This window comes from Phaseolus vulgaris, chromosome 9, assembly GCF_051622355.1.
Source record: "Phaseolus vulgaris cultivar YP4 chromosome 9, ASM5162235v1, whole genome shotgun sequence".
Classification (NCBI taxonomy): domain Eukaryota; kingdom Viridiplantae; phylum Streptophyta; class Magnoliopsida; order Fabales; family Fabaceae; genus Phaseolus; species Phaseolus vulgaris.
This window is the reverse complement of record NC_143506.1, coordinates 19,439,912-19,494,468: the sequence shown is the minus strand read 5'-3', so window position 1 is coordinate 19,494,468 and position 54,557 is coordinate 19,439,912. Positions and strand designations below refer to the sequence as shown.

The following is a 54,557-nucleotide window of genomic DNA, read 5'->3' as shown; positions in this document are numbered from 1 at the left end:
CGCCTACCTGATTATCTAAAGAACAACCAAACTAACCACAAGAAAACATTAAATTACCATCCTCATACAATCCACTGGGTTCAAAATCCAATTAGAGTACTCGAAGGAAGCACAATGGGACTTTGCGTAAATCCACGACCAAACCTTTACATGTACTAAGACGAATACTTGGAGCGCATCTACCACCCCCTATCGAATGACACGCAGTTCCTATAATTCTAAATACTACTCACAACTCCAACCCAAGTTGCACTCCAAACATCATTAACCGAATTTGAAGTCATCATTAACCGAATTTGAAGTCTGAGTTAACCTGTAAAAAGTTTTACAAAGGAGATGAATTCACACTTAAGATCTAAAACCCTAAACTATTCATTTTTTTCAGTTTGGATCACCTCTTTCCATTTATACTATGGGGCCATTTTCCAGTCAACCTTAGACCAATTCATCCAATTATATAACTATAAACTCATTTCTTATAGGTTTTATTAAATATGATCATAGAGTAATGCATTTCTTTATCAATATATATTTAAATTAATTTTGACTTTAATTCTGTGAGAAATTATTAAACGTACACGAACATTTTAAATGTTTATAAAAAAAAATGTTTTTTTTCTTTTTCTTTTCTTTTTCTCATTTCAACTTTTCCCCGTCTTAAAAAAAAGACATAAATGTATAGTTTCATTTATTGCGTGCATTAAGTTTTCAACCTACCATTTTGCATCATTTCACCAATAGGCATGGAATATGGATAAGATTAAATATACTCATGAATGTGTTTACATACAAATTTCAAACTCAAATGAAAGTTTTCAATAAAAGTTTAAAACAATGAACCACAAATAGATATTCCACATTAGAATAGATGTAAGATAAACTAAAAACACAAGTGAAATATTTAAAACAATGAATAAGATATGTATAATTTATTTCAAAAAATGAGTTGAGATTTTAAAAAAAATCATTAAAAGGAAAATTAATTAAGGATTTTTTTTAAATATATGCAGTGATTCTAAATCACGTATACATGTATTAAATATATTTTTAATTTAATTAATTATTTGCTGAAAAAAAAAAACATATACATGTATTAAGTTGCAAATTTTGTTTTCTTTCAAATTTTTATTTGTGATTAGTTTTTTTTCAATTTTAGTTTTAAATTTTTTAAAAGTTCGTAATTTTAATCTAATATTTATTTTTCACATATTAGTTAAATTATGTATAGTAATATATTCAACGAATACGTTAGATTTAAGATTCAATTGTATTAAAAAAAATGTATGTAAAATTGTAGATTAAACAAAAAATAAAGTTTTCTAATACTTGATACTGGAAAAGAATAAATGGAAGTACGTAATTGTGAATTAAAAATTAAAGAAGAATAACATTATAATTAACATTTATATTATCTCATATTTTTTAGAACATACCTATATATATGGTTTTCCTTTTTATTTTAAGAAACATTGTTACCCATATAAATATATTGAAATCCTTATTTCTTACATGTACTTTTTGTTTCTTAATTCTTACAAAGAAAGAAAATAAGAAGAGAAAAAAAAACATTGAATTGGAACTGAAGATATCCTTTTTAGAAGAAGAAAGTTAAGAATTTTATTGGTAAAAGTTATTATTTTTTCTGACACACAAGGGCATTTGAGGACACCACTTCACCAACTAATTGGGTTAATTTTTTCTCTCTTTTTTTAATTTCTTTTCATGCAAAGAAAAATATTTTTTATGTTTCTCTTTTATTAAGACTCAAAATATTTTGCATACACTTCTGCTATGCCAGTTACCCAACGACCAAGAAGATGAGTGGACAAATTATAATTTTTATTTATTTTTTAATACTTTATTTTTTGTGATTTTAGTTATAGATTTTAAGAACCTGTAATTTTGATTCAATACTTAATTTTAAGTATATTTACACATTTAATATTTATACTTCAATTATTTATTAATGAAACTTTAAACAAATATATGTTAGACTTAAGGTTCAATTAAACTTAAAAATAATCAATAAAGTATAAAGTATTTACAAAATTAAGGATGAAAAGTTAAAGAAAAAGTGATGGACGCAGTTCCACATAATTTGTGTTATAATTTGAACATAGTTATGTCATGTATTGATTTGTTTAATCGATAGTTTTAGCATACTCCTAGATAGTAACAGTAATGTGTTAGAAATGGTGACAAATTTTGATTGGATGATACGATTAGGGTTGTTTTGTTTGAAGTTTGAATTGATGAAGTAGTGATGACGATGGTGAAAATGTCATAAAAGGTACAGTGGAAGCAGCAATTAGACTCTCATTAAATACCAGGCTACAGTATCTGCACAAAAGAGATAACCAAACCAAGTAAATGACTGATGAATGAATGCAACTCACTCACAAAAATTCACCCAATCCTTCTCCTCCATCAATGTTGTGTTCCCCTGAACCACATAACTGCACCTTCTTCAATTCAATGGACCAAATCACACTTTCATTACTACCTTTTTCTCTCCTGAAAAAACTCCTCACTCCCAACACTCAGTTAACACTTAATTAATGCACCATACACACACACCTGCACTGCACGAGGCTTCACAATTTTATTTCATCACTGAAATATTTGTGTCAGCTAAACTAAAACTGAAAGGGAAAAAAATACTACTACTATGCTAATAAGTGAGATCCCTAGGTTGGCACGTTTATGGATGTGTGTTATGCATTGATGGATGTTTCTATCCCTTCGAGGTGGCTGGCATTAGCTCACCCTCTCTGAATTCTGATGCTGAAATATCTTAATCTTGTAGCATACGAAAACAAGACCCTCTGACACACTACTTCTCTTCCCCTTCTCATCTTCTTATCTAGTTTTTGCAATGGATCTACCAAGACATCACCAACCCCACCATGCATTCTCTCTTAACATCTCATTTTTTCCATTCTATGGCAACATAAAAGGAAAGTATATACGTGCAGGTAGAAGATATACCCAGAGGCTTATACCATATGCTGCCAATGTATCAGTAGAAAAAGTAAACCATTACATTACACTAGCTTTTCATTCTAAGAAGAAGAAAGAAAAACAAGTAGATGTGACAAAGAAAAGTGATTTAAGCAAAAAGAAGACAAAGTATGGACTATAATTGCCAAATATCTACAATATACAAGGTGGGGAAGCATGAAGAGGAATTGGTATACATAAATAATTAAAATCATACACATTTTTGAATTTTTGATTCCAAAGCAAATATGGATGCAAGTTCCCCCTTTAGATCATGGATTGAAAAGGTAGTTCCCACACTTGCATTTCCAGCTCATTGGTTTGTAATTTGAAAGGTCGTCACCTCTTGATGAGTAAGAAACAACTATGGTTGTTGCTCTTGCTGATGAATAATGACTTCTATGAGTTTGAATTTGAGGTACAACTGGGACTTGAACTGCTTCACAGTGCTCACAAGTACTGCATCTTCTTTCACACTTGGGAGGCCTAGACCCTATCTGAGATTTTGCCACCATCATGGGTTCCCGCTTTTTCATGTCCTTCTGCATATGTACACTCAAGTACTCTCAAGTCAATAAATACCAACACATTGGAACATACAGAAGTAGAGAATTCAGTTATGGTTTTGTACCTGGGCAGCATGTATAAGATTGGAAGAAATTACTCTTGCTGCATGCATATATACACATTGAAATAAGCAAAGTTAGATAAAAAGAGGAAGAAGAAAGAATGAGATGAGAGAATAGAAACGGGATAACCTTTGGCCGTGAATAGAATAGCAAAGAGAATGAGGCATAGGAAGGTTTGTCTATAGTTGTGGCAGGAGACATAGACTTGAGTTAACCCCATCTTCTCATCAGGGGAAAGAGACTGCAGAAGAAAGGCTTCAGTAATTTGTTTTGAGTGTAACTAAATACTAGTAACAGCTTGATAGAAGAAAAATGATGGTGGAAAAGAACAGTGTGACAAAGAGAGAGAGTGAGAGAAAGGAGGGATATGTGGCAGTAGAGAAGGCAGTGCAGCTGAAATTCTGAAAAAGGTGTCCCAAACGTGGGTCAGATATTGAATGCCACCCCCACAATACAAAGGCAAAATCACTCACTCTCACCTCTTTTATTACCCTTATTATTTCCCCATCAATTCATAAAAACACACTGCAAAAGGTGTATTATAGATATTGGACTTTGCGAGAAGGAAAGGACCTCACCACTCGGACAGACACACACACGCTGCATCGTTCACTGAGCCTCAAAAATCCAACCTCTGTCATATGGGGACAAATTCTCGAACTGAGGGCACCATTCAGACTTGGAGTAATGGCCATGCCAACCTCACACACACCAAACTTTCCAATACCAAAATACGAGACAAAACCAAAATACACATAACCTGGGAATAGGTTTTGTTAATACTTCATTGGTTTTCTTAGTATTCTGCTGTAATGCCAACTTCTGGGCGTTAAAAACTCTTTCTATTGCCTTGTTATTTCATGCAATGTTTATTCTTATTCTTAGTATTGCTACTTTCACAACACTTTTTCATAACTAATTCTATTTCATTTTTAAGTTAAATTGTTAAATTACTTTTTATCTGACTATTTTGCAAATTTTAATCAAGTTTCTGAAATTGGGTCCTTGAATTTTGTAATCGAATCTTCCTGTCTTATTTCTTTGTGAAAAATTAAACGCAAAAATCTAATTTGTCCAATATACAGAGTGTGGGCCGGTTGGGCTTATTCATCACTGCTAATTCAACAGTTGCTTACTTTTCTAATAAAATTTAAGTAATTTGATTTTGAAATAATTTTGGCAGAAACAAGAGTTAGGCTATTGTAAACAATATTTTAAGAGTACTGTATTTGTTTTAAAGATATAATTGAAATTTGAAATAATGCAATTTTTAAACTTTATGTTGGGTATTCTCATTCCAAATGATTTCATATACATTGCAGTCAAAGAACCTTCAGGGTACAAATTATAATCCCCATTCTATTCTTCATCAATGTATCTTGCTTATTCTTTTTTTCTCTAAACCTTCTTTGTCTGTATTCTTTCAACTTCAGTGCAAAAAAATGATGAAGCCCTCTCCATCTTACCAAAAATTGCATCGCCTTGTCTGTTAGAATGTGGCAATATGGGAAACTATATCTGAAAACTGTCAACCATATGTTGAATCACGTCTGCTCCATCGGAATTCATACAGTAAGTATTCACCTGGATATGGAACAAATTCCAACCATACAGAGAGCATTGTTAATACTTAAAACAAGGAGTAATGTACCAGGCTATCATCACTATGATTTTCAAACCATAAAATATGAGACATTGAAGACCCCATCATGGTCCTGCCTGGTGTTAAGATTGGAAAAGTATTTCTGTTCCTACATTATGTGTTTCAAATAGCAGAAACTTGCCTGAATGGTGCTATGTGCCAGATATTTCTGCCTACTGCCACTGAAGCTGACATCAATTCTGTCCCAGCTCATTGCTGTCAAGCTTCTGATCATTTCCTCTACAAGGGTCGTTAATTTGTACACCATTTTAGTTATGATTCATAATATAAAGCATCATATCTTTATGTTCAATCCGATTTGGCAGAAACAAGTAAGTAATTTCAAAAGCAACATTCAGGATTGGTTCTCAAGGTTCTTAACCATTCCAGCAGATTCTTGGTTGATTTAAGTACTCAGTACAAAAATTAAGTAATGGAAAACCATGATGTATTCACGTGTCTATGGTCGCTAAGTTTTAATTTATGTAATGTTTGGATTAGTGATGACAGCCATGATCTTCAACTACTTAATAATTTTTAAAAAAAATTACATCTCAGAGTGCCACAGTTATAGTAAGTAGTGATCTTTTGACTCGTGCTAACACAAATCTTTTTTTCTTTGAAATTTCCTCCTTTTACCTAACCGCATCATGGTATGTATCATATAAAGATCTGATTCGCTTGTTAAAAAATGTTTTTCACATCTAACTGCCCCCCTTCACAAGGGAAGACAATTAGTGTCAGGATGTCACTCCACCAAATCCCATACTATAAGACGAATCATTAACTTCAAACAAAGTCAACATGTCTCCTTAAAGCAAAAGACAGCAACTTTGATTTATATTTTTCATTTTCGCTTTCATGGGTCATCACAAAAGTCCAAAAATGGTCATCTTTTGAGTTTTAATATCCAAGCTCCAGCCACCTCGGACCACAACAGACAAGAACTTGTCATGTTTATCATAGTAGGTATATATGCCAAAAATATTTAGACATCAGCAGATTATATACAATAGAAAATAAACCTCATCAGTTGAAAAACTTGAAAGTGAAATACCTTCGGAATCAAGTTTACTGGATGCACTACTCAGTTTGGATTCAGCTTCAGCAGGAACTTCCTCAGCGACACAACTAGATTTTGCTGTCTCTACATAAACAATATGCGGGTACTTTTCATGTCTTGAAAGATGCCGGCGCTGAACAAAAAAACACGTTAGACAAAGACACAGTTTACACAAATTATATTATTAGATCAATAATATTATATTGAAGAATCTTGATGATTACCTTCGGGAGTTCCTTTCTACGCCTGATAGATGATGTACTCCATCCAACAAGCTCTATTTAAAGAGTCAAGTTGTTCATGTAAATAATTTGTGGAGTTAAACATTAATTCACGTCAATTTAATAGCATTTTTTGTTAGTTTAAATTCGGAATCAGACAAAATTAAATTGATTGATTGGCATCAAAATCAAGAACTAAATTGACAGATTAAGACTTCAAATTCATCTTGGCTTATGACTAAAAGACAAGGATACGGTCATAACGAACATTTGCATAGGCAACGCGGCGTTTGAAGGAGCGTAAAGCAGACCTATAGAGAAGAGGCGTGGGATGTTATTTGTTATTGACTCAGAAAAGTAAACAAAAAAAATCAAACAAACCAAACCATAAATTCTTACAAGAATTTAATGTCTTCGGAGTCACGCACCATCTGGAGAAGAAGAGGGGGTTTCCCATTGTCACCATCTTTTAAAAATAGATGTTTTCCCGTTTTACCAAAAACCCCAGCAACACGAGACACTGCTTTCTCCAGAGAGTAAAATCCACAGAACATAGGAACCTGAATCATGCATAATTCCAAAAACTAAGTCATTATCAACTCATGTAGTGAGCCACTTACGTTTCAGAAACAAAGTATAGCAAAGGCTAAAGCTACCAAAGAATAACCTGTTTATGACCTCTAGAACCAAGGTGTGGCGTTGCAGATGTAATGAAATTTATGGGCTCTAGTCCTGCAATTTTTCCTTCATATTTTCTATCATGACATTCTTGATCTGAAACATGTCTTTCACAATGTCCATTCCCCAGAGAAAGTTCAACAGATATGTCTCTCCCATAAAGCCTGGCTATTGCATATCTTGCCACCAAGCCTCCTAAAGAGTGACCTACAAATGAAATTTTCTGAACACTTGGGTGACGTTTTATAACTGATATAACCTGAGAAAAGAGAAGAAAACAAATATGTTTTATTTTTCTGGGTTTGTTGCCAGAGACTTGAACTCAATTGAATATTGAAGGGCAAAACTAATTAACTACGTGTGGTGTAAATGATTACAAAGATCAAACAAATGAATGTCAAAGCCATAACACACCTCCTCTGCTAGTCTATCTCCCATTACATCAACCCCATCAAATGTCAACATTGAAGAATTGCGTTCACTGCCTGCATTGCACAATGGTTATGCATTCCATTAAATGGTGGAAAACCCAATTTTGCTGTGAAAGAGTGCAATAGAGAATAGAAATTTAGAATGAAGATAATTGAAACTGCTTCACTTTCTTTAGCCCATTTAAAAAACATCAGGGGATGAAGGTTGCTTCCACTTTGCAGGCAATAAGAAACAATTTTCACAAACATTTCATGATAAACTTCAGCCGACACCCATTATCTCCTATGTGGGGTTAGTTCACACTACAGTATGATTTAAATAAAACCAACCACACAACATTTTTCTCTGATTAGTTAAATTTGTAATTTTCACACCATGATTTTTTTTATCAAGTCTTTCATTTTTTTAACACTGCACTGACTCAATGCTACCACACATCAGAAAGATGATTTTGTTTAAACAGACAGAGGAGGCAATCAGAATTGTGTTTGTGCGAACTTACAATGTACAACAGCATCTTCTGGATACCTTTTCAGAAACTGCTTTGCGGCAAATTTCCAATTCTGAGCACTGCATCAAAGATTGCTACATCACTTGACTGAAAGGCTAATCAAATAGATCACACAACATAAACGCTATGGTACATACTTGAAGCAAATGATAAACAGTGTAGAGAAGATTCAAAGTTAAAAGTAACAGTAGTTAGGCAAACCTGCCAACGAGACCATTAACCATTATGATCAAGTGGGTGGGGGTGGGACGCTGACCAGACTCATCAACAACCTCAATATCAAAACCTCCCCCGGAGACATCATGTTCGATTCTGAAACAACCAAACCCGGGGAAAAAAGAACTCTTTTTACTCTTCTTCTTCTTCTTGCTCCCTCCATCGACACCCTCTTGCTTTATTTCCTCAAGCTGGGGTGCTGGTGCTGAATCCATGGAGAACACTACGTTGGGTTTGAAAAGCTTGTATCTTGGGTTGATTTGGTGGCGTGGAAAGGGAAGGTGGTGGAGTGAGATGATAGGAAGCGTTTTAGTTACAATATGCGTATTGTTCTTATGTACTCCAAAGAAATCGATGCTTGAAGCTGTCTTCTGTGACTCTGACCCTCTCAGCTTCAGCTTCAACTTCTTGACTCTGACCCTCTTATTCTTCAATCAACAATATTTCACTTTTGTTTTTCCATTATTTGATTTTGACTCGTGTAAACTTAACACATGGGTCGTTTAAGGTTTTGTTGATTCCTAGTTACCATGATTTGGAATTTAAGTTATTACCCCTAAAGTCTAAGCAGCTAGAAATTTCTTCATCTTGCTTCCCTTTTTCCTTCTTGCTTCTAGAAAGCTATAATTAATATACTCATATTTATTCAAAATGATAATAAGAAGAATAATCATTTTCATGCCTACTTACCAGCAAAAATATTTTCTGCGCCACTTCCCACTGTTTAGCGTTAAAAGTTGTGTATCAAATAACAATGCTATCCTCAAATTAGGGGAAAAAACACATCTCAGGTATTTGTTGCCGTACATATTGGTGTACATCTATATAAAGAAAAATTGAGGTATTGTTTGATTTTTTTTATTGCAGTATCGTATTATTTTATGTTAAACTATTAAAATCGATTTGCTTCTATTTATAAAAAAACTGTAAATAATTGGTAGTTAATTAAATATTAATTTAAAAATTATTTATCAATAATAGAAACTAATTTAGAAACTAAAAATTTATATAATTTTTAAAATTTTCTCTAATTTAATTAATATAGAAACTAATTATTTTTTGTCTTTAAAATTGATTTCTATTATTTCATGATTTTGTTGTACCACTATTTATTTCCCTATCTAGCACCCTTTTGTTTTTATTTCCCTGTCTAACACCATTTCAAAAGTAAAATAATAATAATAATAAATTAAAAAAAATTGAATGCATAAAAAAGATAAATATTTTTAATTTTTAAAATAGTTAGAAATATAATTAATGAATAAAGAAATAAGTTTTTATAAAATAAAAATAAAAAAGTAATAAATTAAAAATGTTTAGTTTAAATTTTTTTTAAGAATGAAGAAAATAAAAAATTAAACCCTACAACAACATAAAAGTTAAATTTATAAACAAAAATTAGTATTTATTTTTATTATTATTGATGGTGTAATCATGTTAATTTCAAGTAAAAAATACATGATATAATCACATTTTTATTAATTAGTAGTGGACACAGATAATACTGAAGTGTCTACCCTTGAATGGTACATTAAATAGTTTGTGCAAAATGAAACATAATTAATAACGAGAAGTGGACGATCCAGTAATGTTTGGACACGTTCTTTTTGTGTGTTTTGGTGTTTGACAATATGAATCACATTTTTTTGTTCGATCATGTTATTCTCTTATGTACATATCATTCCTTATTCAACTTGACTTAAGTCTCCTCTTTGAGGTTCTTTTCATTGACATAGTATTTGACGAGTGTATGCAGACCAATACTCTTCAATATTATTTGTGTGTTCACTACTAATTAATACTAATTAACTTTTTTTTATATAATTATGTCCTGTATTTTTTACTTGAAATTAACATGATTACATCATCAATAATAATAAAAATAAATATTAATTTATGTTTATAAATTCAACATTTATGTTGTTGTAGGGTTTAATTTTTATTTTCTTCGCTATTAAAAAAAATTAAACTAAACATTTTTAATTTATTACTTTTTTTATTTTGTAAAAACTCATTTCTTTATTCATTAATAACTATTTTTAAATTATAAATATTTATTTTTTTAATGCATTCAAAATTATTTTTTTTTTTTTTACTTTTGAAATGATGTTAGATAGGGAAATAGAAACAAAATGGTGTTAGATAGGGAAATAAAAACAAAAAGGTGCTAGATAGAAAAATAAAAACAAAAGGGTGTTAGATAGGGAAATAAAAACAAAAGGGTGCATAGGAAAATAAAAATGTAAATAGTGTTATATGAAAAATTGAGTAGTTAATTAAATATTAATTTAGAAACTATTTATCAATAATAGAAACTAATTTAGAAAACAATAATTTTTTAGTCTTTAAAATATTTTTAATTTAATTAATATAGAAATTAATTATTTCTATTACTTCATATTTTGTTGTAGTGTGAGAATAATGTTGTGAAATAAATGGTAATTATATTCGCTGGTAAAATGGTATTTCGTCAAACCTCCAGTGCAATGACGATACGCAGCATTTTTTTTCTCTTGCATATGCTTGTAATTGAGCATTTAAAATTAATAAAATGGTTAGAATAAATTAATTTTAAAGAAGTAATTATAAAATTTGTAAAAGAGTGTAACTCAATTGAGTTTTGTTGGCTTAAGTTTTTTTATTCTTATAACTGTGTTGGCTTAAAAAAAATTATTCTTATTATGTAATTTTAGTTTATTAATTAATTTGTAAAGTCTTATTTACAAGTAAAATTAAATATTTTTCTTTTATTTCAACATTTTTAATGTATTGATTAGTTTCTAAGTACTAAAACAAAGCCTGAGTCAAACATAACAACTCTATAACATTTTCCAAATATTAGTAATATTGGTACCAATATTTACAATAAAAAAAAGTAGTTTATTTACACGTATTTTTCTTTCACCATCCTATTAAATCTTGATAATAAATAATAATAATAATAATAGTAGTAATAATAAGCTAAAAGTATATTGAATGAAAAATGTAATAAGTGTAGGAAGAAATGTTTAAATAGAAAATAATTAGTTATGTTTAAAGACATAATTGATTATGCTTTTATATATAATCAATTATTTCTCATTTAGGCACTTATAAATAAAATTTATCAATGTCAATTATAAATATAATTAAAGTAAAATCTCTCTTTCTCTTCCTAAATTAGCTCACTAGGGAGGAGTTGGGAATATAAGTTTCTCTCCTCTCTTTGGTTATTGCAATACAAACAAACTTAATTAATTATATGTATATTTCTTTCTCTCTTTATAAATGTTAAATCTACTTAAACAAATACAACTTAAAGTTCTTTACTCTTTGCTTAACGAAGTCTTAAATGACTTTTATATATATATATATATATATATATATATATATATATATATATATATATATATGAAGAATAAGGAAACAGTAAGTGTAACCGAAAAAGAAAAAATATTCTAAGACTGAAGAGTGTCTCACACTTTGGAATTATTAAAAAAAAAATTTAAAAGACAAAAATTAAGAGGTTACTTTTATCCCTTCTTAATTTAGAGTGAAATTGTGTTTTTCTTCACATTGGTTAAAACACATAATTTTCATTATTATTTATGTATTTGATTAGAATTATTTTACTAAGTATAATTTTACCTAGTTATTATTGAGATGAGTAATTTTTTTAAAGTATGTAATGGACAAATCGTGTCAAAATGACACAATTTTAATATAAAGAAGTTGTGTTATTCTAACACGACTTTATTTAAAATTATAGTAAAGTAGTGTGATTTATGCATGACTTCAGTGTTAATGAATAAGTCGAGTTGACCAATCACGAATTTACCTAATCTAATCATTTTGTAATTTTTAGTGAAGTCGTGTTAGAGTTTAACAAGTTAAGTTGGTGGTCGTGAAAGTTGAAGTCATGCCTGATTGACACGACTTCAGTTATTTGTATATTGTATAGTTCATGATTTTCGTGAAAATGAAGAGTGTGATAAATTAATATCGCATGAACATGTTACGCTGACATCATCTATATGTTTTTATCAACAAAGAATAAATAAAATAAAATGAGGCACTTCAGGGATGTCTCAATCCTTATACAAATAATCCCAACACAAGTTTCTTATCCCTCAACCAATTGGGGATCCCACAGACATTACAACACATCAACCATATTAACGTACCATAACAAGATATAAGAGCACATCAATATACAATTACACCAACCCTCCAAAGGAACACATTCTCAAGACACGACACAAAAGTCCAACAACTAAGCTCAATATTTGCCAGTAAACAAAAGTAAAGTGATGACTTTTTATGGCAAGTATACCACGTTGCCAGAAGTAATAATGTGTCTCTAAGTGTGCCACAAGGAACAATTGAGTAATTAATAAGTGTCTAATTTCAGTAATATTTCATATTAAAATATAGGCACTTATGAGGATTTATTGTTAATTTACATATAAAATAATCCCTAATTTATGAATTTATACATTTTTACATTTTTATGAGCTTTATTTGAATAAGACCATTTTATTCCCAAATCTGGTGTTAATTGCAGATTTCTAAGAAAGATTGGAGATTTGGATTAAAGATGAATGATTTAAGCTAAAAAGATAAAGATGGAAGGTCCCAGAATGGAAAAAGATGCAAAGAAAGATTGGGTTTTTTTTTATGTTTTATCATTTAGCCCATTAGCGCGACACAGGAAGCAACCTAACCCTAGAAAACTATGATAAATAGAGGGTTAGAGGCTCAATTCTAGGGTGCCAGATTGAGAGGAAAACACCATAAAGTAAATTGTAACCCAATTGGGAGAATGGAAGGTGCTAGAAGTATGCGTGACTAATTCTACCCTTTGGGATTGGGAGTAATCTGCTCAAACTCTTATGTATTGAGGTCATATCTTATATATTAATATTCAGTTCTTGATTGATTATTGGTATTGTTGTTTTACTTTTAATTTTTTGTGACAAATTAAGAATCTTAAATATGACCGGGAGGTATTTTTAGGGTTTGGACTTAAACAACAATACTTAACATATTTGAGTGCTAGGAATAGACTTGAAATGTTAATTGCTATTAAACGTCTGAGCTTCGTTCTAAGTTGTTCTTATAATTATGCGAGGGATCGATAGTTAGGGGACATTCTTAAGGATTTTATATGCGAGGAATTGATATAAATGATTTTTATACGGGCATCAATTTCAATCAAAGAACTTAATATTGACATGCTAATCAAAATACATGAGAGTGAGAGAGATGAAACTTAATCCCTATTTTTCCAATTGAAACAACTAATTCTTTGTCTGTTTTCTTATTGATCATCGCCAACACAACCACTTTCAATACACTTTTAATTGTTTTGTTCTATATTTAGCGATTATTGTACTTGGATAATTCATTGTTCCTTGTGGGATCGATATCCGTCCTTAGGGACAATTATTACTTATGACAAAGCGGTGCACTTGCTATAAAAAGTCATCAATAATCAAGTAAAATATTCACTAAATATAAAATTATTAAGAATGCTTCCTAAATATCGATTCCTCGCTTATTTATAAAAACAACTTAGAATCAAGCTCAGATGTTGATAGCATTTAATATTTCAAGTCTATTTCTAGCACTCAAATATGTTAAGTATTATTGTTTAAGTCAGAACCATAAAAATACTTTACAGTCAGATTTAAGATTCTAGATCAAGAATTAGAAACAAAACAACAATATCAATAATCAATCCATAACAAGATATTATATCATATTTAAATATCACCTCAATACATAAGAGATTGAACAAATTACTTCCAACTTCACAGGGTACAATTAGCCACACATCTTATAACACCTTTTATTCTCCTAATTGGGTTACAAGTCACTCAATGGTGTTTTCCTCTCAATCTTGCACACTAGGGTTGAGTCTCAAGCCCCATATTTAACCTAATTTGCTAGAGTTAGGTAACTTCATGTGTCGCACTAATGGGCTTGTTGATTAAAACATAAAATGGCTCAATGTATCTGACGCATTCTCGCTCAAGCGAGAAAGGCGTCAACTTTTGCGAGATTCCCTATTGCTGAATTGGGCTTTTTGGGATTTTTATGCGTTCTAGGACCTTCCAGCTTTCTCTTTTTTTATCTTTTATCATTTCTCTTTAACTCAATCATCTCCATTCTTCCCTAGAAATATGAAATTAACACACACAAAAATTGGGAATAAAATGTTATTCTTCAAATAAAGATCATAAAATATATAAAAAGGTATAAATTCATAAATTAGGGATTATTTTATATGTAAAATAACAGCTAATACTCATAAGTGTCTATATTTTAATATGAAATATTACTGAAATTAGACACTTATCACTCTCCCCAACTTAGAATCTTGTTTGTCCTCAAACAAAGTAAATGAATATTTTTAAATTTAAATATCAAAACAGCTTAAGTGACTAAACAACAAATTAAATTAGAAACTCATGATGCTTCCAAATTCAAATATAGAAAAATCTAGATACAATCAACTTTTATGATCAAATCAAAACAAATAAATGACAATTCATTAAGGAATTTCTTCTCATATGCTCACAAGTAAGTGTTCCTCTCTATTTTCACTTAATCATAACTAATCATAGTTACTTTTCATTTCATCTTCCTATCACAAACATATTAGAAACATGAATCTTGAGGTATTATCCAGGGTTGTAATGAGGTTAGACTTCAAAAAAGTATTGGGTTTTCAAATAACAAAATGCACATCTTAAAGAATAAGAACATACCTACAATCCAATTATAGAGAACATATATGTTATCTAATCAGCATTCTCTTTTGAGTTCACACTTTTCCTCATTTTTCTTTTCTACCTTTTCATGATTTTCAACATGAATTTTGCTTTTTCTCTTTCTTTTTTTTTCATTAATAGGAACAGATTCTTCCTATTTTCAACTTTTTGAGCTTTCAACAATCAAAACCAATCATTCCTTTTTCTATATGTATCACATCTATGTTCTTCTTCCTTAAACATGCAAAAGGGTAGGAAAATATATCATCAAAGGTTAGGGTGCAATAAACAAAAATTCTTGGCCCAAAGGGGATATAAAAAAATGGAATTCTAATAAGATAAAGGTTGATTATTTGGCATCAGGTTCCTAATTGACACAAATGCCTCAATCATCTTCACGCTCTTTTATTATGTAACAAAGAATAAAAATTAAACAACCACAACTGTCAATTCGAAAAACTCTCAAAACTGTTTAAAGTTCACACACTTACTTTGTTTAATTGGTTTTATTCCTTTTTGTTTTGTCATTCTTTATTCTAATCAATCATCTTGTTAAATTTTCATGTATCACAATTTCAACTATATTTGAATAGGGATTCAATCAAATTTCCTTTTCTAACTTGTGTCTAATTCATCTCACTATTTAATATTTAAACACAAATTCCTTTTTTTTCACAAATTAATATTCCAATTCTTTTTTTTATTTGAGGAAAATAAACTAGAAAACAAATTAAGTTAAAAATTAACAATAATTCAAGAAAACAATAAACATAAAAATATTCCAAAATCTGATACAAATAGACAACTAATCAAACAAATGCTAACAAAATAAATAAGAAAAATAAAATAAAAGAAAAAACTGAAAAGAAAGAACCATATTAGTCGTCCCTTAAAAAGTCATCCAAGTTTGTGTTAAATTCATCATCTACACCAGCCGTAGATGATCCCGCTTCGTTCGATGGATTTGCCCCCCAAAATAATAGTACTTGTCCCCAGGCCAAGCAACATAAGCAACACATTAATTTGGATGCATGTAGGGATTATGTTGCCCTTGAGGGAAGTTTTGATATATGTATTGTTGAAGCCTCATTATCCCTCTATGATTGACACTTTCCTGCATTTGTATATGTTTCCATGTAGCTCTTTGTTCCAATTGCATTTGTTGCAACTGTTCCATTAACTTGTCTTCCCTAAATGATATAGATGATTATGGTTGGTGAATAGGTGACTGATAGATAGAGACCTCACTAGCTTTTGGTGCATGTTCTTCTGCAACAGTACAATTGTTAATAATAAATTTCAAATCAATTGGAGGTCTAATCTTCATAGGTGAATTAACCTCCACACCATATTTTGCACAAAGGGCAGTAATAAAAGTAGGGAACCCCAAAGTACCCTTTGCCTTTTGATTATTTTGGCCAATTTCAAATATAGCAAATTTATAAATTTCATGACAAATGATTTTGGCTGCATCAACAGAATAATCATATTTTAAAAGGCAATAAAGAAGATGACACCTAGAATATTCAAGTCAGACACATGGCCATTAGGTACCATATTGGCTAGCATGAAGACCATCCAAACTTGAGATAACGTCTTCATATCCTCCATGGTTTACCAGCTGCAGTTAGTTAATAAGTGTGATAGACATATTTCCCTAGCCACTATGTCATCATTAAAGTCAGAAATTTGTGACTTCAACCTGTGGTATGTGCAATCCTCATCTCCTTTTAAGTGCAAAGGGTCACCCAAAAAAGCACTGATGGAGTCCTTGTCAAATGGTACCCATCGCCCTTGTACTTTTGATTGCAACTGTTGAACTCCATTTTCTCCTGCCCAAGCATTTGCATAAAATTCATGGACTACATCAAGATCATACATCTGAAGAAGCTCGGCTAGCCTAATCCAATTCCTTCTTTGCAAGCCCTCTAAAAGTGGGTCATAATTTTCGGGCAACAAATGTACTATTCTCTCTGGAATAAAAGCCCAATTCTTTATTTCTTCATACCTCTTATGCTTTTCTTTACTTTCAAATATGCTTCGTGCTGGAGGCTCTGGAGACTCCATCCTCACTCTTTTCCTTTGGCCATTTGAGCTACACTACTCTTGGTCTGACCCATAACTGCAAATTTTAAATGAGACACAACCTATTTCTCATACATTATCATTAATCCAGATCTCAATTCAAATTTAACCAATCTCATGTAATTTCCCTAGAAGCATGTTTACAAAACCCTTTTTATGCATTGTCAACTAACAATCCATATGCAAAAACAACAATCTCATGTAATTTTCACAAAGAATTTTGACAAACACCCTCCGTGCATGCTTAATTTTTGGTGCAAAAGGGTAAGAGTTCTAAAACTAACCATCCAAAATGTGAGAATCAACAATCAATCATGCCAGCAGATTCTATAGAACAAAGAACTTAACTTCATTTATCATAATCTTCTCAAAACTCAAAGACTCAAAATCCCCCAAATTTTAACCCAAAAACATAAATCCATGGCTTAACAAAGAAATTAGGGCAAAATATAGAGGTACAAGACTTACTTGGCACATAGTGATCCAAGATTGTGAGTTTGAAAGAGGAACAATGAAAGATTAGGGAAGAAATAAGCTATCACAGAGAAAAAATGACAGCTTCTCACCGAAGTTCTTGAACAAAATGGCTCCATTGGACCCAATTTCATGGAACATTCTTGACCAAAAAATATCATGGAACTTTGTTGACTACAATTGGTCAAGATGAAATTCGAAACATATTTTCTCTTTCTTTTGCCATTGTTGAAGGTGAAACAAATGAAGCTATAATATGGTTCTTCCAATTATTGTGAGCTTATGTCATGCCTTGACCAAATGTATTCTTGATAATTGATAAAGGACAACCATATTTAGCATTAGAATCTGTAGAAGTTGGTCGAAAAGGAGATGAGTTGGCCTTAGTGTATTGCATACAACATATTACATCAAACTTTAACAAAATGTTCAAAAGCTAACTTGAAGAGACAACTAATAAACATTGGTATGTATATTCCTTAACTTGCATTATGCAATATTAAAAAAATGAGTAAATGTTTAAGTTATTCATTACATCACCCCAACATATGAGATGAAACAACCCACTCTTTCAAGAAAAGTTATCGACAATGAGATTAGAATTCTGGTAAGCAATCTCTTTGATATATCAAATATCATTGGAAAAGTAGACTCAGATATATGACGATGACAGGAGATACGAGCATATGACAACAAATCTAGCCAAATACATGAACTTTGTTTTGAAGGGAGCATGATCCTTATTAATTTGTACTCTTGTAAGCATGTCATTGATGTTTGTTCTTATTGTCATTCACAACTAATGATATTTGTTGTTCCAGTCTTCAACCTCCACAACATTTTCAGGACTTATAAGGTCCAATTTCATCAAGCTCAAATGAAGATTATTTGTTTTTTTACATGAGACCAAATTTGACACTTGACCCACACATGCAACAAAATGAATCACGAAGATAAACTATTAATCATATCAATAATGAAATGGATGAGCCAATTTCAAATAAGTCAGAAAAATATTCTTATTGTTGGAATGAAGGTCACAATAGGAGGGATTGTCTATATAGAAAATAACATGTCTAAAAGTGTAACATTTTTCTCCTTGCTAAATTCATTTTTTTTTACATAACTTAACATGCTTAATTATTTTATTTAGTCATTTGTTTACACATGAAATATAATATATTAACTATTCCTCCTCATTTAACAGACATACAATAATTATATTAAATTCGTTTAATTATTAATTAAAAAATAACAAACTTACCAATTATTCATAATTTTCAAAAATTTACACTTCTACAAATTATTAAATACATAAAAAGTAAAACAACATTATAAAAAATTCCGTTATAAACAAATAAAACACATCATGAACCAGGTGAACACCTCAACTAAATGTTCAAGGTAAAGTTGTGTCAAATGTGCACGACTTCAGTGTAATATATAAATAACTAAAGTCATATGAACCTTTCACGGCTTTAGTGCAATATACAATTAACTAAATGTGACAATCATGCACAACTTCAACTTTCATTGTCACCAACCAAACTCGTTAAACCCTAACACGACTTATCTAAAAGTTAAAAAAAGAATATTAGACTAAGCAAAGTCGTGGCTGGTAAAAAAAAAGAATCGTGGTTGGTCCACACGACTTCTTCATCAACATTGAAGTCGTGCATGAATCACCAACTTCACTATAATTTTAAAAAAATCGTGACAAGATAACACGACTTCTTTACACTAAAGTCATGGCACATTGACACGACTTGCTATTAAAAAAATGTTTATTTATGTAATAATTAGGTAAAATTACACTAATTGGATAAAAATTATTTTGTTATGTGTTTTTCTTTGTGTTGTATGTTATTGATGCATTTGTTGAATTTATTGATTTTCTTCTATTAACATATTTTTTATCAGTGTATTTTTTCTTGCATCTTCTCCCTATATAATTAAGATAGAGGGAATGATATGATCCATTGTTACGATTAATTACTATGGTTGTTGGTCTCGTGTATTTAATATCTTATTATGTCTAAGCTTTGGCGAAGTGATTTAAGGATTATTGGCTAGGTTGATAATTAGGAATGAATGAGTTGTAAGATTATTAATGAGAAAGTTAAGTGCTTGAGACAAACTAGACGCAAGTAAGTACTAAAAGTTGAAGACACTTTATAACGTTGAACCTAAGTGCAGGGACCAAGATAGTTCATAGATTTTGAATTATGATAACCAAGAGAGTGCATACATAATATGAATTATGATACACTTAAAACTTTATTTATAAACTATACACATATAAAAAGAATACGATGATTGAACATTTTTTAGTTTTATTTTGCTTCTATAATTTTTTATTTAGGTATATTTTTAATTCTATTAAAATTAACGAGGTTTTTTATTTTATTTTGATTCTTATTAAAAAAAATTATCTTTGTAAAATTTGAAATAATTATTTAATTTTTTTATAAAATATTTCAGTCCTATAAAATATTTTGCGTTGATTTTTTTCTACAAAATTTAAAATCACTCAAAAACACTACTTTTTAATTTCAAATAAACTATAAAATAAATAATTATTTTTAATTATAAAAACACATAAACTAAAAGTATTTAAGTCATCTTAATAATATTATCCAGAATGGTTCATATTTTCACTCCAGATATATTCACTTATGTTATTTAACTTATCTATAAGATTAACGAAGAGAGTTCCTATATTTATTATACACAAATTGTTGCTGTTTTAAAATCCAAAAAATACCTCTAATTATTATAATGCAAGTTTTGCATATTTATATACAAACTTAGAGTTTTCCAAAACATTCTTAATGCATGATTAGTAATTATAGAAATACAAACATTTACAATTCATAACTCGAAACAAACTCTAAAGCCTTACAAACTCTCCTCCACCTGTATGATCCTCTGCTTGTGTACATAGTACGATCATCGCAATTCAAACACAACAAGAAAAATAAGGGTAAGCTAGTAAAAATAAAATTTTATAATATACACAATTAAATCAAAAGAGAAAACCGAATTATATGGATTAATTTCTTAATTATCCAATCTTCTTCAAATTTCAACATAAAAAAATCACATAAATCTCACATGAATCTACACATCCAGGATATTGAACAAACAACAACTGACGTATTCCGGAAAACTTGTATTAAGTAAGTCCTACTAGAAAATAACACTTGATCCAAAGATTACTAACGAATCCAACAAAAAGAATCTGGGTAAGTTCAATACAACCCAAGTTGTGCATCTCATATGTCACGGTGTGCATGAACTCCCCCATAACTTAGTCTATGTGACTTAGATCATTAGTGAAGCTCGAAGATGTTTATTACCACATAGTTATCAATACTTAATACACAACAAACATTTGTCCATACATTATCCCAAATGTATGAATTCAATTTCATACCATTTTCATCATACAATATCATTCAAAATGCAATCCACAATATTCAAAATTCTATTTAACATAAAAACAACAACACTTTAATACTAAACCATCAAAATCTAATATTTCTAAAAGTTTAAATAATATTTAAACAAACAACACAATATATAAACACACAACATCCTTGTAAGAGAAATTGAATATTGGAATCATGTCCCCTCCACATTCAGATCTTTTAGCCTAGGGTGCCATTAAAAATTAAAATTAGCTTCACTTACCCGAAATTCTACCTCAAACAGGGCACCACTCCAAAATTTAGGAACCTAGAGCAAGTTATCCAAAAATTACCAAATTTTAGTATGAGCTTTATTAAATTGAGAGAAACACTTTTCTCAACTAGTCCCACTAAGATTGATGACTACATCATAGAGAAAAAATAAAAAATAAGGGATCTTTAAAGTAAAAATGAATACTTTGTTTGAAAATCTGATGGAGTAAAAATGTATCCGGACTCTTCAGTTACATCATGACGTGATCAGATTTTTGAATAAATGAGATATGGAAGATAAATGAAAAGAGAAAGGAAGAGAGAAAGGTAGGATTTGTGTTTTTTTTTTCTTTCACTTTTTACGGTTTCTTCCAGTTTTATCCTTGAATACTTATTTTTTTTTAAAAATAAATAACTACTTATATTAAAAAAACTACCAACACATTAATAAACAGGATTTGTCTAGTTGGTGTACACAAATTATTACGGTTTTATCTTTGACTAACCGTTTCTTAAACTAAAATAATTACTTATATGAAAAAAAATTACTAAGAAAAAATTGTGTAAAAAATTATTTATATTTATTTAAATTTCTATAGCATTTAATAAAGAAAATTATTTTATTTGAAAGACAATTATTTTATTTGAATGACCATTTTTTAAACTAAAATAACATCTATATAAAAAAAACTACCTCCAATAACATTAGTAAAGAAAAATCTTCATATACATAAATTCTTACTTTTGAGTAACCGTTTTTAAAACTAAAATAACTATCTATAAAAAATAATTAATTAATTAATTTAATAAAATAAATAATTGAATAATTTTTTTAATTTTAAAATAATTAAATAACTTTTCTTTTTAAGAATAACAGTTATATAAATTTTAATATTATTTCTATAAAATTATATATATATAATTATATATATTTTTTTAATTATTTATAAAAATAATATAACTATAAAAAATAAAGTTTATATCTATTTTAATCTAATAAAAATGTAAAAAACTGAGCAATTTTTTGTCCAACCTATCAAATACATGGTTATTAGGGGGAAAAGGGGCTTGGTTGGCATTCCATATTTTGAAAAGAAAAATGTTGAATAGATAACAGGAGTTAAATAATAGCTCTGGAATTACACGAGGAATTATGAGATTAAAATAGTGGCATTGGAGTTGTTATAAGATTAAAATTGAATATAAAACATTGACTATAATATATATATATATATATATATATATTATTACATAATATTCTTAGGTTCCAAAAATACATATAAAAATTAAAAAATCATTGACTAAATAATCAATACTTCTAATTTTAATATTATTATCATCATGTTAGTTAATGTGTGTTTGGATTTAGTAGTGAATTTAAGAAAGTGGAAAAGAAAGAAAATGAAAGAAAAGAAAGTGAAAATGGATGTTGTTTGGATTTAGGATAAAAGACTATAAATAAGTGAAAAGATTTGATTGATGTAGTATAATAAATATTTTATAGATTAAAATATTTAAAATATAATTTATAAAAAATATTTTTAAATAAAAAATATTTTTTAAAATATAACTAAAATAAACTTTACAATTCTTTATTTTAATGTAGTTATTCTATTATAAGAAATTATTTTTTTAATGATAATCGATTATATAAAAGTTACAATAGATTATGTTTGGAAATAAATTATGTTTGGAAGTGACAATATTTCTTAAAAAAAAAAAAATTAAGTCACCAAATTTTACTCTTTTTATGTGATTTTTTACTTTATTTAAGAATGTTACTTTTATTTAAAAATGTAATTATTACAAATAGTCGATTCATAAATAAAGTTAATTTAAAAAAGTTTCGTGTTTTAAATGATAACGATTAACCATAAAAACACATTAGATAAATAGTCGTTGTTAATACATTTTGTGTTACTCGAAAGTAATTGATTCTGCAATAAAAAACACTTTCTACGAATATCAAATTGAAGTTGATAATTCTTTAAAATTTCAACCAAAATATTATTTTGATCATATTATCCAAACATATTTATTTAGATAGATAAAGTATAAAAATTTCACAAGCCCATAAAAAAAAAGGTAAAATTCAATAGTACAATGTGATTTTTTTAAAAATAATTCATTTTTGTCTTTAAAATTGTATAAAGTGTTTTTAAGATAACTAATTAACTTCAACCACAACTCTTTTGCGTTGAAATATATTTGTGATTGCTTATACAAAAACATTGTTTATATAAACAACTTTAAAAAACACTTACAAAAAGAAAACCGCTGGTATTGAAGTAGATTATTGAATCAAAAGAGTACAATCAAAACTAAAAAGATTGAAATGAAACGCAAACAGTTCAATTCAAATCTAAAAAATGTTTTACACAGATAAAATATAGATGTTAGAAACACATTTTCTTTCAATCGATAAATCACACATAAATTGTAAAAGAAGTGGAGCGAGAAAGAAAACAATAGCTAAATTAAAATATTGTACGACAAATAATAGTTTTTAGTGATAATTATAACCCCAAATAAATGATTTAAAGATTCATAACGTTTTATTTATGTTTTTCAATTAGTTTCAGTTAATAGTAGGAAGTGAGTTATTATCACGGTTTTAATTTAAATAAATAAAAAATTTGATAAATCAATTAGAAAATATACCAATAGAGATTTTAAATAAATGTTTTTTATTATTAATTTATTTTAGTTTCACCGGTAAACACGAGTTAAAATTGTTAAATTTTCTTTGGTTTATTTTGGGACATAACATGTCACATGTAATTATTTACGTAATAGTAAAGTTTCTCTGTAGATAATGATTATTCTAATTTTTCGTTTTAAATTATTAAAAAATAGAACTATTTGTATGTCTCATTATTTTACATTTTTTAGTGTAGGAATGAACTCAAGCGAGTTGGTCCTAGTAGAAGTTCTTGCACACATTAATTTTTCTTATAGAAAATTAATTTGAATTATTTTCTTCTAGAAGAAATTTATGATCGAAACAAATGTAAATATATTTATCTAACAGTGTTTTAACAGCAGTAAGGTTCTTCGCGAGTGTCTTGGTACATGCAAATGCACGTACGCACGCGTGTATGTTTTTATTTTTCAGTATCCATCACCAACAATAATAATATAATAATAATAATAATAATAATAATAATAATAGTAATTTATAAGCGATGATAGTTGCTAAAACCAAAGCAAAAGCCAAAACGGCTGAAACCAACCCTCCGTTCATGATTTCCACCTCCACTCCGCGGTGGCGCCGTCGCTCTGGCGGCGTTTCTCCACGCGCGCGTAACCTCTACGCAAGCAGTAACCTACCCTTATTGTCGCTTTTCACTTGCACATTCCACATGGGTTTCGTCCGTTAATTATTTTCATTAATTAGGGGTGTGTGTCTGACGCTCCTTTAAATCGGCGTGAGGTTCGGTAAACCGAGATAACATCCCCAACGCTAGCCTCCAAGGTAATAACAAACACTCGCCCAATAAGATTCGCCCACGTGGGAAAAAATAAAGGTCCAGATTGAAAACCAGAGGGGTTCACATGAACCTCACCGCATCGTGACACCCCCCTCTCCTTTACCACCAGAATTAAATAAAGCTGTCTCTTCCCCATCGTGCTTCTTCTCTCCATTTCGCATTCGATCTTTCTTCTCCCCGCGTCTCCGAGAGATTTCTAGGGTTTTTTTTTCCAGTGAGATTGAATTGAATTTCAGCACGCAGAGAGAGATAGACTAGGGTTTTTTAATATTGTTGTTATTTTTCAATTGGTGGTGACCGCGATGGGTCATTGCATTGGTTTCTGAATCAAATTTCACTTCGTAAATCCGAATCTCAGTTCCTTCAATGTGATGACTCCTGACGCCGCCGGTGAATGGCTCGATTTCGTTTCCGGCGCCTCCGATTCCTCGCTATCTTCGCCGTCGTCGTCGCCGTCTTCGCGAGTGGCGAATCGGAGTCGGAGCATGAACTTTCGGTGACTGATTTGGATTGGAACCTCTTCCATCAGGACTACTCGCCGCCCGCTCCGCCGCCTCCGCCACCGCATCCGCCGTCGGTGTCATGCGTGGACGATCTCGGCGGAGTCGGGACTCTGGACACGACGTGCAAGATCGTGAGCGACGTGAACCTCACTCGGGACGTGTACATAGCAGGGAAGGGCAATTTTATCATCCTCCCTGGGGTGAGGTTCCACTGCGAGATTCCCGGGTGCATGGTAACCGTTAATGTCACTGGTAACTTTAGTTTAGGTAGCAACTCGTCGATTGTGACCGGGGCTTTTGAGTTGGAGGCTGAGAATGGTGGTTTTGGGAATAAGTCGGTGGTGAACACGACGGGTATGGCGGGACAGCCTCCGTCGCAGACTAGCGGCACTCCGCAGGGGGTTGAGGGCGGTGGTGGGGGTCACGGCGGGAGGGGTGCCAGCTGTCTTGTCGACATGACGAAGCTTCCGGAGGACGTCTGGGGAGGGGATGCGTATTCCTGGGCCTCGCTGCAGAACCCTTACAGTTTTGGGAGCCGTGGGGGGTCGACGACCAAGGAGAGGGACTATGGTGGGTTGGGAGGGGGGCTTGTGAGGTTGACTCTTCATCAAATTGTTGAGATGAATGCGAGTGTTTTGGCTGATGGGGGTGATGGAGGGACAAAGGGTGGAGGTGGCTCTGGAGGCAGCATTTACATCAAGGCTTACAGAATGTAATATTTTTTTTTTGTCTTTTTTCCCCTTTTACATAAGCATATATGAGGGACATGCGTTATATGACAAGTTGCTATATTTGTTTCTCTGAAATCTTGTATCTGAGATTCTTTGTAAACATTTATATGTTTCCGTGATGCTGCATTTGAGATGTGGTTTTCTAAGTCTAATATCAGCATCACAATTAATTTCATGGTATGTGTTCAAATTACCAACTATAACTTGTATTTTGGTAAGAAACATTCTGAAGCTTAATACCAAAGTGAGCTGGTGAATGTACATATGTAAAATATAAAATATCCAGCAGAAGGATATTTTCTCCATAGTCCCTTACATTCCTTGATGTGTACAGCTACATGCCAATAATGGAATGTTAATAATTTGTTTCGTGCTAGATTTTAGTTGAAATGTGAATCTAGTTTTTATGCTGTTTCATTGATATGTTTTTTTTTTTTTTTCTGGAAATGATCAGGATTGGCAGTGGGATTATAACTGCTTGTGGAGGTAACGGCTTTGCTGGTGGTGGAGGTGGCAGGGTTTCAGTTGATGTGTTCAGCAGGCATGATGAGCCTAAAATATATGTGCATGGTGAGATTTTTAGTCTGTGCATTGGTTAGCTGTTATATTATATATGCTTAACATTAATATATGCTTAACCTTTTGTAGTAAATAAATATATATGAACATTAATATAGGGAGCATTGAGTTGCATGCCACTCTCTGTCGTTGATTTGTTAATGGGTGATAAGGAAAATGTTTTAGAAATCAAAGCTAACATTTTTCAGCCTTTTGAAATAAAACTTAGGTTGCCCTCTAGAATTAAGTTTCACTTGAGTTGGCTAATATGATTTGATGATCAACTATTTATCAACCTAGAACCTACTTTTTGGCCAACACTGGTAGGTAGGGTAAGTGATATTTAATTAGTTAAATACCTTTGGCTTACAGTCAGTTGCTTGAAATTACCATTATGACTTTGTTGTTGTGTTAGCTTGTTGGGACTCCAAACTTATCATCGGTTACACTGACTGCAGTGCACGATTGATTTCTTATTTCAGGTGGTAAGAGCCTTGGCTGTCCCGGAAATGCAGGTGCTGCTGGGACTCTTTATGATGCAGTCCCTCGAAGTCTTATAGTTGATAACTATAACATGACAACCGATACAGAGACTCTTCTCTTGGAGTTTCCAAATCAACCCCTTTGGACTAATGTTTATGTTCGAAATAAGGCCAGGGCCACAGTTCCATTGCTTTGGAGTCGTGTACAGGTTTGTCAAATGAATATCACATTAGTTGGATAATCCCAATGCCAATATTCTGTTAATCAACTCCTTTTCTTCTCTTGTTTGCTGACACCTGACATTCTCTCCCCCCTTTTGTTTTGCTTGTATCCTCAATTTTTTATATCCATTTAGAAGTTCATTAGTAAACTCAAGATGAGCATATGCAGTCACTTTTGGGTACCCCTAATACAACTCAATATCTGATTAAGCGAGGAACTTTTCTGAAAAGATAACTGAAAAATTCTGACATCCCATTTTTCATTCTATGTCCTGAATGATGCATGGGTTTTTGTATTTTATATTGTCCTGATTGTTCTTGCTAAAGTTGTCTCCCTCAAAGAACCCAAGTGCTGAAAAACATCTCTTTGATAGTTGGTACGGATATTTTTAATTAACCACTTAAGCAAACTGAGTAACTCCCACTGACAATATTGTCGAAGATTAAAACATTGAAGAATCAAAGACAATAATTTCTGGGTTTGGTTTTCATATGCCTTTATTCCGTTTGCTTGATATATATTTTGCTTATATTGGCATGTTTAGTTAATTGTTGGTCATTGAAATCCATACCGGTTGTTCCCCTTGATCTTGACTTATATTTTTAATAGATAAGAAGTTTTCTTGATGTTAATGTAAATTATATATATAATCTTCTAAATTCTAATGTATTTAGGGGGAGGGTCGATGTCTTGAGTAGATATACAATGTAAAAGATAATCGACTTCCTGTTAGTATTCTGGGTTGGCTGCTTCTTTGAGGACGCCTCTGTCTCTTTATTAATTTTTTATGAAAGATTTTCTATTTTTATTTGCTTTTGTTTCTAGTAAGTTCTTTTTTAAAAAAATGACAAGTTTCCTCCTTGTCATCCCTTCTTCATATCATGATCTTTGTGACCTTTTAATTTTAATCTGTTTGAAAAAAAATGTTTGGTATGTGAAGGACATCTGTACAACTTTCTTTTCTTTTTATTCATTATATAGGTGCAAGGACAAATAAGTATCTTGCAGGGTGGGGTGTTGAGCTTTGGTCTACGACACTACGCAACATCAGAGTTTGAGTTATTAGCTGAAGAACTGTTGATGAGTGATTCTGTAATGAAGGTAATTGGAATGAGTTCCTGTATATGTTCCATCTTTGAACTGTGCTGTAGAGCTAGTAAACATAATGAGCATATCATATAGGCAGCACTAATTTTTTATTTTGCCAATAGTCAATGTTACAATATTGTTTGCTGATGTTTACACTTAAAATTTTATGAAAAAGGTTTATGGAGCTCTACGCATGTCTGTAAAAATGTTCTTGATGTGGAACTCAAAAATGCTCATAGATGGTGGGGAAGATGTGACTGTGGAAACTTCTTTACTTGAGGCTAGTAATTTGATTGTTCTCAGGGTATTTAACCACTCCTTGAATGAATAAAATTATTGCATGTATGATCTTCACATTTGACTCATTGGGGGTTTCATTAACAGGGGGCTTCTGTGATACATTCTAATGCAAACCTTGGAGTTCATGGACAGGGTCTACTTAATTTATCAGGACCAGGAGATTGGATTGAAGCACAGCGTTTGGTTTTATCCCTATTTTATAGTATTCATGTAAGACATTGTTTATTTTCACCACCTATCTTTGTAATTTTACTGCCTTTTAAACACTCGATTTCCCCATCTGATCTGTCTTTATTTATTAATTAGGAGATCTCATTTCTTTTCCACTAGACTAACTTTTTTTTTTTCACTAATCTTTTCAAATTAATTTGTAACACGTTTCTTATTCTTTCTTATTTTTAGTGGCTAAAACTGTAGGGCGTTTTTTCTGTAGATTAGTGGTTAGTTGTGTGCTATTTTTATTTATTTAGAAAACATTGGAAACACATCCTAATATTTTCCAGTTGTTAAATACCTTTACATTGTTAGTAGTAGAATCAAATAATATGAAGTTTTCCTTTGGGTCTAAAACATAATGCACTTGAACAGAAAAATGATGGTATATCCCTTCAATTAACATTTATCATTTGTAACCTAGTTATACACCTTCTAAAATTTCTATCGCTAATCCAAAGAAACTTCTTTTTTCTGTTATGTTAAAAATAAGATGAATGCAGAAACTGTCTGAGGAAAATATCATTATGACTACTGAGCACGGATATCATGTCTCTTTACACCATGTCAAGATCTTGGGCTTTATTTGGGGTGCAATGGACTGTTTTTTGTCCCTTGTGCCATTCTTTTGGTGGCGCAGTTGCACTCTTCTGATGCTTTTGGGCTTTATTTGGGGTGCAATGGACTGTTTTTTTGTCCCTTGTGCCATTCTTTTGGTGGCGCAGTTGCACTCTTCTGATGCTTTTGGTTGATTCTTGTTAATTCCATCTTTTAAATGAAACCTAACTTGGTAGTTTTTGGACATTAACCAATGATGATAATACTTTTTGTGCATATGTTTTGGTTGAGCATTATTTGGCCTTAGCTCTACATATTGAGTTTTTTTTTTACATTTTTTATAGGTTGGGCCTGGATCTGTCTTGCGTGGTCCATTGAAGAATGCAACAACTGATGATGTGTATGTTTGGATGTTGTCAAAATATTCTCATTCTACACTTTTTGTGTGTAGTTCTGCTAAATTTCCATACTTTTATGATTGACAGTACTCCAAAGCTTTACTGTGACAATGAAGATTGCCCCTATGAATTACTTCACCCCCCTGAAGATTGCAATGTGAACTCTTCCCTGTCTTTCACACTTCAGGTGCTTTATGAAGTATTGATGGTGTAATACATTTGGTTGTGCTTATATATCTACATTTGAAACTTGAAAATTCTGTATGTTACCTTTCTAGATCTGCAGAGTCGAGGATATCCTTGTTGAAGGCCTTATAGAAGGTTCTGTTGTTCATTTCCACCGGGCCAGGACCATAAGTGTTGAATCTTCTGGCATAATATCCGCCTCTGGAATGGGTATGCTTATTTGTTGTGTGTGTGGTGGTTGTCACTTTTGACTTCTAGTATCTGGATTTTCTAAATTGATTGTGTAAAAAAATTTGCAGGCTGTACTAGTGGTTTGGGCCATGGAAATATTCTAAGTAACGGTATTGGCAGTGGTGGTGGGCATGGTGGTAATGGTGGGGATGCATGGTATAATGATTATCATGTTGAAGGTGGCAGTTCATATGGGGATGCAAACCTGCCCTGTGAACTTGGTAGTGGAAGTGGAAGTGGCAACTCTACTTATATCACAGCTGGAGGTGGTATCATAGGTAAGCCAAAGTTTATGTTTGGGCTAGTTAATGTTTCTTTATGAATAATGAAAATGTTGATTGCCACTAAATTTATTCTTTTATTCGTATTCTTGTGTTGTATTATCTGTTAAGCAGTTGTTGGATCATTAGAACATCCTTTGTCGAGTTTGTCCATTGAAGGTTCTGTAAAAGCTGATGGAGAGAATTTTGAACCGGTAATCACAAATGAAGGTTTTGCAAGATTTGACAATTTTACTGGAGGTCCTGGGGGAGGATCTGGTGGCACTATACTATTGTTTCTCCATACACTTACCATTGGGCAATCAGCTGAGCTTTCTATTATGGGGGGCTATAGCAGTTTTAATGGAAGTGGTGGTGGGGGTGGTGGAAGAATTCATTTTCATTGGTCTGACATTCCCACTGGTGATGTTTATCAGCCAATTGCTAGCGTGAAAGGCGGCATTCAGACCAGGTATTTCTATTTCAAGTTTTTGCTGCAACTCATCAATATTATTTTTGTTCTGATTTTGCATAATTGTTGAGCATGTAGTCTGTTATTTTTTTCAGTCAACGTAGCTGTATTTTTAACCAAAAATAAGTTGTCACCAGTATCTGATGTTATCTTTGCTATTTCTTAAATAGCTTTTAATTGCCATTGATGTTTTTTTGGTTCCATTTTTTTTGTTTATTTTATATCTATTGTTTCTCTGTATCTTCGAAGGAGTATACTTTTATAGTTTTTCTTTCCCTATCATCTTGGTACAGGCTTCATAGGTGGGCATAGATGCAGAAAATAATATAATGAGAAGCCAGTTAACTACTATTTTTTTTTTTGTTTCTCTGTTAGAAAATGAAGTATGATCAAAGAGGATAAGGCATCCTCAAGATCTGGAAAAAGTTTTAAAATAAAAAAGAAGCAAAAATATATAAAGGAACAATGGGAAGCCAGTGGATGCTACTTGAAACAGCCTTGGGAAGAACTCATGAGAGAAGATAAGAACATAAACCCTTTCCCAATTATTTAAGGGCAATAAAACACCCTGCTCCACTTGATAATTGCCAATTATCACTTTTGGCCTTTCTACTCTTGTTAAACCCTTTAAATTGGTCTCTAAAAGACTGCTCTAGCATAAGACACTCCCAGTGGTCATCACTCATTTCAGATCTTGAAACGTTTGAGGTCTGTGGATTTGTAGCAAACTTTTTCTGTTAATCCCTTTTGGCCAATGTCTTTCTTTTTCTTGGGTGTGAGGGTTGTAATTAGAAGATGGCTTTTTTATTTATTGTTTGCTTTGGTGTTTTAAACTTAATAATTTTTAGCTTGTATATTTCAATAATTTAATTGGAATAGTGTAACAATGTGAAGATTTCTTACAATCATTCAATCATGAATTGCCATGTATGATTTCATTGTTTACTTTTGTGATAATTGTTTTGAAAGTCATATCTAGGATGATTTCTAATAAACTGGCATTATAAAAATCTTTAAATAAAATCCATTTCAATCTTTAATTTATCAACTTTTCTTTCATTGAAGTTTCTATTTTCTGTCCCTATTTCATTTCAGTTTCTGCCTTTTCGCCTTTTGTTCGTGTTATAATGGAAATTTCAGGACTTTATAATTTTTTCTTAATTATGATAGGGGAGGAAAGGGTGAGGGCCAGGGTGGCTCTGGAGCAAATGGGACAATAACTGGGAAGGATTGCCCTAAAGGGTTGTACGGTACCTTTTGTGAGGTATAATTTCTTTCCGCATGCCTCCAATTATTATTTATGTGCTCTAGCTAGCTTTTTGATCATGGGTTTTTCCATATTTATTGGATGTGTGACCTTATTCTGCATTTCTGTGAACTGGTAGTTTGTGTAAATCTGTTATTTTTAATGGTAAATGTATGTGGAGGGCCAGGAGTTTTATCATAATGGTCATCATCATCACCATTTAGGTTATGCATTATTTTTTTCCAGCCTTGATATGGTGGTTGGTTAAACCTTTGTGGGAATTATACTTGAAAGGATATTATTAATGTGCCAAGTTATAGTAGACATAGAAGAAACATGTAATGGTTAAAACATCTATGGAGAATAAGTGGGTGACACTTGTTGCCGTTGTGTTTTATGATATTTATACTGTGACCTCAATATGACGGTGCTGGGTTGACAAGAGTCAGGTATTTTGAGTCTATTTCTGGCAATGATGTACTAAAATCTTAAGGGAAGCTGATCATTATTTAGAGGGCCAATTTTGATTATTAATGAAAATATGTCAAGTTTCTGATTATATATACATGTCACCCCCAAAAATCTGCAGATGTTTCAATATTTATGTATTCCACTCATCATCAGATATTACATGGCCTTTTTATTTTGTTGAAAAAATTCATTGAAGTCATTTCATTTACAAAGCTTTAGCATTGCACAAGACTCTTACAATTTGTTACTTTGTGGAATTTTTACCTTTGCAGTTTTGTAAGGCTTTGTGGGCTGATATATTGTCTTTTCTTTTCTCAATCTTTCTTCTGTGCCAAAATATATAGTATATTTTTTACTATTTCTAGCTCAGTGCTGCTTTGAAGCTGTACATAAGGCTGGAAAAAAAGAATGTCTTAAAAAAGGTTAAGGGTGTTATGATACTAAATTGGTGTTGGTGTTGAAAGGATTCTGTGTAACTATAAACAAAATGCAAGACTAGAAACTTTAAATATTCTAATAATGAACTCTAATGGCATATTGGTAGTTGAAAGTGCTGGATTTGCTGCAGATTTTCAATTAAAGACGTCAACCTTAGTTTTGGCTTCAACTCAGCTTAGTAGAACCCAGTGTCCATTTAAGTTACATGCAAACTGTGGCTACTAATGTATAAATGATGAAAACATTTAAGTTTGTTTTGTTGCAATGTCATAGTTGCAAGGTTTTGGTTCATCATGTTTTGCCTGATCCTATTCTGATTTGGCTACATCAAAATTGGTGAGGCTATCTGGGTGCTGGTGAACCATTTGACTGGATTCCAGCTTCATATGAACCCGGACTGACCACTGCTTTGACATTACTGGATGGGTTACTCAACATAATAGAAGCTCTGTTTTCCCTTTTTGTCTCATGTCTACTATTGCTACTTTCTTGCTTTCCGTTTTTGATGACTTGCTGATGCTTGTACTTCTAAAGTTTATACTCATAGGCTTTTATATTTCTTGCTTGCCTCCAGGAATGTCCTGCTGGGACTTACAAAAATACTACTGGATCTGATAAATCACTTTGTCGCCATTGTCCGGTTAATGACCTTCCTCATCGCGCTGTTTATATTTCAGTCCGAGGTAGATTTTATTATTTAATGGATCATTACATAGCAGAGACATTCAAAGGATTTTACTCTCGTTTAGTTTGAAGTATTTGTTGTGCAAGTTGAATGATTTGTGGACTGTCTTTCATTTTTTATTTTTATCCCTCATTCTTGATGGAAAATGGTATAATGTGACCTCCTTTCTTGATAGTATTTATCTAAAAAATACCCATTTTATTTTAATCTCGGGTGCATGAATGCATAATTTTCCATCTTGTCCTTTTTTCCAGGTGGTATTACTGAAACCCCTTGCCCCTACCAATGTGTTTCGGACAGATATCATATGCCTGACTGCTATACTGCTCTTGAAGAGTTAATTTACACATTTGGTGGGCCTTGGTTATTTGGTCTTTTTCTTACGGGTCTCTTGATTTTGTTGGCACTGGTGCTCAGTGTTGCAAGAATGAAATTTGTTGGGGTTGATGAATTACCTGGCCCAGCACCCACCCAACATGGTTCTCAAATAGATCACTCCTTTCCTTTCCTTGAGTCACTAAATGAGGTTTATTCTCAAACCATGTGGTTCCTTTTTAGTTTCCATATTCTGACATTTGCGAATTTAATATTAGCGTGCCCCTTAATAGTAACTATTTTGATTTTATTAAGATTTTTTATTATTGGCATGATGACAACGTGTTGCATAGGTGTTGGAGACTAATAGAGTTGAGGAATCCCAGAGTCATGTTCACAGAATGTACTTTATGGGACCTAATACTTTCAGTGAACCCTGGCATCTGCCACATACAGCTTCAGAGCAAATAATGGATGTTGTGTAAGCAAAGCATTCTTCTGTTTGATCATTATATAGATTCCATGGTTAAATTGGAAGATTTCAGTTCTTTTACTTGTAAACTGTGTTATTTGGTTATGATATTGAGATGGAGATTTTCCAACACTTGACATGGCAGTTATGAGAGTGAATTCAATACATTTGTGGATGCCATTAATGCTATAGCTGCTTATCAATGGTGGGAGGGAGCAATATATAGTGTTCTTTCTGTTCTTGCTTACCCGCTTGCATGGTCCTGGCAACAGTGGCGCAGGAGATTGAAGTTGCAACGTTTACGTGAGTTTGTTCGATCAGAGTATGATCATGCTTGCCTTCGTTCTTGTCGATCACGAGCCCTCTATGAAGGGATCAAGGTTTGGACCTGTTCATATAATTGTTGAGCTTGTGAAGAGTGAAATATTGATATACGATTGATTTGCTACTGAATTGTGTTGGTTTAGGTGCATCTCTTGATCTTTTTTTAAGTTACATTCATTTGATCCAATGTAACTGTTGAGTTCGTTAAATATGTATAACTAGATACGTACTGAATGATCAGTTCTTTTATTTATTATTTAAGACATGGTTAGTTGTATTGCTGTAGTTAATGATCAGCAGTGATATGTCATCAGATGTCAGTTTATTGCATTACACATTACGTTTGATTGTATTATTATCACTTATTTTTTATAGATAGACAGGTTACATGATAACATCATTAATTCAAAACTATTTGACATGTTGATAGCTAGTGGGAGATAAAAATTTCTTTATATTTTTCCTTTCCAGGGTAATGTATGTTGTAATTTTGAACGAAAGAGTGGTTTCTTTTTATTTGTAAGATAGCTTACCTACCTCACTGTAGATTTTGGCATACTTTGTTCCACTGTCTGGGGCCTATTTAGACCAACCAATTAAGAATTCTCAACTTTTCATTAATTGAAACCTAAACAGGTTTCAGTATTTAATGCTGTCATAATGTTAACTGACCTATCAAATAATATAGGTTAATGCAACTACTGACTTGATGCTGGCATATGTGGACTTCTTTCTTGGTGGGGATGAAAAGAGGATAGACCTTCCTCCTCGATTACATGAAAGGTTCCCAATGTCATTGCCTTTTGGAGGTGATGGAAGCTATATGGTTCCATTCTCCCTTCACAATGATAATATCCTTACCAGCCTTATGAGTCAGGTTTGTTTGTTTATTTTGGGGAACTCTATTTTATGCACGGATTCACTTAAGAAATGTGCCTTGTTCTGTTCCATTCTAATGAATTTAATTACATGCATACTTTTAATGATGTTTGCAGTCAGTTCAACCTACAACCTGGTATAGATTGGTTGCTGGGCTGAATGCACAACTGCGGTTGGTTCGCCGTGGGCGACTAAGAGTAACATTTCGACCTGTCCTCAGATGGCTTGAGACTCATGCCAATCCTGCATTGAGTGTCCATGGTGTGCGAGTTGACCTTGCCTGGTTTCAGGCTACAAGTAGTGGCTATTGCCACTATGGACTTATGGTATATGCTCTTGAGAATAGTCCAGCCATTGGAGGAAGTGCTGATGGAGCTTTAAGAACTGAGGAAAGATCAAGGTAATCTTTTATATATTTTAGAGGAATGTGATATGATTTTGATGGTATGATACTTGCTTGATACTCTGTTTATATAATTTTTGGTCTCCAGGGTTCAGAGTGTTAAAAAGGAACATCCTTTTGGGTTTGCCAGAAGCAGAGCTCAGTTAAGCCCTAGTGGAAGAACTGAGGACAATTATATGAGGCGACAAATGCACGGAGCTGCTTTAGATGTAAACAATTTGCAAATGCTTGACGAGAAGAGAGATATCTTTTATCTTCTCTCTTTTATACTTCAGAATACAAAACCTGTTGGCCATCAGGTATTTCTAGTATTGATTGTTTTTACTGATTTGGTAGACTAAAATTTCTAATTCGTGTGGCTGCCTCATCTGATGACTGATTTCTTTGTTTTTTCTCATATGTTGACTGCAGGACCTTGTTGGTTTAGTAATCTCAATGTTGCTTCTAGGAGATTTTAGTTTAGTATTACTTACTCTGCTTCAGCTGTATTCAATTTCTTTGGTTGATGTCTTCTTTGTGTTGTTTATATTACCTTTTGGCATTCTTCTCCCATTTCCTGTCGGAATTAATGCTCTCTTTAGTCATGGACCAAGGCGTTCTGCAGGCCTTGCACGTCTTTATGCTCTGTGGAATCTTACATCCTTCATAAATGTTGTGAGTAATCTATCGAATTTCAGCTGGTTTTGGTATATTTGATCCTTCAATCTAGTATTTATTTTTCGGCCCTATGGACCTTTCCATTTATCACTGCTTTTAATTGGGGATCTTGTGTTATTTGTAATTAGGTTGTTGCATTTCTTTGTGGATATATACACTACAACTCTCAATCGTCTTCCAGTAAAAGACACCCGAGCATTCAGCCATGGAGTATCATGTAAGTGTCTGGTTTAACTTTTGGTTAAGAGTCTGCTTATTTTGGAAAATCTTACTTTACTTTGTCTGGGGATGCATGCATGCAGGGATGAAAGTGAATGGTGGATTTTCCCAGCTGGATTGGTTTTATGTAAATTATTCCAGTCTCAACTCATTAATTGGCATGTTGCCAATCTGGAAATTCAAGACCGGTTCTTGTATAGTAACGATTTTGAGCTGTTCTGGCAGTCATGATGGTATGTTCACAGCATATATTTCAACATTAACTTTTTACCCCATTTCCCTCCTCCTCTCTCGATCGATCCATCACATGTTCTCACTACGGTAATCTAGCATAGATCAAAGATTGATTGACATAGAGATGATAGTATTTTGGATAACTCGAGGTGGGAGAAATAGAACTACAGAAATCCAAAGTAGAAGTTGTAGAGGCATTCATTACTGTAACACCTAATGTTCAATAGTTCTTTTTTTAAAAAAAATTAAATCATTTTCACCTTCATTTTTCCTACTATGTAAATATCAAGTACTAAGCACATTTTAGAATATTCTGTAGCTGTTGCCTACCTTTTTTTACTATGTTCAGTTGGCCAACGGCTTCAAGTTTGAGTAGAGTCGGCAAATAATGTGGGGTTCTTGGATAAGAATTGTTGTTGAAGCGCGTTATATTTCCATCACCCTCTAAAACGCTTGTATTTATTCATTTTTTTGAATCCAATTAGTAATTGTTTGTTCATGAAATATGATTGTACTCTGTTACCATCAGATTACGTAATATCCTATTCTAAACAATTTCTTAACAGTAACACCATGTGTTAGTCCACTCTTAAATTATTGCAGAAGGCACTTGGCAGTTTTTGAGATTTGTGATGTTTTATTAGGCTATAAAAATTACTTCTCCGAATTTATATATTTTATTCAATTTGGATTCTCAATTTCCAATGAAGTTTCTAATTATTTAATTGGTCTCTATATTTGTACACTTTTTTTTTAATTTGGTTCTTGGATAAATAAGACTTTTAATTAAGTTCCTCAATTTTAGAATTGAGATATCAATTTTGTTTTGTTTTGTGAAAACAGTTAAAAAACTATTTGACAGAGAGATCAAGTTGATATTAAGCTAAAAATTTAGGGGTTTTAATAATAGAAGAATGAAATTGGATAAATTATACAATTATGAAAATCAAATAAGTAATTTATTCTTTATTTTTTAAATGAAGATCATAATCTTTATAAATGGTTCCTGTAAAGTAAATTTAGAAAACAAAATAAAACATACTTTTTCATATTTTAGAAAAAAGTCATAAAAAGTGATGCATTGGTAATATTTTTAACATAATTGTTTTGATTAAATGATTATTATCTTGCATTTAAACAATTTATTCCAAAAGATTTCTTCTTTATTTATTTGTCTTTCTGTCGATTTGTTAAATATTTTTTATTTCTTATATAATAATAATAATAATAATAATAATAATAATAATAATAATGTGTATCTCAATCTAAAAGAAAAACTAAATTGATGTAAATTTAGAGATGGAGGTATTGGAATTTCTAATAGTACAAATACTAAATTAAAAATCATATAAATACATTACTAAATAAAGCTGTTCCGGTACTTCAGAATACAACTTATTAACATCTATTCCGGAATGTATCCGAAAAATATGAAAGAAACATAAAGGACAGTTCACTTAATAGGAGAAACTATGGTGGTCCTCTCAATCTCAAGAAAAAGGCGTAAATGGTTTTCGGATTCCACACAATTTCTAACATTTTTCAAAAAAATATATACCAATTTTTTTATTTAATAATAAATAAATATATAAAAGTCTTAAAATGAAAGCTAGTTATAAAAGAAGTACAAAAAAAATTACAAAAAACTAATAAAAATATTATAGCATTAAATACTAAAATTACTGTTTGATTTCTTTTTTAATTTTTATTATTTAATTGTTGTGGTCCTCCAAATTATTTTTTCAAGCTCGCCCACTGGTTGAAGCATTGGAAGTTTTCTTATCAAATAATTGATAGAAATCCGTCGTTTCTTTGTATGTTTCAATTCCAAAAACTTAATTGCTCTATTTTATTTGTCGTTTTAGAATTTCAAAACCATTTATTATTATTTATGTTTATTATACCCTTACTTATCTTCTAAGTTTTAAATAATTTAGATATGTATTTATTGTGCTAGATGGAGAAGAAGAAGAAGTAAAATATAAAATTTTATAATATTTTTGTAAGAGTTAAAAGTTATTGTATTTTTTTTATGCCTAATTCTCTGCACGATATCAATTTAGACCTACGTTCAACACACTAACGTGAAATGTCCTTTTTGTCTTTAATGATTTAAAATTTTAGTCTTTCAGATATTCATATCTGTAAGTCAAATTACAAAGTTCTGGATATACAAATCCATAACTAATATGTCACTTCCAGATTTCATCATCCGGAAATTTACCTGAACAACATAAATGATCTTTCAAATGTCAAGATCCGTAAGGAAATATAAATGAGTTATGGATCTCAATTCTCAGCACCATTTACAGCACACCATTCAGGATATAAAAATTCAGAAGCCATAACTCATTTTTGAATATGATCCTCGGAAAGTTAAATGAAATACAAAAATAACCTAGATTTTAAAATCTGAAATGTATAAAACTCTTTCGGATTTGTACGCAAAAACAAAATTAAGGGCAATGTTGAATTTTAAATTTTCCGTTGGGTGCACCAATTGCCTTTTTTTTTTTTTTTTTTTTGTAAAACAACCTTAACAGATAGATAAAAAATGAATTGAGTATTAATTAGTCTTTGTTCATTTTGATAATATAGTTTAAATTCAATTGATGCAGATGTCAACTTCTGTTCATAAATTTATTACAGTTAATTGGTGCGGCGTCTTTTTGGGTGACGAAACTACGAGATGTTAAACTTTTTCACCGTTAATTAATCAGAGATTGTCATACATAGTGTTGTTGACTTCAATACAATGTATGCACACATTTAAAACTTTGAAACTAATAATTAAGCCAAAAATAAAAGTTTGTAGCTGAAATTTGATTGCTTTTAGAAATTATAGAGTAAATTTTAGAAATTGGGTTTAAATTCATCATCGTTCATGTTAAAAGCAGGCATGACAAGGCACTATCTACAGCCATCATCATCATGCATGGAAAAATGTGAGCGTTAAAGATCTTAACAAACAAAACCTTATTTACATTTTTTATCACTAAAATGGGATTTACAAGTTGAAAATACATACGATTACATCTTCAAGATATAGTATGAAGCGGCTGCACTAATAAAATTGGTGGCAGGAGCAGGAAGTCAATCTCCCTCTGCATCTCCTTCATGTGCTATCAAATTGCTTTTTTCTGCGTCGTTAGTGGTGCATTGATGCAAGTGGGGAGAAGCAAAGAGATTCCTCTGAACATCATCGGAGGTATGTAAATTCACAAAATTAGTGGTATTGCCGCTAGGCACAGTTGCGACATGGGGAGAATCAAAGTCAATGATGCCTCCGGCAGAATTTGGTCCGTTTTTACCGCTACCTATAACCAGCAAGCATTGTTAGACATAGCCCTTTCTTTCTAAATAAAATCTAGCAACTATTCGGAGGACGTATAACCTGGAAAATTAGAAGCAGGAGATGTGTTTGATAACGCAGGTGATGTTCCACTTCCTCTTTTCATCTTTGACTGCAAAGCAGAACTTGCCGTAAGTAAGGATTAATGGTCAGCTTATAAAGAAAAGGAAGAAACATCACTCCTCAATTTTAACTAGGTCAACAAAATGTACAAATTTTGCAATTGTCATGTAGAGAAGTAATCTTAACTTGGTGTTCGCAAGTACCCTTCACAAATATGCTATGAGGGGATTTGTTTTTGCTAAAAGATATGTGCAGCTAACTAAAGAACTTGAGCAAGTGTTCAACATACCTTCGAAATTTCTTCACAGTGCTTTACAACAATTGAGATACTTGCAAATCGTCCATGAGATAGCACATAGGCCCATAAGAGAAGCTTCCTTGGTATGCTCAAATCAAGTGCATCAATCCCAGCTGTACTTGGGTTGAATGATATATGTGTTACTAATTGAGATGGAATTAAATAAAAGTTTAGTCCAGAAGTAAGCACTACCGAAGAACTCTCCCTATAAAAATTATAGCATGCTCTGAGCAAAGTGTTTGCAGTTTCCAAATTATCATCAGAAGCTTTGTTGATGATAATATTTTTTATTTTTGTTAAAATTGAGCTCCATCTTGTTTCAATCTTTTCCAGATGAGTTGGATCTTGAAAAGCAGTACTCCATAATTCATTTGGCTGCAAATCAACGCTGAGCAACTGGCTATTATCCATCCCACTGTCAGTCAAGACCTGAATCCCATTTGACAATCCACATGATAATGGAGTTATTTGTGCCAAATTATATATAAGAGATCGGCACCAAGCTACAGAAGCATGCCTGCCAACTTCTGCAGAATTACTGTCTGAGAACTTTGGATTCTTAGAACGCTTCCGTATCTTCTCATTTATAGCTTCAAGAGTTTCTAGTTTTCCATTTTTCTCCAATAATACAATATAGTCATGAAGATATCTGCAAAGATTTGAGAATCTAAATTAGTTAACACGTTAATACAATTGAAAAACAGATGGCAAACGCATTGTATTTCAATCCAAAGAAGCTCAGAGAACATATTTTGTTCAAAAAGCCATATAGTAGATTGAATCTTATTACCCATATATGATACTCTCCGACATATCTGAGCCTTCAATTTCAGTCAAGCTGCATATTTCTGGCCATAGGCTGCCTTGTTCCATGAACAATGCAAACATTCTCTCCAGCACAATGTCATAACTGCTCCCTGAACCAGAGGCAGCAGTCTGAGAATGGCAGATAGTTGAAATTAGAGCCTTTAGATATCTTCCGATAGCCACTGGTATAAGATCTTCAATGCAGAATGAAAACTGCATTTGTGGTGGAAATAAAAGACAAACAACTAATGTTACAATGCCATCAAACCAGAGAACCAGATAGGCAAAAACGGCAGAAGAAATGAAGCACACGTCATAGTTGAAGGGTGACTAATAACATATAACTACAGGGGTGATGCACAGAGCACAATAAAACACAAATAGTTAAGCCTCCAAGGCTGCTTAAGAAACACATTTGAAGGGTCTAGGAGAGTCTGAAGCAAAATATAATAATTAGTGCAATTCATTCTCTAATATTGTTGAAGAATAAGTACTAACTTTAATTGGCAACAAGAACCTCCATGTTTTATCGAAGTAAAATTGATCCACTAAGGTTTGGATCCACTAGTTAATCAGTTATGTTAATATAAAAATAAACATTGAAGAGAGAAAGGAAGACAAGGAATCCACCCGAGTCAAAGTACAAAACAGAAAACAAGGAAAATAAATCAAAGAACTTTTCCCCCTTGATAAATCTGATGCTAAACTCTTCAAATTCAGGACCAGATTTAACTGTGGTCGTGAAGGGGCTTCCTTCCCTTGTGCCCATATAAACTGTAAATCCATCTCTTTAGCAGTAAATTCTTATCACCTAATTTAACTTTAACTAAATCAATCTTATTCTTACTATGTAAAATGCAACAAGCCAAATCATCAAACAATTCTCACTAATCAAGTGCCAAGAAGTGCTTCCATGAGATGTAAGTTAAGTAGTAAATCAGGACTCTAGAATTTACCCGTTTATCTGCCCGTAAAGCAGCGTACGAACGTTCAAGAATACATCTATCCCCAGTTTCCTCCAATAGTTTGAGATAAAAGAGCAAATACTTCCGAATGCAAGTAATAAATTTTCGAGAACTTTCTGGTAAGTTAACCTCAAGGGCTTTTTTGTTCCCAGCAGAACCTGGTGTCTTGCGCCTGACATTAAATGCAAAATAGATTAGTCCTAGGTTGGGACTTATTTCTGTTTCCTTCCTCCTACATAGCATGGATAACAAATCCACTAAAGGTTAAAATATTTTGACAAGGAATCCCTCAAGTTACACAAGGCAGTTTGGGTAAAATTTCTTTGCATTGAGATAGAAAGAAAAGGTTCCAAGAGACTACCATCTTTCAAATCTTCAATTTTTTTGTTAGAACACTAATTAAAATTATCATCCTTCAAATTTGTCAAATCAATTGTTAGTGACAAAATGCCATTTCATTAACCAAATTAAAAAAAAAAACTTAAAAATGAAAGGATAAGAACAATCATACCTTCCTTTTTTTACCATGCTATCAATTTCCCACATATTTATTGTAAATGATGAGCGCGAAGATTTGAAGCAAAAAGATAGATGATCCTTTGCCCTCTCTATATCACCACTCTCACCTCTTTTGTACAGCCCTTGTGCCAGCATGTATCTAGCCTTATGAAAATGTTTGAGATCCCCCTCCACACACATTTCAAGAGCAGAAAGGCAATCATTGTAAAGCATAGACCATGCAGTATTCAATTTAAGCAACTCTTCATGGTTTGTTTCCACAAAATTGGTATGGATGCATCTCTCCTTTGTATTTATAAATGAGCTGTCCATACCACTAAGGATACTTGTGACAGCTTCTTTTACAGACTGATTAAAGGAGTTTGCTGAGAGAACCTGTTTAAGACCAAACAATAGGAAAAAAATATAAGATGAAGTGCCCAAATTATACAGTCAATTAAAGAATTGAAGGTTAACCTTTGAATTAAAGTAACTGCAACTGTAGAGGACAGAAAAACAAGATATGACAGTTAATGTAATCAGAATAAATGGACAATGTCAAAGACAGATAAATAAAGTAATACCAAAATAGAGTACAGTGATCAGAAAAGGGAGGGAAAACCTTCAAAATCTCCAAATTCTGCTTTCCATGCCTGAACAATAATTTCAAGCGTGAGGCATGCATCCTATATACAGGATCAACAGCCGATGTGTTCAAAGCGATAGCTTTATTGTAATATGATAGTGCAATTTCATGTGAATATCCAAGTTTTTCGCTGAGTTTACCCAGGTAAAAGGCATGCAACCAATCTTGTCTGCACAAAGAATCAAGTAGTTCATAAACATCGCATCAAAGCTAGAGAAGTCCAGAAAATAACAATATAAAAGGAAAAAGAATATACTTAAGTGTGAAGGCTTTCTTAAAATGTTTCAGTGAGTTCTCACAAAATGTCATCCACGCTGCATCCTTTAAGGGCAAAACAGATCTCTGATCATAAAAAGGGACTACATTTTGAAGACTGTCATAGTATACCAATGCCAATAACTCATGTATCTCACACTGGAAATACAACAAAAGCAAAAAAAAGGTTAAATATATAAACAACCAATACTATTACCAAGGCAATAATGATATCACAGAAGATTCTTAAAGAGTGTCTACATTTGAGTAAATGTTTGTAAGCATATACAGTCACAAATCTATAACATAAAACTTGTACGTTAAAGCATCATATATAGCTTTTTACCACACATTTTCATTAGTCTTAGAAAAATATTATCAGGCATTCAACGCAACCAAGTAGCTAAACAATGAATGTCACTGTTAGTGCAGATAACATTTGCAGGTCTAAACACAGTTTTTCTTGTTAGATTCCCATTTTGATTGAATTCAACTAAGTTAAACAACCAGATGGTATAAATAAAAAGAAATTTTAAAAGGAGTAAATATATAAATAGAGGTAAACCTTCTGAGCAGATGTCTTTGCCAAAGCTAAACTCATTAGTAGGCATCGTCTACTCCTCCTTCGGCTTGTTTCCACTCTCTCAGATAAAGTAGCATTCTTCCTCCACCCTACTACATTAACGTGCTTGCTACCATCATTTAGCAACAAATCTACTTCCTGGCTCAGTGCAACAACAGAGAAACATTTATAAAACTATATAGGGCAGCATACTTAGAAATTAAGACAATAATATTAATAATAATTTTTATTAGTAAATTCACAGCATTCAGAATTTTAATAAGCCAAATAACATTTCTAACTTACCTCATCATAAATATTTCCAAGTCTCTGCCAGCTTTCAAAGCGCAGAGGATTGTAAATGAGATCATATTTGAAGAGCTTTGCATTTTGTTGAACAAATTCTTCCCCTTCCTTGGTCAGCACAAATCCAGGCCACTTATCTGTTGCACTCATTTCCTCAGAAAGAGCCAAGAAATAATACAAGTTACAGTAGACCTCCAAATATGGCTCAGACCTGAAAGGCAAATGCTTCGAGATAAACTTAAGATGCTAAAAGCAAGGAATATCAAGGATATATTGTAGCCATTAAATTTAAATCAGAAGTGGCATTTACATAAAACAAATTAAAAAAGAAGCACCTACACTACTGCACAATGTATACCTTCTCAATAATGTTGCATTATAGTGAACAAGGCCACCCACATCAGGAAACATTCTCTCAGTAATAGATTCAAGAAATCCATCAGATCCAGCCTCCTCTGAGAGCTGTTCCTCGCATAGATTAGGATCATCTAGGAACTTATCTATAGGGTTTCCTTCTAAGAAGTCCTCTGGTGGCTGCAGAAAGTGCTTTCTGATAGCTCTTAAAACTCTACGAAGTTTGACCAGTCCCGTCCTCTAATACATAATATTTTAGCAAAATATAATCACAAATGACATTTTCTGTACAATATTCCACATACAAGTTGTACTACACAAGTTATGGATTGAGAAAACTCACAGAGGATGACTTTGCATAGGGAAGAACATACTTGAAAACGTCAGCACATTGTTCTTTAGTTTGATAATCTCCTCGGCTTGTGTTTTTGTGCACTACTAGATCATCCTCATACGATGAATCAGATCTTAGATGTAATCCATATAAACAGAAAAAGCACTGATCTAAGGCACAGTCGATTTTAGACTCGAGTTCCTCTCGTTCATCATCAGAGAGTTCATTTACACATTCAATCAATTGATTGCTTGAACTTTCACCCATAATTAACTTACTGTCAGTGCCAGCACCTCCATGATTTTCACATTCAACTTCCTTGCTGTCTTTATCACGAAATCTGCACGAGAAAATATCTTGGGATAATATTCCTTCAGAAACATCCTTTTTAACTGAATTAATTTCATCAATTTTGGTCCAATCCATCTGGATGCCTAATGTGTCTGATTTTGATTCTTCGAAAGACACATTGACAAGACTGTTTTTGGACACTTCTTCACATTGCATTGATTCTTTATGGTGAAAGCTGGATTTAAGCCTCATATCCAAGGCCAAGAGATGCTTTATTGCAAATCTAAGAAATGTTCCTTCTTCGCCTTTGCCACCTTCACCCAAACAGCAAAGCCCATATTCAGCAAGCAAGTCATGTGTTGCAACAATTAAATCAACCTGAGTTAAGAATGCAGAAAAGAATAGTAGAAGTTTTTCATCAAGAAAAGGAAACACCAAAACAACCAAATCACTTAAAAGTACAATTATTCGGAGAAGGAGATAAGCTAACTTGAGTTTTGATAGGTGTGGTTGGGCTAAGATGCTGGAGTTTGCAGAAAACAACAACTGCATCAACGAAACATCTGCTTTCAGCTTGATCAGAAAGTACTTCTGTTGAGGCTTTATTGCAGACTAGTATGCTGGCAACATAGCTGATGATTAACAACAGCAGAGACTGCATTTGACAAATGCTACGTGTTGGAACAGAAAGGTCATCCTGAAAGTATAAGAAAGAACATGCTTTCACCACAAATAACATTCTAATTGAAATATCAAGGAAACAAAAGGTACTATAAGTAAACAAGTTACACAGACCACCGTTAGCAATCACACAGATTATGTCCACTTTTTTTGTAAAAAATAGAGAGGAAAGTACCAACAGTGAGGACAAGAGTTATCTTTTCAAAACAGAAATAGAAAATAATGACATAGGAAGAAAGAATATAAAAGAATGCTGCAGACGCAACAAAGCCTCTAAAGGAAAATTCCCTTAAAACAACTATGAGTGAACAAGAGAGACGCCACAATTGCCACCCAAATCGAAGCATATCAAGTGGCAATCAGAGGTTTTTAAAATTTGAGCTTTCCACTCAACCCAAATACAAAAGTGGATAGCAAAAATTGCTTACCAATGAATCAAAGAATTGTTTCAGAGTGAAATGCATGCACACTCAAGATTGATCCAGCATGTCAAACAATTTATTCCTAAGGAAAAGAGCCATACAACAGTGAATAAATAATTGGGCCCTTGTTGCCACACTCAAGTTGCACATCACATAAATATCAAAGAAAAAGAGCCCATGTGAGGCCTACAAATAAACAAAAAGGCATTAATATTACTCATACTGAGAGTACTGCACTACTTCAGTACAGAAAAAGCTCACAGGTTTCGCTTTGAACAACAGAGTTCAAAAAATTAGTTTCCGTCTCAATAAACCAGCTCAAAAATAAAAACTTGTCAGTTTGGAAATAACACTAAAGAATCCAATTCCTGTCAGACCCGTACACATTCAGTGAAAAAAAATCATAATTTGTATAGCTGATAATCCTGAAGGCTAAGCTATGTTTGAAAAGGTCTTCCCAATTATTTATGGCAAGAGATTCCAGTAAAATATATCCAGATCAAAGATATTGCTATCATTTAGTATAATCAATGAAACAGTAAGGAGGAAAAATAAGAAAATAGGATAACAAAGTTCCAATTACAAATACAATTATTTTTGTGGTTTGGCATAAAAAAAAAGAGATTCAGTAGGTTTTTTAAAAGACCATGCTCAAAAAGATAGGAAAGAAAAAATCAGGAAAAAAAGCCAAAACAACTCATCAAATACATAGAGCCCACCAATCTCCTGTATTTCTATGAGAAATCTGTGAGCCAAAAATATCCACAAGCAAACAACATAAATAATGAGGATGAGCCCTTTTTTAATTACAATACAACAGAAAATTAGTTTTTCATGTAGATGACACAGTGATGTTTATTCAAAAAGGAGTAAGTAATTAATACTATTCTAGATCCTCATTTCAAGGCTGATAATAGATAACTAGTAGGTAAATTTTAATTAACCGATGTGTTTTTCAGGAAGGAGAATGACATATAGTTCCTGAACTTCTTGGATGAACAGAATCCAAAACTACTGAAATGGTATTAGCTTACAGAATCTCCACGTTGATCAATAATTTTCTTCACTTGTGAGATACAGTCAGAGAGTGCCTTCACTTCATCCACAACCAAGTGACTACAGTGCTTGCTAGAACTTTCCTTTGAATCAATATCAAAATTAGGAGATGCATTGAAATGAGGTGTTTGATCGGAGGATTTAAATGATTTAATACATGTACTTAAGCCCATCTTTGTCATAAGTATTTTCAGCTTCCTATAATGACAATTGAAATACATCTCCACATCCATTGGCCTTGTCTTTTGGCATGCTTCCATTAGAACATCTACAGCCATGAGCTCAGTGGAAGATATCTTTTCATCTTTTGTATCTGCCATGGATAAAGGGAATGAATCAAGGTAGACATCCCGCATGGAGAACAGAAGTGGAGAAAGCAGGGATACACACTCCAAATACTTTTCATGCTCCATCATCTTAATGACAGAATTCTCCATCAAGAAATTGACCTTCAATATATTAATTTCATCAAGAACTCTATCAAAGTTTAGCTCTTTTACAGCCTTGCAATGTGGACGAGGAACCGAACATAAAGAATCTTCCACATTTTCTCTCTTGGCCAAAAGTGACAAAGCAATACAGAATTCTTCACAAGCTTTAGCCCTGTTGCCATCACCAATAGACAATCTCCCACTTAGCCAGAAAAATCGAGCCCAGAGAGAACTCTTTTTTATCAAAAGTGAGCTGTCTAAATTTAAATTGCTCGTAGAGGAGGTATCTACTGCTTTTACAATGGTCTCCTGTATACTATCAATCGAAAAACAACCTTCATAGGCATTAGTCAAGTGAAAAGGATAATCTAAAGCTACAGATTCTATGATCTTACAAAGATGGTAAGACGTCTCAGAAATAAATTCTGACTGATTAGAACCAATGGGAGGGCATAATCCAAAGTCATAATATAACTCAGCAAGGAAAATATCACATTCAGCCGTTCTGTCTTTTCCCCAATGCCTGGTCAACTTTTCCAACTCCAGAAATTTGAAAAAAGCATCCTGATATGTGAGACCTTGTCTTGCAACCTCTTCTAAAAGCAAGTGCCCCATATGATAAGCACCATAATTGTTTGAGGTTTCTCTTACAAATGCAGAAACATTATAATACTCAGAATTTCCTAAACAAGATAGTGTTGTGGTCTCTCTATCAATTGTATCTTGACCCTCCAATCCACCGATAATAAATGGCTCTAGATATTGAATGACAACCTTAGTAGGGTCCTTGCCATAAGAAGAATCAGATTCTTCTTTCCCTGGTTTACGACTCCGGAGCCTTTCAAGTCGAGAACTTCTCCTTTCATGTGGTTGTTCTTCTTGAGTATTTGCTTCTTTCTCTTTAAAAACACTTGATTGTTCTATGTTACCATCACCAAAAGCACTATTATCACCATTGGACCCTTTCATTTCCACAGTGTTCATAACAGCTTCTGAGCTATGTGGTAAGATTATGCTTAGCTTAATATCAGGAGAGGTTAATGCCTTTTCAGGATCCATCTCACTTTGTGGTGATAAGATTTCCAGGAGTGCATCAGCAAGAGCCACCCAGGAAACTTCTGTCAGGTGCAGTTCTTTATTCTGTTTCAGCTTTTTGAATGCAACATCCTCATCTGCATTGTCATTGGAAGTTTTTCTCTTGTCAGGAAATTTGAGTCGCACATGTTTAGGTTCGAGTTTATCTATGCCTCTTGGAGCAAATGGCAAAATTTCTGATTCTTCAATGGTATTTCTAACATGCAAAGCACGAGAATGTGAAGGCCAGTGCCTCAAAATCAATTCAGAAACAGAAAGGCAAGCAACCTCATCGCCAATTGCAATAAGAACTTCCAAAAGCTTCTCCATGCAATTCCCTGATGACACAGAAGGGATCAAATATACATAAATACATAATATGAGTATGTTTGCATAGAAGGTGTAGGATTAATTTTGAAAAAAAAGGTATTATGAAAATAACTTTCAAAGGGTGAAGTTTATTGTATAAAATTATTCTTTAAAGTGATTTAAAAAAAAAAAAAAAACTAGTCTTGTGTGGATAAGGATGAGCTTTGTTACAATTAGATTACAAACTCAGGTCCCAATGCTCACATGGTAAACGGGTACATGCACATGTTTGTTCTTGCTCATACCTCATAATAATGGGAGCCCCAAGTATTGGGATTCCTTTTTATTATTTATGATTGTATGATGTTAGTGAAAATTACTTTTGAAAAAGGAGTTCGACAACAAGTTCAAATTTTAAATTAGCATTTAAATGCTATGCATGACAACATATTTGTAAAACTACAAGCCAAATACATCAAAATCAATCCTTGCTGAATCTGCATTCACTCAGCCAGAATCAACATAATATTTCTGACAGAATGGCAGTTCACACTTCTCAATATATAAATTTTACTTTTGTACATAAAATTGATAAGAAAAATATGCCAAAAGTAATTCTCCAGTCCAAAGTGCTTTTGTACAGTGCAGAAGCCATTCCTCACTTTCATTCAAACATGCTCATAGACACATAAAGGGATTGATAAACAGTTCGTTCAAAGACACCCAACTGTAATACATGACGGGTAAAGATAACCCAAAGAGGTAAACAAAAAATTGAATTTCACATACAAGTAAAACTAAGAAGCACTCCACTACGCTGCTATTAGAAAAAGAAAAAAGACTTGTTAAGATCTAAGAGAATAAGGTGCTTACAGTTATTAGGGCTACACAACAGGCCTTGCTCAAATGCCCAACGTGAAATACTCAGCGAGCCCATTGAGCATGACAATGTTCCAAGCTGGTTCCAAACAACAGAATCTTTAGAGTCGATCTCCACAGCTTGAAGATAACAGCGTAAAGCATTCTCATAATATGTGGAACCTTGATTAAGAAATACAGCAGCAAGGTTTTTCAATGCCAAAAACCTGTAGAGGCATTTGTAAGAACTACAAAACACTCATAAGGAGATATAAATATTCAAGCATATATCAAATTCCCAATAAAAAACTTGTTACAAAACCTAATGTATCCCTAACCAAAAGCTCTCAACAATGCTAAGGCTAAGCTGATATTGAATGGAGCCAGTCTAGAATCAGAAGCATTGAAAGCGAGGTGACAACTAACACAGAGAAAAATGCAACAAGTACGAGAAAAGTGTATGTAGGTTTTACCTACATGATACCAAATCATAAACTAAGATCAATTTTGTTAAACTAAGATTTCCACCCCGAGGGATAGCTTTAAAACTAACTTCACCAGTGACATGCTTCACGAAAAATAAAAATAGTGATCGAATTGTCGTGATATGAGAACCAAGCGCCGTAAAACCTAAGGATAAAGGAATTTATTGCGACATATTCACGCGAAATGTTACCTTAGACTATAATTTGAAAGGAAGAAATTCTTGCATGATCACAGTGTCAATCAAATGCTCAGAAAAAATATTAAAATAACTAAATAACTAAAGGAAACAAGCACAAACTTTAACACGTACTTTCTAGTTATTTTAATTAATTACGGGTACTAAGCTCGTCTAAAATTGATCAATGAAAGAGGCGACTATGAGCAAACAGTGATGACGGAACAGTGGATAACTTAATAGACAAAGTGTAGTATAGCACAGATAAAAACCTGAGTTGCAATAGATGACCATCACTGGCACTGCTATTCACCTGATAACAGGAAACACATCAAACCACCAATCCTAAATGAAATTAATGATTGAACAAATTATGCATGACCCAAAAACCAATACCTGAGCATTAGCAATAAGAGGATCTTTAAGAACAGATTCCAAGAGCTCGCGAGACTTCTCGTACTCTTTTGCTTGTAACTTGAGAAGCCCGTCATGATAAGTTTGAGAAAGATGAAATTCCTGAAAAAAAAAATGGAATCAATAACGGTAATGTAGAAGCTGAATTTGTATTAAAAAATATAAAAATAATAACAGCACATATACGAATAACAAAGCTATTAAGAGATCCAGTGCACCGTAAGCAAAGCTCTCAGAAGTGCTGAACATTTTCAATTACGCTCAAACAGGAATACGGAGAGAAAGAAACGTACCTGGGCTTCTTTCGTGGGAGCTAGTGGTTCCCACTTAGTTTTGGAGTCAGTGTCATTGATAGCAGCAATTGAGAACTGAAAAGGCAAAACCAAAGCCATTAATCAGAATGAATAATTCAACACCGCGAATTCAAGAAGCTACCAACGAGTAACGACAATGGTACGAAGATTTGAACAAAAATATAGTCACGTACCATATTCGGACTTCAGAACGGTAAGCGTTCACGCGGTTTCGTGTCGTACCTGTAGATTCGGCAATTTAGGGTTCCAATTTTGTTTGGATTTTGGCTTCAAAACGTTTCAGTTATCAAGAGCTTTATTTCAACAGGCACTTTAGTTATTATCAAGCGAGCGCGCTCTGAAAACGCCCTTTAACCATTGAACAAACGACGTCGTACTAGGGGCTTCTCTGCTATCTTTGACATTCGAACGGAAAAAAGCGTCTATCTTCTCTACCACACTACGGCTCAGTTTGCGGTGTTGCAATTGCATTAGGAGAATCAAAGTGTGTTTCCGCAATAACCCGCACCTCTACGTACCCTACGTCACTTTTGGATTTATTTTGTCTTTGAAAAAAAAGTTAAATACAGTTTTATTCTTCATTTTTTTAAATTCTCTATCTACACCATTTACACTTTTATTTTTCTAATTAATAATTTTTATTTTTATTTTTTTATTTAGCACTCTTTTATTTTTATTTTTTTATCTAACATTCTTTTATTTTTTATTTTCCTATTTAACACCATTTATTTTTTGATAATTTTATTTTTGAATATTTTTAATGTTTAAAATATTTAGAAATATAATTAATGAATAAAGAAATAAGTTTTTATAAAATAAAATAAAAAAAATTAAAATGTTTAGTTTAAAATTATTTTTTTTAAGAATGAAGAAAATAAAAAATTAAACTCTACAACAACATAAAAGTTGAATCTATAAACATAAATTAGTATTTATTTTTATTATTATTGATGATGTAATCATGTTAATTTCAAGTAAAAAATACATTACATAATTACAAAAAAACCAAAGTCAATTAGTATTAATTAATAGTGGATACACAAGTAATATTGAAGTGTCTATCCTAAATGCAAAATCCTAAAAAAAAACTAATGCAAATGTTACACTTAATGTTTAAAAATGAGAAGCAAAAAATGAAAATAAAAAGTCTAGAAAATAAAAACAACAACAATAAAAAAAAGAATGCTAGAAAAAAAATAATAACTAAAAACATAAAGGATATAAAATAAAGGCAAAACAAATTAAGATAAAGATAAAATATATAAAAATAAATTCAAATAAGATAAATATAAGAGATATAAAGCGATACTAAATAAGTATATGTTAATCATAAAAATAAAAATAAATGAAAGATGATCATTCATTTAATATTCGTGTGTCCTGTTGTTTAACAATATGAACATTTTTTTCGATCATTTTGTTCTTTTATGTCCATATCAGTCCTTATTTAACTTGGTTTTTTTTATAATTATGTCCTGTATTTTTTACTTGAAATTAACATGATTACATCATCCATAATAATAAAAATAAATACTAATTTATGTTTATATATTCAATTTTTATGTTGGTGTAGAGTTTAACTTTTTATTTTATTCATTCTTAAAAAAATAATTTTTAAACTAAACATTTTAAATTTATTACTTTTTTATTTTTATTTGTAAAAACTCATTTCTTTATTCATTAATTATATTTCTAACTATTTTAAACATTAAAAATATTTATTTTTTAATGCATTCAAAATAAAAATTATCAAAAAAATAATAATTTATTATTTTTAATTTATTTTTAAAATGGTGCTAGATAGAAAAATAAAAATAATAAAAGAGTGCTAGATAGGGAAATAAAAACAAAAGAATGCTAGTTAGGGAAATAAAAACAAAAGAGTATTAGTTAGGGAAATAAAAATATAAATGGTGCTAGATAGGGAATTTACCTATTTTTTAAACTAAAATAACATTTTAGTCCCTTTCTTTATTTTTTTAATATGGTATTTTCCGTTAGTTTCGTAATGACACAAATGAAGAAATAATAATGTGACAAAATAAATACCAAAGGTGGTGTATTTTTTAACTGGTCAAAATTTATCTTTTAATAATTATTAAAATAATAACAATTAATGAAATTAATAAGTTGTATTATTTTGATAGATTTTAGTTAAAATTTGATTGTATTAAAGTCA

The 54,557-nt window shown here is 32.2% G+C and overlaps 4 protein-coding genes across 9 annotated transcripts; 1 reads left to right on the top strand and 3 right to left on the bottom strand.

Annotated features, from left to right (window-relative positions):
• Positions 1 to 3,090: 3,090 nt before the first annotated feature.
• Positions 3,091 to 3,982, bottom strand: LOC137821828 (EPIDERMAL PATTERNING FACTOR-like protein 2). Its single transcript, XM_090295399.1, has 3 exons — positions 3,759 to 3,982; positions 3,632 to 3,669; positions 3,091 to 3,542 (listed from the first exon to the last, which is right to left on the bottom strand). Exons 1-3 carry the CDS (start codon positions 3,847 to 3,849, stop codon positions 3,273 to 3,275), a joined length of 399 nt encoding a protein of 132 aa, XP_090151525.1. The 5' UTR covers positions 3,850 to 3,982; the 3' UTR covers positions 3,091 to 3,272.
• A 914-nt stretch (positions 3,983 to 4,896) lies between these two features.
• On the bottom strand, positions 4,897 to 9,005 carry LOC137821827 (alpha/beta-Hydrolases superfamily protein). 2 transcript variants are annotated; one of them, XR_016515618.1, is made up of 10 exons: positions 8,378 to 8,869; positions 8,168 to 8,235; positions 7,648 to 7,718; positions 7,234 to 7,492; positions 6,955 to 7,115; positions 6,811 to 6,866; positions 6,559 to 6,611; positions 6,329 to 6,467; positions 5,414 to 5,511; positions 4,897 to 5,213 (listed from the first exon to the last, which is right to left on the bottom strand). XR_016515618.1 is itself a non-coding variant. In XM_068626592.1 (10 exons), the coding sequence occupies exons 1-10, from the start codon at positions 8,605 to 8,607 to the stop codon at positions 5,142 to 5,144; spliced, it is 1,218 nt and encodes a 405-aa protein (XP_068482693.1). In that variant the 5' UTR covers positions 8,608 to 9,005; the 3' UTR covers positions 4,897 to 5,141. The 2 variants fall into 2 exon arrangements, 1 of the variants encoding a protein (XP_068482693.1); XM_068626592.1 differs by having other exon boundaries at positions 7,223 to 7,492; positions 8,378 to 9,005.
• Positions 9,006 to 24,839: 15,834 nt separating this feature from the next.
• On the top strand, positions 24,840 to 37,931 carry LOC137820087 (uncharacterized). The gene is made up of 22 exons (XM_068623880.2): positions 24,840 to 26,095; positions 26,569 to 26,684; positions 27,155 to 27,363; positions 28,359 to 28,478; positions 28,642 to 28,770; positions 28,851 to 28,976; positions 29,882 to 29,937; positions 30,023 to 30,122; positions 30,214 to 30,331; positions 30,421 to 30,630; positions 30,748 to 31,084; positions 32,255 to 32,348; positions 33,814 to 33,922; positions 34,179 to 34,450; positions 34,593 to 34,720; positions 34,857 to 35,091; positions 35,724 to 35,912; positions 36,031 to 36,314; positions 36,406 to 36,616; positions 36,729 to 36,971; positions 37,103 to 37,191; positions 37,277 to 37,931. Exons 1-22 carry the CDS (start codon positions 25,275 to 25,277, stop codon positions 37,422 to 37,424), a joined length of 4,344 nt encoding a protein of 1,447 aa, XP_068479981.1. The 5' UTR covers positions 24,840 to 25,274; the 3' UTR covers positions 37,425 to 37,931.
• A 2,347-nt stretch (positions 37,932 to 40,278) lies between these two features.
• On the bottom strand, positions 40,279 to 52,921 carry LOC137822969 (Tetratricopeptide repeat (TPR)-like superfamily protein). 5 transcript variants are annotated; one of them, XM_068628022.1, is made up of 19 exons: positions 52,601 to 52,921; positions 52,358 to 52,432; positions 52,047 to 52,166; positions 51,923 to 51,963; positions 51,005 to 51,216; positions 48,296 to 50,160; positions 46,649 to 46,855; positions 45,877 to 46,536; positions 45,538 to 45,773; positions 45,180 to 45,390; positions 44,877 to 45,032; positions 44,313 to 44,470; positions 44,033 to 44,225; positions 43,424 to 43,806; positions 42,904 to 43,084; positions 41,931 to 42,160; positions 41,132 to 41,789; positions 40,822 to 40,891; positions 40,279 to 40,744 (listed from the first exon to the last, which is right to left on the bottom strand). In XM_068628022.1, the coding sequence occupies exons 5-19, from the start codon at positions 51,066 to 51,068 to the stop codon at positions 40,521 to 40,523; spliced, it is 5,496 nt and encodes a 1,831-aa protein (XP_068484123.1). In that variant the 5' UTR covers positions 51,069 to 51,216; positions 51,923 to 51,963; positions 52,047 to 52,166; positions 52,358 to 52,432; positions 52,601 to 52,921; the 3' UTR covers positions 40,279 to 40,520. The 5 variants fall into 5 exon arrangements, with proteins under 5 accessions (XP_068484123.1, XP_068484122.1, XP_090150873.1 ...); XM_068628021.1 differs by having other exon boundaries at positions 52,552 to 52,899; XM_090294747.1 differs by lacking the exon at positions 52,601 to 52,921 and having other exon boundaries at positions 52,358 to 52,471.
• Positions 52,922 to 54,557: the final 1,636 nt, after the last annotated feature.

What these genes read in the sequence shown, in the direction of transcription:
- LOC137821828 (XM_090295399.1), bottom strand. Translation starts at nt 3,849, where the DNA reads ATGGGGTTAACTCAAGTCTATGTCTCCTGCCACAACTATAGACAAACC. An exon ending in TATTCTATTCACGGCCAAAG is followed by an intron (nt 3,670 to 3,758) that starts GTTATCCCGTTT and finishes ATATGCATGCAG; the next exon opens with CAAGAGTAATTTCTTCCAAT. An exon ending in ATCTTATACATGCTGCCCAG is followed by an intron (nt 3,543 to 3,631) that starts GTACAAAACCAT and finishes GTACATATGCAG; the next exon opens with AAGGACATGAAAAAGCGGGA.
- LOC137821827 (XM_068626592.1), bottom strand. Translation starts at nt 8,607, where the DNA reads ATGGATTCAGCACCAGCACCCCAGCTTGAGGAAATAAAGCAAGAGGGT. An exon ending in GAGATAGACTAGCAGAGGAG is followed by an intron (nt 7,493 to 7,647) that starts GTGTGTTATGGC and finishes CTCTTTTCTCAG; the next exon opens with GTTATATCAGTTATAAAACG. An exon ending in CAGTAAACTTGATTCCGAAG is followed by an intron (nt 5,512 to 6,328) that starts GTATTTCACTTT and finishes CGACCCTTGTAG; the next exon opens with AGGAAATGATCAGAAGCTTG.
- LOC137820087 (XM_068623880.2), top strand. Translation starts at nt 25,275, where the DNA reads ATGGCTCGATTTCGTTTCCGGCGCCTCCGATTCCTCGCTATCTTCGCC. An exon ending in GTAATTTGATTGTTCTCAGG is followed by an intron (nt 28,771 to 28,850) that starts GTATTTAACCAC and finishes TTTCATTAACAG; the next exon opens with GGGGCTTCTGTGATACATTC. An exon ending in CCCTCTATGAAGGGATCAAG is followed by an intron (nt 35,092 to 35,723) that starts GTTTGGACCTGT and finishes CAAATAATATAG; the next exon opens with GTTAATGCAACTACTGACTT.
- LOC137822969 (XM_090294747.1), bottom strand. Translation starts at nt 52,456, where the DNA reads ATGGCTTTGGTTTTGCCTTTTCAGTTCTCAATTGCTGCTATCAATGAC. An exon ending in CTCTTATTGCTAATGCTCAG is followed by an intron (nt 51,964 to 52,046) that starts GTATTGGTTTTT and finishes TCCTGTTATCAG; the next exon opens with GTGAATAGCAGTGCCAGTGA. An exon ending in CCTATGCAAAGTCATCCTCT is followed by an intron (nt 45,774 to 45,876) that starts GTGAGTTTTCTC and finishes ATTATGTATTAG; the next exon opens with AGGACGGGACTGGTCAAACT.